Source organism: Eleutherodactylus coqui, chromosome 8 (genome assembly GCF_035609145.1).
Source record: "Eleutherodactylus coqui strain aEleCoq1 chromosome 8, aEleCoq1.hap1, whole genome shotgun sequence".
NCBI classification, from domain to species: Eukaryota; Metazoa; Chordata; class Amphibia; order Anura; family Eleutherodactylidae; genus Eleutherodactylus; species Eleutherodactylus coqui.
Genome location: NC_089844.1, coordinates 164,988,942 through 165,061,030, shown reverse-complemented (window position 1 = coordinate 165,061,030; position 72,089 = coordinate 164,988,942). Strand labels below are relative to the sequence as shown.

The window sequence follows — 72,089 nt, the reverse complement described above, 5'->3', positions numbered from 1 at the left end:
AAGAGAGTCCTCGCTTGCATCGGTGCTTCTAGATAGCAGCAAACGTATAGGGAAGATGCTGAGGACTGGGGGGGGGGGGGTGGTGGGAGGAGTGAGAAAGAGAGGGAGCGACCACAGGAAGGGGAGGGGTTAACCGGGAGTAAGGAAGAAGGAAGTGAAGGATTTCAGTCGGGACCAGGAGATAGAATAGTGAAGACGTGGACCCAGACGAGCTGCAGCATGGAAGACCTGATGGAGCGGATCAAAGATGTGGTGGCCAGCCAGGGCACTAGCTGGCTCGTGAAGATGGCCGAAGAGTTATCGAGACCACCCGCAGTGGAAGCCGGGGAAAGCAGCAGTCAACCTGTGTTGCCCAGCAGAGAGGAGCCCAGGGGAAGACATGTCCGAAGCCAACCCGTTTTGCCCAGCAGCGAGGAGCCCAGGGGAAGACATGTCCAAAGCCAACCCGTTTTGCCCAGCAGCGAGGAGCCCAGGGGAAGACATGACCAAAGCCAACCCGTTTTGCCCAGCAGCGAGGAGCCCAGGGGAAGACCCGTCCGAAGGAGGAACCCACCTGCCTGTTTGAGCCCCAGCCCGGTGGTGAAGAGAGCAGTGCCAATGAGGAGCCCCAGAACAGAAGGAGCGAGGAGGAGCGGCGCCGCGCGGTCGCAGCGCGACATGGCGGAAGCAGAGCCAGTAGGACGGATCCGGATCAGCGACGGTGAGGTAGAAGGGAGAGACGGACTAACCTGTGGAGTGGCGGCGAGGTCAGGATCGGGTAAGTCCGGCGCGGGAGGAGGTGTCCCCGCGGCTGCCAGCAGAGCGAGGATGGTGGTAATGGAGCGCTCCCCACGTGGCGCGGCAGGCGCGCGTAGGGATACGAGCGAGAGATGTAGTTCCGGCCGCGGAGCGGCGGCAGCCGTTAGGGGGGAGATGCTGGTAAGTGCATCTCCCTCATCGCGTTCTAGCAGCAGCGGGGGGGAAAGCAGGGGGAGGGGGGGGGGGGGGGTGAGCGGCGCACAGTGGGAGAGCAGGGGGGGGCCGAAGTCGCAGCGCCACATGTGCGGGGCGCGGGAAGGGGAGGGGGGGGGGGGCCCAGCAGCCATTATGAGACGGCAGATTTCCGCGCCGGAGCGCTAGGAGCCCTAAGCCACCAAGCAGCCCCCTATTATAGATACGATAGGCGCATGCAGGCCGCCGGCAGTAGTCATGAGCCGGCGGCCAGACACAGGCCCATAGCGCATGCCACCAGTCAGCGCGAGCGCTACGCTCCTGGCAGGAGGCAGGAGCAAAGCAGGCAGCAGGAGGCAACAGACTGGAGTCAGTCGGCTAGTGAGATGGAGGAGTTTAGCAGCGCGTCATCACCGGTAGCAGGAGCAAGGAGGAGGAGGAGCAGAGTCACGCAGGCGGTGGCGCAGTTCAGTCGCTCAGAAGCGGTGTCGCAGAGGGTCAGACATGGTGGCCGAGGGGCGGCCGCTCAAATTTCACAATACCCTTGCTTACGCTCACCGGCTTTTTCCGCAGATAGTGGTGAAGGAGCGAGATTGAGCAGATCGGGAGATGGAGTTTCGGCCTACGGGGCTGCAAAAATAAGGAGTCCGAGTGGCCGGGGTGTTACCAGCGGAGATTGCAGGGAACGACACGCGGCCCATCGACCTTACAGCCAATCAGCACTGCCCGCACCCAACTTTCCCTTGGCGATGCCGGAGGACAACGAGGCGGGTGAGTCGGTGCATTTACATAGAGTTTGGGATAATGTGCCCGGCGCAGGCCGGAAGGATGAGTTTATGTCAGCTTTGAGAGCTTTGTGTGATAATTATGAGAAGGAAAAAGGACTACCAGTGTCCTATAAGCAACCGGGGAGGTTGGCCTTGCCCGAGGTTGGTGGTCCTTTACAAGGACGGAGTCTGCCTACGGGGGCAGGAGTGAGTGATGGTTTAAAATTAGCGGATTCGCTTTTTTGTGGTGTAGCCCCGCTGGATGCCGGGCTGGAGGACGAAGTGGTGACTAAAATAATAAATGGTGGTTACGTGGACATTTGGTCACTGTTGTCGGCTGAACATGTGTCAGTCGTCAAGGAACGCTTTTCAGAACGTGGAGGCGAGAAAAAACCCAAGGTTGCTAAAACCTTTGGGAACTGGCTACAGGCCTTTTTGATGCTGGCGCACGTCGTGTGCCGTCAGTATCCTCAGAAAGGGCCCGAGATGCTCGTTTACATCAACACGATCCACAGTGCATATAAGTTGCACGGGGGGTCGGCTTGGTGGAGATACGACGAAGATTTTCGTCGCAGGATCTCGGGCTCTGACAGTATCAGCTGGGCAACGAAGGCGACGGACGTGTGGATCCAGCTGATACTGGCTCAGAAACCGACGAGACCTAGCTTTCATGGAACGGCCACAGGCGCCAGCGGACAGCAGACTCCTGTGGCCCCAAAGCCATCAGGATCATGCTGGGCCTTCAATGAAGGCCACTGCCGTTTCCAGGCATCGTGCAAATTTAGACACGAATGCTCTATTTGCGGCGGGTCGCATGCAGCACTGCGATGTTTCCGACGTCAACGAGCGGCGGGAGTTCCCGACACAGGGGCGAACGCCGGTGAGCGTTCAGTACCTGGAGCCGTGGCTCGACCGGTACCCACGGAGACCGGAAGCAAGCCTGCTTAGGGCGGGCTTTGCTGAAGGTTTCTTCATCCCACATTCTAACGTTTCTGCAGCGTCCTTTTGCCAAAATTTAAAATCCGCTCGCGATAACAAGGAGTTAGTGCTTGAAAAGTTGTTAAAGGAGGTAGAGTTGGGACGAATGGCGGGGCCATTTCTGGAGCCGCCTTTCAGCAACTTGCGGGTTTCTCCTTTGGGTCTAGTACCAAAGAAAGAAACTGGCAAGTTTAGACTCATACACCATTTATCATACCCGTCCGGGGAATCCGTTAACGACGGGATAGCAAAGGAGCAAGCGGCGGTGTCATATGCGTCATTTGACGGGGCAGTTGAGTTGGTTAGAAAGGCTGGCAGAGGCGCATGGTTAGCGAAAGCCGACATAGAGTCGGCTTTCCGCCTCTTGCCGGTGCACCCACAGTGCTTCCATTTGCTGGGGTGCAGAATTGAGGACCAGTTTTTTGTGGATATGTGCCTGCCAATGGGCTGCTCGATCTCTTGTTATTATTTCGAGGTTTTCAGCTCCTTTTTGGAGTGGATGTTAAAGGTAGAGACGGGCAGCACATCGGTCTTGCACTATCTAGACGATTTTCTTTTTGTTGGACAAGCAAATTCGACGGTTTGCGAGTTTTTACTTTCGTCTTTTCGTTCTTTAATGAGTAAGGCAGGTGTGCCATTGTCGGTAGAGAAAACAGTGGGCCCAGTGTCAAGGCTAAGTTTTTTAGGTATTGAAATTGACACGGTGGAGATGATTTTCCGCTTGCCCGATGATAAGGTGGCGCGTTTACGGCAAGCAGTGAATTTGGTGGGCAGTTCGCGGAAAGTTACACTTCACCAGCTACAAGTTCTGTTAGGTTTAATTAATTTTGCGTGCAAGGTCATTCCGATGGGACGGGCTTTTTCTCGGCGGTTGTCATTGGCAACAAGAGGGGCAAGAGAACCCCATCATTTTATCAGAGTGACGAAAGGAATGAAGTTGGACTTGCATGTATGGAAAGTTTTCCTTGGTTCTTTCAACGGCCAGGTTATATGCCCGCAGGATGAAAGGCAGAACGAAGAGATCGGTTTGGTGTCGGATGCAGCTGGATCACATGGTTTTGGAGTTCTATTTGGTAACCGGTGGTGTTGTGCTGCTTGGCCAAGTTCTTGGAAGCAGAAGCAATGGGTAAAGAATGTGGCGCTTTTGGAGATATTCCCGCTAATGGTGGCAATGGAGATATGGGGCCAGAGGTTGGCCAATAAGAATATCTGTTTCTGGTCAGATAACCAGTCGGTGGTATAGGTGGTAAACAGGCAATCGTCGTCATCGACGTTGGTGCTGGCGGCATTACGCCATTTGGTTCTACGGTGTTTACAGCACAACGTAAGATTTAAAGCACGATATGTACCGGGTTATTTAAATGCTACTGCTGATGCTCTTTCTCGCTTTCAGATGTCAACATTCAGGGAGCTGCACCCAACGGCGGAGGTCGAGGGGGTATGTTGCCCTGCTTTCTTGTGGGAAATGATAGAAGAGAGCTATTAGCTCTTGTAAAGATGTCAGTTTCAAGTACCACATGGAGACGTTATAACAACGTATGGAAAGAGTGGATAGCGGCAGCGGGAGGAAAGTTTCCTTCGGACGAAAGAGCGAAGGCGGTAACTTTAGACACATTAGCGGCAATGCGTAAAAAGGGGGCGTCGGCGGACGCGGCCAAAAAACTGTTGACGGCGGTGGCCTTTTTGCTGCGGTTACACGGGTCGAGGGATGTGACTAAAGATTTCGTTTTTGGACAGATTATTAAAGGGTGGAAGAAGGACAAAGTAATGAAGGACGAAAGGAGACCGATCACATTTGAGTTGCTAAATGCTATATTGGAAGTATTGGGAGAGGTTTGCGAGGAAGGCTCCGAGGTGGAGCTGTTCCACGTGGCCTTTGTAATTGCCTTTTTCGCAGCATTGCGGATTGGGGAATTAGTGTCAGCAAGTAAAATTAGACCTGGGGGACTGATGTACGGAGACGTGTTAGTTGACGGAGACTGCATTAAAATTGGCGTTCGAAGATCAAAAACAGATATTTATGGGATCGGAGAATGGATTAGGATAGGCAAATTGGGAACAAAATGGTGCCCGGTAACTTTGATAACGGGGTTTTTGGAGCGACACTGCGGAACGGGACCGTTTTTGAAACATGCGTCGGGCCTCCCGTTAACCAAATATCAGTTCACGGCAGTCATGCGGGGTAGCCTGAGTAAATTGGGCCTCAACTCAAAAGATTTCGGATCACACTCGTTTAGGATCGGGGCTGCGACGTCCGCCTTTTCGTGTAGCATGGGTATCGAGGGCATTAAAAGAGTGGGTCGCTGGAGATCGGATGCGTACAGGTCTTATGTGCGACCGGACCTTAGAGTTTTAATATAGTGATACATTGGTTGTGATGTTTTTCCTTTCGGTGTTTGTTTTTCTTTATTTATTTACAGTTACGGATTGGTCGGTATGGGTGATAGGCCACTCATATATATACTGGGCCGAGAGGAGAGCCAGAAATAGGCCTATCGGAGGCAATTTAGACCTCAATATACCAGTACATTGGCAAGGGATTAGAGGTTTGCAATGGCCCAGGCTGCTCCAGGAGGTATTGAGAATCAGCAGTTGGGAGAATGATAAAGTGATACTAGTCATTCATGCAGGAGGAAATGACCTCGGAAAAATAAAAGTAGCGGAGCTCATTTCCTTGATGAAAGAGGACATTTATCATTTTAAACAGTTCTTTAAGCGTATGATAATTGTTTGGTCAGACATAGTGGCCAGAAGAATCTGGAGAGAAGCGAGAGATAATGAGGCGATTGAACGAGTGCGGAGAACGGTTAATTTCAGGATATCTAAGCACGTGCAAGCCTTGGGCGGAATAGCTATCCGTCACTGGGAGCTGGAGAGAAGAGAGCGTGGGATGATGCTGATCTGGATTATGATTTCTCCAGCAGGCTTTGGGGTATTTTGCCGCTTCCGAATTATGTTGTGTGCACACATCGTCGACCAGAATCAGACACAAATGCTGGTCTAAAACCGGGAGAGTCTTTACAATGTGTAGAGGCTCAAGCCTTTTATTATAACACATGACAACCGCCCTTCAATGGGCGTGCAACAGATTACATCAGTAACATATAAGATTCTCATTTGTCGGATCATATAGAATCCCCCACCTCTCTGCCCACCCCCTTCCATGTGCTGAGGTAGTATGGACTTTTGTCCTAGCTGAAGTCAGCTCCGTGTAGTGTTGAATCATTTGTTTAACTAGCTTGTGTGAAGGAGTGGAAGGGGGCTAGGTAAACACTCAGTGTTAAACACAGGATATACACAACACTATGGCCCTTAACTCTTAGAGGCTGGTTGTGCAACTTGTGTAACTTCTATGTACTTAACTAACATTACATCAGACATCCATTGTCTAGCAAATACCATGATTAGATTGTGTATGTGTCCTTTAAACTCCTCAGAGCTGAAAGTCATTACAACAGCAAAATACATTTGGGTTATATAAATCGATAGACATTTTATACCAAAATAATCATCATGTCTATCACAATCCCCCCTTAAAATGTCTATCCTCTAATTCTCTATCTAATTTTCACAGTTTTCTGCGCATGAGCCTATAACTGGAGCGCGTTGAAGGTTCGTTTTAGGGTCTTCAAGGGGGTGTAGGACTTGTCCACTCCTTCTGGGGATGCATCCAGCAAACTCATGGTGGGAGCGGCTTTTCCAGCATCAGTTTCACAGGTCTCTCTGACACAGGGGATAACACAGCAGACTAGAACAGAAAAGGTAACCATCAGTTCACATACAACAGCGACGCCCGTCTGTGCCAGGATCCTTTACCACCCGCTCATCCATGGCGAGTGCTGGTCCCAAAAGTTAGCTCTTTTTAGTCAGTGCGGTCAGCTTCTTAATGGCAACTGCGTCTTTACCCGCGGGTCACGTGTCGTCTAGGATGTAGGTATGACAAGTCTCCCCTATCATCTTTCAGACACTCCCCTTTTTAGCTAAAGTCATATCTAAGGCCATTCTATTTTTAAAAAAAGTCATAGTCGAGGTAGGTCCTATTGGTCGACTAGTCCCTATAAGGCGTCTCTAGTATAATTTATAAACCACTGCTAATTATAAAAAACATAATTAATCCAATCAACGTTTATTTACCATAATGACCAGGAAAATGGACTCGATTCTAGTTTTAACTTGGTCTCTAATTTTTAAAACTTGTCAGGTACCCCCCTTGGCTATCCTATGATGTCAATGTATACGTGTAGATCAAAACTACCACCAGGGGTCTCTCTTCTCGCTCTAGCATAATGTTACAATACTAGTAGCGTGCACAGGTACGCACGGCGTGGGACTCCCTAATCTTCACCCACACCAATGTCCCTCCTGGAGATAGTCCTAATGGTGAACACGTCCAAGTCGCCTCACCCTTGCGTCAGGGTTTTCCCACTGCCCATAAGTCCCTACTCCTAGGAGGGGGGGGGATCCCTACCTCACCTCAGAGGGAGGCCATGGATTCCCTGGGCTCATTTCCGGGCATCCATACCCTCTATCTGTACAAGTTAACACCCCACAGGGTGTGCCCTCGCCGGAACCTAAGGTCTTCTGCACTATCCCTAGGCAAATGGGAATTCCACTGACAATCCATCTTAGGAGATCGGGGCAGGCACAGTACTAGTACATTTCTCCTTTTCTTTGGTAGCGTATGTGGTTGGCATTATCGGAACTGGCTCTTCATCTTTTTTAAACAAGGGAAATATTGCTGAGTTCCCCAAAAATCTCCCTCCACCCTGCCTAATTGCCTGGCAGGTGTAGTTTCCAGGGTAGTCAGTAATACTCTCTCCGGTGCAAAACACTAGAGTATTCCTTCTTCCATTTCTCACGGACAGTGTAATTAGCGGAAATGTTCGTGAAGAGACTAATAAACCACTCTTCAGCATCTACAGGGAGATTTAGGGGGACCATCCCCGAGTGTAGTCGGGCACTACCGCACACGCAACAGTTAGACTTGTTGCTCCTGTTAGCATTGTACCTCATCAACTCCAACCAGAGATTCTGGTCAGAGTAGCCAGTCGCTACTGTCAAGGTGTCCTCAAAAGGTAGGGTCGGCTATGATCATCATGTTCGTCAAGGTCTTTATCTTACGGCGGAGGGGGTTAATTATGGGCACGGGACTAAGTGAAGGCTTCCATTCGGCTGCATCTACCATACCCCTTATTTTAAACTTCCCTAAGGGATCTGTCCTCCCGTACCGGTATGTCCCCAGACTATAAGTCTCCCCGTCCCCCGGGCTTGGATCTCCCATGGTTAATGTAAAAACCGCATTAAAACCAAGCAACATACTAAGTTCAGCCTTCCAATACCTGCTGTCCTTATTATTCTCAAGGAGGGTTATACGACTAATTAGGGATTTCCCGCTCTTATCTTTCTTATTTAAGGCACTTCGCGGTTTATAGGACTAGTCTGTTCCTGCGTTCCATCCCACTAATCCCCAATAACGGCAGTCTTCTCCCCAGACGTTATCAGTGGCGCGAACATATTGTATTCCCTGGGTATATGAGTCATATAACCAGCTGGACTGAGCTAAATCTGGCCTGCGGTGGGATCTTGCGCCTAGACACGGGACCACAGTACAATAGTCGAAGGAATATGCGGCTACTTGAGCATTGGACGAATTATACTAGAAGGTAACCATACCCCCATATTCTTCCGACTAAGGATTCCAGTTGCCACCCTCCTCTCTCACTAGCCCTAACCAGAGTAATGTCTTTGGCACAACTAAGACTGGTCTCCCGGATCTGAAGCTTTCTTACAGTATGAAGCATGGATCCATGTAAGTCTTTCGGCTAGTTTCACAGCTGTGGCAGTAGTCAGAAGCACCTGGTAGGGGCCATCAAATCGAGGCTCAAGAGGGTGCTTCCTGAGGAACTTCTTGACGCACACCCAATCCCCAGGCTGCAAGATATGTGTCCCAGTGTCTGCCTCTGAGTCTGGAAGAGAACACCTGTGCATAGGCTTTGGTTAGTTCTTTAACAACGGAAATCACATACTCAGTCAACACATCAGATTGTAATTGTAACCACTGAGGATAGTAAAGACCTAGCCTTGGGGCTAGCCCAAACAATCTCGTAGGGAGATAATGTATAATCCCCCCTGGGTTCATATCTAACACTGTATAAGGCTATTGGATGACAGTCTTTCCAAAGTGGCGTCATTTTTAAGTATCTTACTTTTAGCGTGCCACTACGTCTCTCCACCTTGCCACTACTCTAAAGGTGGTACAGTATGTAAAAGGCCTGGGATACACCCAGAGCAGACATGACATGTTACATTCACCTGCGAAGTTTATACCTCTGTCTGACTCTGAATCACTTCTGGTACCCCATATTCACAGTTTACCTCGTTCATGAGCTTCTTTGCGGTTACCTACTTGTTTGCCTTGGTAACAGGGTCAGCCTCCAACCTGCAAAGACATCAACAACAACAAGCACGTATTCATACTTCCCAACAAGTGGGAGCTGAACGTAGTCAATTTGCAATCCCTGAAATGGGTAGAGTGGTCCCGGCAAGTGTGATGTGGCAAATTTACTTCTGCCCTGACTCACCTATGGCATAGATCATGCTAAACCGGACAAATGATGCAGCAGCTACAGAGAACCCAGAAGTCGCCCAACCTCTTTCAAGCGTCGTCGTCAGTGCTGCTTTACTAGGTGGATCTTTGCGTCCATCAGCTGGGCCATCATGGGATACAGGAACTGTGGTGGGCAAGTGCTGTTGACCGTTCACCACACGCTGTCCTGTTTCTGCTGCTCCCATATTAGTCCATTTATTCTTTTCTTCCTTGCTGGCTTGTAACTGTAAAAGTCTTTAGCATATCAAAGTCCAAATTTTTGTCAATGTCCAAAGTTTTTACCACTGACTCATGCTGTCAGTATCTTTTCTTCTTTCTTCCACGGCTTGAGGGCCGCTGCCTTTGCTATGCTGTCAGCGAGGGTGTCGTCTCTCGCCTCTCCAGTGTAGGAATCGGTGCGAACTCTCAACTTTGTCAGGTAGAAGCAGGGCCTCCATGCGACTCTGTACCGCTGCACCATTCTCAATTGGTTGTCCTGCTAAGGTAAAAACTGTCTGGCCTTCCATATTGGGCCGTAATCATGAGCTATGCCAAATGCATACCAGGAGTCATTGTAAAGGGTTGCCGTCTTACCTCTCGCCACTCTACTCGCCTCAGTGAGGGCCTTCAATTCCGCTTCTTGTACTGAGACATGCGGAGGCAGAACTCCTGCTTCTAGGACATCTTGTTGTGTGACCACTGCATATCCGATGTGGAGTCATCAGTCCTCACCCTGGTACCATCTGCAAAAAGCTCAACATATGCATTATCAACAGAGGTTCTGGTAACTGTTTGCATACCTGCAGTTTCTTACTGTATTAGTACTAAATAATCGTGCTGATGTTCTATTTCACATGGCTCGGAATCTTGTTATCTTATTTCATTTATTTATTTTTTTTCAAACCCAATAGCTGATCTACAACACCTAGATCATCTATGACCCAGATCACCTATGTCTCCCCCCTTTTGAACCGGAATACTCAATGGAAAAAGAGTCATTGCGTTCAAACTAGTAAACCAAGAGGCACAAAAACAAGCACTTTGTAGGTCAAGGTGACATTGTATGCAGCGAAGTCTGAGCGAAAATCTCCTTACAAAAAAAATGTTTTTTTTTTTTTTTTTTCCTTTCAGGTCGCAGTTAGTATTTTTTAACACAAGGGGGCGCCACACAATTCAAATTTTACGTCACCCAGTGTAATAGTATTTCAGGGTATGGCCAGCGTTTAGCTTTCACTCTCCTGTCGGAATATAATTATAGCTTCAGTGTAGACTGACACTAGAATATACAAAAGACTTAAAGAAAAACTAAAGAATACGGATGAATTAACATCCTACTCTGGGCAATTCAGTCCCTCTTTCTTCACATAAAAAGTAAAATTACTTCACCAAATTGCATGAAAAAGTTTGCTGGGTGACTATAGTGAAATTATTCCATCTGTAGGAGCCTTCCATAACATCATCTGTCTGAGTATCCATTGGAGAAGCGGGCAGTGGAAAACAGAGCCCCTGGGAACATGAGAGAGCGTCCCCTGTCATGTATTCCTGGTCTCTGCCCCCCATGCATCAACTCCAATCTTCCATGCACTATAAACCAGCTTAGTTGTCTACTATGTCCCAAGCTGCATCTCCACAAAGGTTTGTTTCCCTGAACTTATCACACATCCAAAGTGGCCACATCTTGGAGCGTAACAAAGTCTGGTCAAACAAGACCTTACTTCAGACAATCATGATGTTAGCACTGGATACAGTGGCATTGGGGAATATAGGCCTCCCAAATGCAGCAAAATGGCCGCCAGAGGCAGAAAGGGGCGGGGCTACAGATCTCCCAGGTGAGGCTAAAATGGCCGCTGGAGGAATGGGCGGGCCCAGGAGTAGCAGCACTCCCAGGTGAGGCAAGATGGCCGCTGGAGGAGGAAGGGGCGGGGCCAGGTCCTGTCCCGGATGGGGAGGGACCGGAAGTAACATCACACACCCTGAAAGTGAGCACATGGGGGGAAGTAACTTCAGGGTGGGGGCAGGCCTCACTACATTTACTGCAGAGTCACACTATGTTGGATTGTAAACATTGCAAGCACGGCCGCCATTACAGGGAGGGGCTGTAGTCAACACAAAGACATTACATTGTTCATTAGCAATACACATACCCCCCCTACATGCTTTCCCCTCTTCAATCTCTTAACTACGTTATACCTCCTCCTAGCAATCTAAAAACACCTTTCTTTCTGCTAGGCTTCCTGCTCATCTTCTGAAAACTTTCTACAGCCTATCTTATCTGTCCATACTCATTTCTGCTTATCTGTCCATGACCTAACATTTCTTTCTGCAACTTTTCCTGGTCCTTTCCCATTATTCAGTAAACTCTGCTCCCTTCCCTTCAGCAATAAACACTGCACATTCTTTCTATAGTACCAAACAGACGGGATTACTGGAGAATACCCACAACGGCTCAAGGTATATATCTCATCTACCTTTATAACAGCCCACCGTATACTAGTAATCCCCAAGAGCACTCCTTGTACACGATCTAGACAGGACATTTAGCTATACACAGAGACTGACGATTATTTTCAATGACCAAAACCTCAACAATATTCTGGAGAAATCAGCCGTCACAAAGCACGGCTATACCTTTCCACATATGAGAACATAACACGCTCAATCATAAAGGTAAGTATACGTATCATAAATCTTCCTAACCTCACACTAGTTTTACCTAGGAGCACGTGTCACTGGCGTGTTCCCTCAGACTTAAACAGCCGAGTCCGCCCTCCTGACACATTAACCCTCACAGAATTTGTCTCTTGGTCTTGCATACACAATTTTTAACCGTCTCAGACATAGCAGACACAGCGTACAAAATACCCCTAGACAGGTAACATGGTGATTTTTCCGAGTGGACAGAACTAGAGTTATTACCTGTCTTTCAGTGAAGGTCCAGTCTGGATCAGGAACAGGCAGAAAAGCAGTCAGAACCCAGCTCACATCGGTAGATTTACATAAAGCAATCTTACCGTGTTCTGTAGATTTTCGGGCCCCTGAGTTCTGCGTGCCATCTGCCGATCTCTGTACGTTCCAGGCTGTGACCTCACAGATCCACTCGCTCACCCAGGGACTCCACTGATCTGGATTATGATTTCTCCAGCAGGCTTTGGGGTATTTTGCCGCTTCCGAATTATGTCGTGTGCACACATCGTCGACCAGAATCAGACACAAATGCTGGTCTAAAACCGGGAGAGTCTCTACAATGTGTAGAGGCTCAAGCCTTTTATTATAACACATGACAACCGCCCTTCAATGGGCGTGCAACAGATTACATCAGTAACATATAAGATTCTCATTTGTCGGATCATATAGAATCCCCCACCTCTCTGCCCACCCCCTTCCATGTGCTGAGGTAGTATGGACTTTTGTCCTAGCTGAAGTCAGCTCCGTGTAGTGTTGAATCATTTGTTTAACTAGCTTGTGTGAAGGAGTGGAAGGGGGCTAGGTAAACACTCAGTGTTAAACACAGGATATACACAACACTATGGCCCTTAACTCTTAGAGGCTGGTTGTGCAACTTGTGTAACTTCTATGTACTTAACTAACATTACATCAGACATCCATTGTCTAGCAAATACCATGATTAGATTGTGTATGTGTCCTTTAAACTCCTCAGAGCTGAAAGTCATTACAACAGCAAAATACATTTGGGTTATATAAATCGATAGACATTTTATACCAAAATAATCATCATGTCTATCACAATGCGGGGTGACGGGGTTCATCTTAGTGAGATAGGGTTAGATATTTTCCTGTCTAGATTGCAGGATGGGGTGGAGTCGGCGTTATTGCTGGCATGTGGGGGGCGGAGTGCAGCATAGAGATATGCTGCATCCTTCGTGGCGGTATTTAGGACTTCCATGCCAGCAAGGAAGGGTAGGGCTTTACAGGCCGTTAAGGGCCTTCTTATGCCGTAGTATACAAGAATAAGTTTCAGTTAATAAGTGGACATTTAATTTGGCATGGAAGGTAAAGAGAAAGTTATTAATGTTTTAAATAAAGTTTACATGGTTAAATAAAGGCTGTGGCCTACCCACAATAAGCCAGCAGATGTTGTTCGTATTCTTTGTTTATTGGGGAGCTAAAGTTAGGGTTAAGTCCCCCCAGTCTGGGATGGCTGCCTTGCAGATAGTCCGGTACTGGTTTTGGAGATGTTCTTACATATTCTGGTGCAGGTGGGTGGGGTATTAAGTGTGACATGTTTAGTTGCACCTGTGGGTAATTATCAGGGCTCTTTAGTTTGGCCTGATACTGAGCTGAAGTGCTGATTTTTCAGTCTCTCTCTTGCTGTGCTAGCAGTTAAAGCTTGGTCCTGGATCTTTCATCTGCGAGTGCATCTCAGAGCGAAGTATAGCTCTTGTTTACTTTCCTATTTTTGGTTTCTTGTGTTTTCCCCCTTTCCCACGTAGGGTCAACTAGGGGCCGAGACATGCGGTCAGAGCCGTCCTTATCGGGACGATCACCCTCCTTTCAGGCAGGGTCCTCCTTTGTGTTTAGTTATATAGGGACAGTGTTTCACATATTTTTGTTCTATTCTGTTTTATCACTGCAGCTGCGGGAGATCCACGGGTGACAGATCCAGCATATCCTGGTTGGACATAACGTCACTTGTGAACCAGAAAAAGACTCTTGTCATTGTTGTTATGTGCCGCCGTACATACATGGACTCAGTAATGTTTTGAAAGATAATTGGGACAAAACGTTTGTTAAAAATCATGAAGTAGCATTTGATGATGCAGAAAAACTAAATAATTGTTGAATGTGTACTCATGCCCCCACAGAGTCCTCTATGCCCTTTATGGCTATAACCCTCACTGTGGAGAAGATCAGATCATGATTTAAGAAAATTCTTGGTACCCCTGTGTTGTTAAAAAAAACAAAACACCAGAGCACAACTTCACCAGTAATGGTTGGAGCATGCCTCGGTGACCACTGGCTGGTTCTTAGATTCTCATGGACTGGGGATCATCATGCCATCTCATTTGCTCAGGAAAATGCCATTATAGGCTGTTATCTCTCCTGGACAAAATGTGCATATGTGGAAGTCACAAATAATGTCGCAACTCTGTTTTCAAATTACACCCCCCATGGGGATTGCAATGAGCTGCCTAATAACCCTGTACAATGTGTGGGACAACATCAATGGTAAGACAGTAGAAAGTCAGGCCAGAACGTAGGCTGCCCTGCTCTTTGGATGGCAAGTTGTCTGGAGTCCTAGATCACACAGTAGTGGCCATGCCAGTTTTGTGAACATGCACTCATCAAGAGAGCTGCGGATAATTGGCGGAAGACAAGTGGTAAGCCTCGTGTAATGTCTATGGGCATGGCTAATAAGATTTGCCCACTCATACTACAGATGAGTAGAAATGTCACCAGCAGCACAGTCAATATATACCCTATTCAGGGGAGGCAAAGCCTGCACAGCCACTCCTGGAAAATGAACTCCACTTCTCCAATTATCGCAAATACTTAAATCCAATATGAATGGCAGCAGAACAGCTCCAGTGCATAAAACAGGACTTTTATTTCATCTGTTATAATGGTACAGGCAACGTTTCGACCATTCAATGGTCTTTATCAAGCATGTACAATCACCAAAACAACCCCCTTAAAACATAAAACATACGTGCTCTTAGCCAATCAATAACTCCAGTGTTACTCCTCCCCTTCTTAATTATGTACACAGTTGTGTCAAATACCTTGAAATTAGACATACTGTATCTCTTCCGGTTCCATAGTACCTACAGCTCCATCTATGACATTCACCCATATCCACGGCATTCATAATTCTCTATGCGCATGCGCGCGCTACGTCATCACATCCGCGCGCTGCCTCCTAGCCCGACGTGCAGCAAAGTCACATCGTGCATGTACATTGCCCATACTCTACTGCGCATGCGCACACCGTCACCCACACGTCAGCACGCCGGCGAACAGCGTCATCACGTCCGCACACACCGTCTCCAATATCCAATCTCCGGTGCTAGTGCGCAAGCGCCCGTGTCCCTCGCAACTCCTGTCACTCTGCCAGAGATTCCTGCATCAATCACCAGCTATATGCGTCCAGTAAGGAATACCCTCTATATACTAGGCTATCTCTATGCTCTTTCTTTTAACTAGCTCCTAGCCCCATCCGCAAGGTGATATCACTTGTTTCTTTTTAAGCAAACATTGTAAGTAGAGATGAGCGAACACCAAAATGTTCGGGTGTTCGTTATTCAAAACGAACTTCCCGCGATGTTCGAGGGTTCGTTTCGAATAACAAACCCCATTGAAGTCAATGGGCGATCGGAGCATTTTTGTATTTCGCCGATGCTCGCTAAGGTTTTCATGTGTGAAAATCTGGGCAATTCAAGAAAGTGATGGGAACGACACAGCAACGGATAGGGCAGGCGAGGGGCTACATGTTGGGCTGCATCTCAAGTTCACAGGTCCCACTATTAAGCCACAATACCGGCAAGAGTGCCCCCCCCCTCCCAACAACTTTTACTTCTGAAAAGCCCTCATTAGCATGGCATACCTTTGCTAAGCACCACACTAGCTACAACAAAGCACAATCACTGCCTGCATGACCCTCTGCTGCCACTTCTCCTGGGTTACATGCTGCCGAACCGCCCCCCCCCCCCCACAGCGCACACCAAAGTGTCCCTGCGCAGCCTTCAGCTGCCCTCATGCCACACCACCCTCATGTCTATTTAGAATTGCGTCTGCCATGACGAGGGACCGCAGGCACACACTGCAGAGGTTGGCACGGCTAGGCAGCGACCCTCTTTAAAAGTGGCGGGGCGATAGCCCACAATGCTGTACAGAAGCAATGAGAAATAGAATCCTGTGCCACCGCCATCAGGAGCTGCACACGTGGGCATAGCAATGGGGAACCTATGTGCCACACACTATTCATTCTGTCAAGGTGTCTGCATGCCCCAGTCAGACCGCGGTTTTTAATTCATAGACACAGGCAGGTACAACTCCCTATTGTGAAGTCCCTGTGGACCCACAGCATAGGTGGCTCCCTGGAACCCACCGGCGGTACACAAAAATATCCCATTGCATTGCCCAACACAGCTGAGGTAGTAATGTCGTGCATAATACAGGTGGGCTTCGGCCCACACTGTATGCCCCAGTCAGACTGGGGTTCTTTACAAGTGGAAACAGATGCATTTATAATTCCCTGTGGACCCACAGCATGGGTGGGTGCCAGGAAGCCACCGGCGGTACATAGAAATATCCCATTGCATTGCCCAACACAGCTGAGGTAGTAATGTCGTGCTTAATGCAGGTGGGCTTCGGCCCACACTGCATGCCCCAGTCAGACGGGTTCTTTAGAAGTGTACAGATGTATTAAAAACTCAGTGTGCACCTACAGCATGGGTGGCTCCCTGGAACCCACCGGCGTTACATAGAAATATCCCATTGCATTGCCCAACACAGCTGAGGTAGTAATGTCGTGCTTAATGCAGGTGGGCTTCGGCCCACACTGCATGCCCCAGTCTGACTGGGGTTCTTTTCAAGTGTACAGATGTAGTAAAAACTCCGTGTGCACCTACAGCATGGGTGGGTGCCAGGAAGCCACCGGCGGTACACAAAAATATCCCATTGCATTGCCCAACACAGCTGAGGTAGTAATGTCGTGCATAATACAGGTGGGCTTCGGCCCACACTGCATGCCCCAGTCAGACTGGGGTTCTTTACAAGTGGACACATGTAGGTTAAACTCCCTGTGGACCCACAGCATGGGTGGGTGCCAGGAAGCCACCAGCGGTACATAGAAATATCCCATTGCATTGCCCAACACAGCTGAGGTAGTAATGTCGTGCTTAATGCAGGTGGGCTTCGGCCCACACTGCATGCCCCAGTCTGACTGGGGTTCTTTTCAAGTGTACAGATGTAGTAAAAACTCCGTGTGCACCTACAGCATGGGTGGGTGCCAGGAAGCCACCGGCGGTACATAGAAATATCCCATTGCATTGCCCAACACAGCTGAGGTAACGTCAGCTTTAATGCAGGTGGGCTAAAAATTAATTTGATTACACTGTAGGCGAGGGCCCACAAAAATTGCTGTATCAACAGTACTAATGTACCTCAGAAAAATTGGCCATGGCCAGCCAAGAGGGCAGGTGAAACCCATTAATCGCTTTGGTTAATGTGGCTTAAGTGGTAACTAGGCCTGGAGGCAGCCCAGTGTAACGAAAAATTGGTTCAAGTTAAAGTTCCAATGCTTTTAAGCGCATTGAAACTTTTAAAAATTGTTCAGAAAAATTATTTGAGTGAGCCTTGTGGCCCTAAGAAAAATTGCCCGTTCAGCGTGATTACGTGAGGTTTCAGGAGGAGGAGCAGGAGGAGGAGGAGGAATATTAGACACAGATTGATGAAGCAGAAATGTCCCCGTTTTGGATGGTGAGAGAGAACGTAGCTTCCATCCGCGGGTGCAGCCTACGTATTGCTTACGTATCGCTGCTGTCCACTGGTGGAGAACAGAAGTCTGGGGAAATCCAGGCTTTGTTCATCTTGATGAGTGTAAGCCTGTCGGCACTGTCGTTTGACAGGTGGGTACGCTTATCTGTGGTGATTCCCCCAGCCACACTAAACACCCTCTCTGACAAGACGCTAGCCGCAGGACAAGCAAGCACCTCCAGGGCATACAGCGCGAGTTCAGGCCACGTGTCCAGCTTCGACACCCAGTAGTTGTAGGGGGCAGAGGCGTCACCGAGGACGGTCGTGCGATCCGCTACGTACTCCCTCACCATCCTTTTACAGTGCTCCCGCCGACTCAGCCTTGACTGGGGAGCGGTGACACAGTCTTGGTGGGGAGCCATAAAGCTGGCAAAGGCCTTAGAGAGTGTTGCACTGCCTGGGATGTACATGCTGCTCGATCTACGCACATCCCCTGCTACCTGGCCCTCGGTACTGCGCCTTCTGCCACTAGCGCTGTCGGCTGGGAATTTTACCATCAGCTTGTCCGCAAGGGTCCTGTGGTATAGCAACACTCTCGAACCCCTTTCCTCTTCGGGAATGAGACTGGGAAGGTTCTCCTTATAGCGTGGGTCGAGCAGTGTGTACACCCAGTAATCCGTAGTGGCCAGAATGCGTGCAACGCGAGGGTCACGAGAAAGGCATCCTAACATGATGTCAGCCATGTGTGCCAGGGTACCTGTACGCAACACATGGCTGTCTTCACTAGGAAGATCACTTTCAGGATCCTCCTCCTCCTCCTCCTCCTCCTCCTCCTCCTCCTCCTCAGGCCATACACGCTGAAAGGATGACAGGCAATCAGCCGGTGTACCGTCAGCAGCGGGCCAAGCTGTCTCTTCCCCCTCCTCCTCATCCTCCTCATGCTCCTCCTCCTCCTCCTCCTGTACGCGCTGAGAAATAGACAGGAGGGTGCTCTGACTATCCAGCGACATACTGTCTTCCACCGCCCCCGTTTCCGAGCGCAAAGCAGCTGCCTTTATGCTTTGCAGGGAATTTCTCAAGATGCATAGCAGAGGAATGGTGACGCTAATGATTGCAGCATCGCCGCTCACCACCTGGGTAGACTCCTCAAAATTACCAAGGACATGGCAGATGTCTGCCAACCAGGCCCACTCTTCTGAAAAGAATTGAGGAGGCTGACTCCCACTGCGTCGCCCATGTTGGAGTTGGAATTCGACTATAGCTCTACGCTGTTCATAGAGCCTGGCCAACATGTGGAGCGTAGAGTTCCACCGTGTGGGCACGTCGCACAGCAGTCGGTGCACTGGCAGATTAAAGCGATGTTGCAGGGTGCGCAGGGTGGCAGCGTCCGTGTGGGACTTGCGGAAATGTGCGCAGAGCCGGCGCGCCTTTACGAGCAGGTCTGAGAAGCGTGGGTAGCTTTTCAGAAAGCGCTGAACCACCAAATTAAAGACGTGGGCCAGGCATGGCACGTGCGTGAGGCTGCCGAGCTGCAGAGCCGCCACCAGGTTACGGCCGTTGTCACACACGACCATGCCCGGTTGGAGGCTCAGCGGCGCAAGCCAGCGGTCGGTCTGCTGTGTCAGACCCTGCAGCAGTTCGTGGGCCATGTGCCTCTTATCTCCTAAGCTGAGTAGTTTCAGCACGGCCTGCTGACGCTTGCCCACCGCTGTGCTGCCACACCGCGCGACACCGACTGCTGGCGACAGGCTGCTGCTAACACATCTTGATTGCGAGACAGAGGTTGCGGAGGAGGAGGAGGAGGAGGGTGCTTTAGTGGAGGAAGCATACACCGCCGCAGATACCACCACCGAGCTGGGGCCCGCAATTCTGGGGGTGGGTAGGACGTGAGCGGTCCCAGGTTCTGACTCTGTCCCAGCCTCCACTAAATTCACCCAATGTGCCGTCAGGGAGATGTAGTGGCCCTGCCCGCCTGTGCTTGTCCACGTGTCCGTTGTTAAGTGGACGTGGCAGTAACCGCGTTGGTGAGGGCGCGTACAATGTTGCGGGAGACGTGGTCGTGCAGGGCTGGGACGGCACATCGGGAAAAGTAGTGGCGACTGGGAACTGAGTAGCGCGGGGCCGCCGCCTCCATGATACTTTTGAAGGACTCCGTTTCCACAACCCTATACGGCAGCATCTCAAGGCTGATGAATTTTGCTATGCGGACGGTTAACGTTTGAGCGTGCGGGTGCGTGGCGGCGTACTTGCGCTCCAACAGTTGCGCAAGCGACGGCTGGACGGTGCGCTGAACTACACTGGTGGATGGGGCCGATGACAGCGGAGGTGAGGGTGTGGGTGCAGGCCATGAGGCGGTAGTGCCCGTGTCCTGAGAGGGGGGTTGCATCTCAGTGGCAGGTTGGGGCACAGGGGGAGAGGCAGGGGTGCAAACCGGAGGCGGTGAACGGCCTTCGTCCCACCTTGTGGGGTGCTTGGCCATCATATGTCTGCGCATGCTGGTGGTGGTGAGGCTGTTGGTGTTGGCTCCCCGGCTGAGCTTTGCGCGACAAAGGTTGCACACCACTGTTCGTCGGTCGTCAGGCGTCTCTGTGAAAAACTGCCAGACCTTAGAGCACCTCGGCCTCTGCAGGGTGGCATGGCGCGAGGGTGCGCTTTGGGAAACAGTTGGTGGATTATTCGGTCTGGCCCTGCCTCTACCCCTGGCCACCGCACTGCCTCTTGCAACCTGCCCTGCTGCTGCCCGTGCCTCCCCCTCTGAAGACCTGTCCTGTGTAGGCGTTGCACACCAGGTGGGGTCAGTCACCTCATCGTCCTGCTGCTCTTCCTCCGAATCCTCTGTGCGCTGCTCCCTCGGACTTACTGCCCTTACTACTACCTCACTGCAAGACAACTGTGTCTCATCGTCATCGTCCTCCTCACACACAGAAAGTTCTTGAGACAGTTGGCGGAAGTCCCCAGCCTCTTCCCCCGGACCCCGGGAACTTTCGAATGGTTGGGCATCAGTGACGATAAACTCCTCTGGTGGGAGAGGAACCACTCCTGCCCAATCTAAGCAGGGGCCCGAGAACAGTTCCTGGGAGTGTTCCCGCTCCTGAGCAGGTGTCATTGTAGTGGAGTGAGGAGGCTGGGAGGAAGGAGGAGCAGCAGACAGAGGATTCGGATTTGCAGCATTGGACGGTGCAGAACTGCGGGTGGACGATAGGTTGCTCGAAGCACTTTCTGCCATCCAGGACAGGACCTGCTCACACTGCTCATTTTCTAATAACCGTCTCCCGCGTGGACCCATTAATTGGGCGATGAATGTGGGGACGCCAGAAACGTGCCTCTCTCCTAATCGCGCAGCAGTCGGCTGCGACACACCTGGATCAGGAGCTCGGCCTGTGCCCACACCCTGACTTGGCCCTCCGCGTCCTCGGCCGCGTCCACGTCCTCTAGGCCTACCCCTACCCCTCAGCATGCTGTATTACCAGTGATTTGATTTCACAGGCAGGAAATAAATTGGCGCAAGACTGCAGGCCAAATATAATTTTTTCCCTTTTTTGAAAACGAAAGGCCCCACTGCCTCTAGTGAATGAATAATCTAAGTTTAATAACTGTGCTGTGTCCCTGCTAATGTGTCACAGAACGTGAGGGTAGCAGAGTTATTAACTCTGACAGAGCGGTATTTTTTTCCCAATTAAGGAAAGCAAATGGCGAAGCCAGCAGTAAACCGTAGCTGGGTGCGTCTGATTTTTTAACGTTGTACACGCAGCTCACACGTGTCCACAGCCCTTAGGACGGACAGAGGCAGGACAAATAGATTTTGTTTCCCTTTTTTTTACACTAAAAGGACCCACTGCGTATATTCAATGAACATGAGAAGTTTAATAACTGTGCTGTGTCCCTGCTAATGTGTCACAGAACTTGAGGGTAGCAGAGTTATTAACTCTGGCAGAGCAGGTATTTTTTTCCCAATTAAGGAAAGCAAATGGCGAAGCCAGCAGTAAACCGTAGCTGGGTGCGTCTGATTTTTTAACGTTGTACACGCAGCTCACACGTGTCCACAGCCCTTAGGACGGACAGAGGCAGGACAAATAGATTTCGTTTCCCTTTTTTTTACACCAAAAGGACCCACTGCGTATATTCAATGAATAATAACTGTGTTGTGGCCCTGCCTACACAATTCTTTCCCTGTAGTATCAATGGAGGGTGCAATGCTCTGCAGAGGCGATTTTGAGGAAAAAAAAAATATGCAGCACTGCTAACAGCAGCCAGCACAGTACTGCACACGCTTAAATATGGCCCTAGAAAGGACCGTTGAGGTTCTTGAAGGCTACACTCACTCCTAACACTCTCCCTGCCTATCCAACACTTCTGTCCCTAATGCCGGGTGCAACGCTCTGCAGAGGCGATTTTGAGAAAAAAAAAAAAAAGGCACTGCTAACAGCAGCCAACACACAGGTATTACTGGACCTAATAAGGACCTTTGGGGGGTCTTGAAGCCTACACTAACTGCTATTTCTCTCCCTACAGCAGCTCCGGTACCAGCAGCACTGTCCCTCATCTAACTCACAAGGCATCTGAGGCGAGCCGCGGGAGGGGCCGACTTTTATATTCGGGTGACATCTGATCTTCCCAGCCACTCACAGCAGGGGGGTGGTATAGGGCTTGAACGTCACAGGGGGAAGTTGTAATGCCTTCCCTGTCTTTCTATTGGCCAGAAAAGCGCGCTAACGTCTCAGGGAAGGAAGTGAAAGTAACCGGAACACCGCATGGTGTTCGTTACGAATAACGAACATCCCGAACACCCTAATATTCGCACGAATATCAAGCTCGGACGAACACGTTCGCTCATCTCTAATTGTAAGCCTTCCTTCTTACTTCGTAGATAATAGAAATAGGGAACCATAACGCTTCTCTCCACAAAATCCTTCCAGTCCTACCACAACCCTCAACATAGATTCTGCGGCAGCCACTTTCTGCAATAAGCAGTCAATAAACAGTTATCCATACCAATATATATCAGTACGAAAGAAACAAGATAGAAACAGCATTCTAATTCCTCTCTATTAGGCACTTAAACCATCCATCAAATATGCATACAAATTATGTATTCAACAAAGATCCTCCCATCAGACAAAAACCCAGTAGATACTGTGAATGCCATTCTTCGCAGAGGTACAACAAAAATCGAGAACCGGAGAGACCCCAATCCTAAAACGAAAAAAAATAGACAATAAGTAAATGACATCCTCTATAGAGCACATATGATTAAAACAACCGATACTTTAACAGAGATCTTGGCTTAAATGTGTGGCCAATAACTATACTCAATATTCAGTCCCTTGGGTGCCATGGTATCTAACATGTAAATCCATTTTAGTTCTTTATGCTTAAGCAATAGAGATGAGCGAACATACTCTTTTCGGGTGTTTTTGCACTCGAGCACCACTTTTTCCAAGTAACTGACTACTCTGACGAAAAGATTCGGGGGGCGACGGGGATGCGTGGGGGGTTGCAGAGGGGAGTGGGGCGGGGGGAGAGCTCCCCCCTGTTCCCCACTGCTACCCCCCGCTCCACCACGCTGCCCCCCTGGTGCCCCCCGAATCTTTTCGTCCGAATCGTTTCAGTTACTCGGAAAAAGCGGTGCTCGATTGCAAAAACACCCGAACCGAGTACGTTCGCTCATCTCTATTAAGCAACAATGCTCTGTTTCCCCCTCTACTCAACTCCGGAACATGGTCAATGACCCTGAATCGCAGTTGGTTGACAGCGTGGTTATACTCCCAAAAATGTCGGGGAACAGGTCATTCCTTATTCTTGGTACAAATTGTGCTTTTATGTTGACCAAATCTTTTTTTAACTTCTTGTGTAGTCTCCCCTACATAACCTAGCCCCCATGGGCAGGTTAGAAGGTATACTACATAACTGGAATTACAAGTGAACCTCCCCTTTATGGGGAACTCCTTCCCAGTAAGCGGGTGTCTGAACGTGTCCCTTTTTACTAAATTGCTACAACAGGCACATCCCAGGAAGTTCCCCTTACATTGGGGCTTCAGCAACCCCTGCCTGGGACCTCTCTCCCCCTCCACTATTGTATGAACCAGAGCATCCTTCAAGTTTCTTCCTCTCCTGTACGCTATCATCGGAGTCGATCTAAATTCTTGTACCTCTCTACAGCCTCTTTGGACTATAGTCCCATGTCGTTTAACTATGCCAGCTATTCTCTGACTCATATTGCTATAAGTCATCACACATGCAATTCTCTCAGATTTAGTCCTACTCTTAGGTTTAAATAGTTCACTCCTCTCAACATCTCTGACTTCACCTTTGCTTTTTCCGAAATGCATTCAGGATAGCCCCTCTTCTTGAACCTTGTGCACATTTGTTCAAGGCGTTCACCTACAATCTCCTCATTCGCAATCCTTCTTACTCTTAAAAACTGGCTCCACGGTAATGATGCCATCATTGGTCTAGGATGAAAACTCTCATATCGCAAAGGATTGTTGCGTTCCATGGGCTTTCTAAAGATATCTGTAATTAAGACATCAATGATCTGATCACCTGGACATCCGGAAATTCAGGCTGAACTTCAATTCAGGATACACTAAATTCAGAGCTTCCTGAAAGGCTTGAAGCTCCTCAACTGTACCCTCCCATATCACAAAGATATCGTCTATAAATCGCTACCACGATTTCACAGACGACCAATAACTAGAGGTATAGCCGTAGTCTTCTTCAAAGGCTCTCATATAAATGTTGGCATAGGTGGGGGCCACATGGGACCCCATAGCAGTGCCCTCTCGCTGCCGGTAGTACACCCCCCCAAACACAAAATAGTTATTGGTAAGGATGTACTCCAGCAGCGACAGGGCAAAGGTGTCACAACTTGTAGATATCTCAGAGCTTTCTAGATAACGACCAACCGCTTCCAAACCATTGGCATGCTTGATTCAAGTATAGAGAGCCACTACATCAATCGTCACAAGTATAGTACCCTCTGTGACCTGTATACCCTTTAATTTCTCTAGGAAATGGCTAGTATCCCTGATATAAGAGGCAGCGTTAACAGCAAATTCACAAAAAACTTTATCAAGAACCTGGAAATATTTGAAAAGAGCGACCCGCAACCTGAAACTATCGGGTGACCGGGTGGGTTATTCACATTCTTGTGTATTTTGGGTAGGGTATAGATTATAGGAACCTTAGGGTGTTCAATATCCAAAAAGTTTGCAAGTGCTTGATCAATGATTCCATCAATCAGGGCTTCATTGAAAAGAACCCGCAACTGCTTCTGAAAAGTCGCAGTCGGATTCTTATCAAGCTTCTCATATATCTCTACCTCACCTAGTTGACCCAATAATTCCTGTTCATATTGTACAGTATTCATCACTACTACTGCACCACCCTTATCTGCAGCCCTTATCGTTATGCTGTTATCATTGGATGAAGTTCTCACAGCATCCCTCTCAGCTCTTGACATGTTGCTATCTGATCTCACTTTATCTCTGAATCTGCATGCTCTCAATTTCTTCACATCTTCCTCCACCAAGCCAATGTATGTCTCAACAAAATGATTATCAGCAGGAGGCTGGTAGTGACTCTTGTAGCGCAGATCAGCCCCACCGAGGGTGAAACCCCCACAGGGGTTGGACTGCGCAACAACATCCCATCATCCAATCGTGCTGAAAAATGTGCCCTAAGGCGCAAATTCCTAAAGAATTTCTTTAAGTCCAGATCTAGCTGAAACCAGTCCACCTAATTCACTGGGCAAAAAGAAAGGCCCTTAGCCAGTACCTTTGTCTCAATCATAGTCAGCGCTCTTACAGCTATTCACTGTCTTACTTTAGCTCATATTACTGTTCTGTTATAAGAATGCAAGGCCGTCTTCAAGGCCATTTTTCAGAGAAATAGTTCCAATCGGCCTGAAAGAAGTCCTGCATCTAACTAAGACATCATTGTTCTTGTTGAGTTTTAATAACCAATGTTAATAAATTAATTATAATATAATTCTTACAAGTGAGGCGCGTTCTAGCCTCATTTCAAATGTCTTTGTATATATACTTCTGCTTATAAACCCCTTAGTGACCACCCATATGTGTTTTCACGTCTTGGGTGTCTGGGCTTCAATCTACAGGGCCATAAGAACACGCCGGCCCTGTAGACTAAAGTCGCGGTATGTGACCGCTCCCTGCTATCGGCTATCATTTCCCCTCATGGATGGTATCCGTGAGGGGAGATGAAATTACATATCTAAGGCCCCCGGATCTGTCCCCCAATAGGATCTTTATTCGTAAACTTTTCCCCAACTTCTGCGCATGCACCCATTGGCAAAATGGTGGATGCATGCACAAAAGGTGAGGACTGCCCGGGAAATTTTTAATCTCCCTGCTCCTGGCTACCAAAGCGCCAGAAGATTTCACGGGGGCCCCTTTATGCGGTCCCTGGTCACGTGATCGCCTTATCTAATGAATAACAGCAATCATGTAAAAGTAAAAAAAAGTTAAAGTTTCACCTCTAATCTAATCCGTGAGGGGAGGTGAAATTACTTACCTAGAGCCCCGGATTTGTCTCCCTAAGGGATTTTTATCCGCAGACCTTTCCCCAGTTTATGCACATGTGCTCGTTGGCAAATTGACGGACACAAGCGCAGAAGCTGGGGAGGGCCCAGGAAATTTAAAATCTCCTTGCTCCTGGCCACTAAAGGTAGCTGAGAGCCTGAAGCAGTGACCGGAGGCCTCGTGGAGTGGTACCCGGTCACGTGATTGCCATTAGTAAATGATATAAAAAGGTAACGATCAATCTTGTGCCGCTCTCACATGACTGGAGAGGAATTGCGGATTCCGCATATGTTTGATCCGCGGTAATACGTGGATCAATCACATGCATTGGATTACACAATTAGCGGGTCAGAATTACGTAATCCACTTGCAGAAAACAGAACGCAGCATGTTCCATTTTACCGCGGATATGTGACATAGAGCCCAATGTGCTCTATGGTCACAGATATACCAGCAGCCATATGCAATTACATTGTGTATGGGCTGCGGATACCCACATCATCAGTAAGCGACGGCGCGAGAAATATAAGCAAACCAAAAAAGTGTACTGCGAATGACCGCCTGTGTGAGTATGCAGTTATGGGCAGTACATTACGCGGCCGTACGCAGCACCACGGCCGGCTCACAGCTTAGATCCGCTGCGGGCCTCCGCAACCGGATTCCACATACGGCTGCGTGAGCCCGGCGTTATTCAGATTGCTACTTGTACTCCGTAATTTACAAGAAGCCCCGGGAACCCTTGCCTTCATGCAGTTCCAGGAGCAGCTTGTTGAGCGCCTTCTCTGTGAGACCGCTGCACTGCAGCAAGCTTACGGAGACTCACAGAGCGCCACTTTTTACACCACATTCCTGCCACGAAATACCACCCAAAAAAGTGTTGTGTTTTGTAGCAAGCATGCGAGGAGGAGGGGTCCCTGGCTTTATTGCCCCATGTGCCCATTCCAACCAGCATCCATAATTACCCCTGTTTTCAGATATACCACACAGTTTACATTATTACTGTTATCTAGGGTTTAAGGAACGCCGAAAGGTGGTGGAAGATTATTTTTAGGGAGTCAATTTTTTTTTCTGCACAAGTGAGCATTGGGCCCTGGAATTTATTCAGTTGTGCCCTGAAATCCAACGGAATTCAACGGCAACAATAAAAACTATCATGAAAGTGACATTCATGAAAAAAATTTAATTTTATTTACTTTTCACCTGCTTTATAATCATGTTTGTAAAAACCTGTGGGGTCAGAAAAATTAGTTTACACCTGGATAAATGGACTAAGGGGTCTAGATGTCAAAATGGGGCACTTGTGGGGAATGTTCTATCGTTTTGGCACCTTGATGGCTCTACAAGTGTGTAATGGGACCTAAATCACCTTCAAGCTCAATTTCTGTTCTGAAAGCCACTGGCTGCTCCTTTCGGTTTGGGCTCCATTGCGCATACAGGCATAAGATTAGGACCACAGTGGGTATGTGTCTGAATACAGGACAAACAGGGGGATCCATTTTGGGGTGCAAATTCTCATTTTCATGTGCACTATAGAAAAAAATCCTGTCTTTAAAATGACAAATTTGCAAAAATATGAAATTTTATCTTCTCCCCTCTAAATTGCATTAACTCCTGAAAAAAGCTGTGGGGTCAAAATACTCCTGACCCCCTCAGAGAATACATTAAGGAGTGTAGTTTATAAAATGGGGTCATTTGTGGGAATATCTATCATTCTGACACCTATGAGCCTTTGTAATCTGGGCTTGGTGCAGGAAAACAAAATGTTTAACTAATTTGTACGTCTCCTAAATGGTCAAAAAAACTAAAGTTTTTCAAATGTGCTTCCAGAATAAAGTAAAAAGATGAAAATATATATCGTACCAAAAATGTGTACAGCATGTTTGCACATATTTGACATATTGCAGTTGAAAATGTGAAAAAATTACAATTTTTTTTCAAAATTTTCCCAATTTTGATATTTTTAATAAATATACACAAATTCTATCGGTCTATTTTTACCACCTAAATGAAGTACAATATGTGGCGAAAAAACAATGTCAGAATCACTTGGATATGCAAAACTTTTACGGAGTTATTCTATGTTAAAGTACACATGTCAGATTTCTAAACTGTGGCCTGGTCATTAAGGCACAAACAGGCTTGGTCACTAAGGGGTTAATTGAATAAACAGATGACTTCCAATCACATCCAATGGGTGTGTGTGATTTGTAAGCTTGCTGGAGGATGAACTAACTGAATTTGGATACCTGAAAACTTACCAATTAGCAAAATTTCACTAACATATTGTAAGAGGCAGGAACATTCTAATGAATGTGTCACAAACTCAATGTGTCAACTGCAACAGTTGAAGGGTGGGGAGAAAGAAATGGGGTGGGGCTGATTGGTAGATAAGTTTCTAAAATAACTGGTTGTAGACCCCCTATAATGGCTGATATGTTGACAACACTTGCACTTATTTTCCCACATTGGAAAGAGATGATTAGTAGAGATGAGCGAGCACCCAAATGCTCGGGCCCACGTGATTCTAGTCAAGCTTTTTGTAAAATTCGAGAGCTCTACTCGAGTAACGAACCCCATTGACTACAATGGGAGACTCGAGCATTTTCGTATGTGGGACGCCGGGTCCCGAGCTTTTGTTTTTTTTTCTTGGTTCTCTCTCTCTCTCCAATGATGCCCGCTGTGGCGGGGAGGGGCCAAAACAGGCATATCACTGCGGGGAGGAGCCAAAAACTCGGGCGGGATCGAACGCGATTTGATGCTCGTTCAAGTAACGAGCACCATCGAGTACACTAATACTCGAACGAGCATCAAGCTCGGGAGAGTATGTTCGCTCAACTCTAATGATTATCCTTCAGAGTAATTGATGACTCACAGCCTTGGGGGAGTCTAATCCTTGAAGATTAGTGGGAACAAGGGAAACGTTTAGGGTCTTGGCTCCAATAAAGCTAATTAGTGGTTTCAAAGGAATCCTCCCAGCCGAGTGCGAGTCCTGAAGTAGGATGGCCCAGTATTTCTCCAGGATGGTGCGAATTGTGTTATGATTGGGATTATAGGTGTTAGTGTATTTGTGACTGTATACGTTTCCATTATATGTAGAATTTCTGGTGGAAGTGGTAGTTGGTGGTTTCCTTGCTTTACTGAGAGCTGTTCTAATGAGTTTTGCTAGATGTTTTTTCTGTTTATATCTATCAATTATAATTTTGCTTTGTCTTTCAAAGTCCTCCATCTTCGTAATAACACATCCACTGATATCAATAGGAATGAAGCCGCCCAATACACTTCCGGTCCTGACCATCAATGATGATGTCCAACCCCTCTACACTGACAGCAGACTGGAGGATCAGCTGATCGTCGGGGATCCCGAGCGGCCCATCCCGCCAATCTGCTATTATTAACACCCTGAGGATAGGTCGTCTATAGTGAAAAATGAGAAAACCCCTTAAAATCTTTTTGTTCTTGTTTCTAATCCGATGTATATGGCCAGATCTTCAGTAATCTCTACATATATGATATGTGTTACAGTGAAAGTGTCTCACCTACAAAAACCAGGTCATTCCCTCATTATTCCCGGTCAGGGAGACTCTATTAATTCTCCCGCCAGACCTGCTGGTAAGCCTGAGATTTGGACGCCTGATGTCTGCTAAATTAACTTGAGCAAGGTTACAAGGCCAGGCTCGGGCCGCACGTTAATCGCTTTGACTGAGTCTGGTTATTAATATATTAAACAGTGAATATTCGTCTGCTTATGGTTGCCGTGCCGCCTTAAACCGTTGGCTGTGAGGATCCAGCCGCCCATCTGTCACTGCCGCTACCCCCCCCTCCAACTCTCTCTTGCACTCTGCCAATTTTCTTGTCACTTTTACGTGCCTGAATCCCATCCGTCTGCGGATGATAAGTGTCCTCAAAGCCACACAGACCCACCATCTGCATCCTCACACCCCAACAAGCTCACGTCTGGACTCAGCACCATACAGACACATATTCAGGGCACTCCTTGTGTAGGACACTTATAGGTAGACTGCCATGCCTGATGCCAACCATCCCATGGGGTGAAGAGTGACAGTATCAGGATGGGGAATCACATTGGGCACCACGGTCACTACATTCATGTGGATGGCATTCCAAGAGTAAGTATGACATCTTATTTCTAGTCACCCTTCTCCTCAAAGTACTAAGATGTCCCTCACCTCACCTCCAAAAATTCCGAAACCCAAAGCAGTGGCCACATATGTTGGGTGCCGACCATCTCCATGAGGCTGCCCAGACTTGTCTCCCCAGACTTCCTAACTAGTGAATTAAAAAAAAAAATTGCCCCGTCTTTCTAGGAGTCATATATATTGTAATGGTATCATTTAATAGACCATAAAATATACTGAAAAAGTACAATTATGGTGATACCAAATTTATATAGTTTTTTTTTAAATTCTGCTTTTAAAAAATAAACTTTCTCTAAAGACAAAAATAGTTATTTGTCACCATATTCTGATACACGCCACGGTTTTATTTTTTTTATCAATTGGGCTGTATAAGGGCTCTTTTTTATGGGGCAACTGTAGTTTTTTATTAGTATCATTTTGGGGTACATACATCATTTTGATCACTTTTAATTCCGTTTTTTGGGAGCTGGGATAACAAAAAAATCATCAATATTGATTTTCTGTAATTTTTTATGATGTTCACCATGCAGAATAAATATTGTGATATTTTAATAGTTTGGATTTTTACAAACATGCTGATACAATATATATACGTGTTTTTAAAAATTGTTTAGATTTTTATGAGAAAAATGGAAAAGCGGGGTGTATGTTTAATATTTGGGGGGGTTACTTTTAAAAACTTTTCTTTCATTTTTTCCCAGGGGACTTGAACTTGTGATCATTTGATCCCACTACTATATACTTCAATACTTCTGTGAGATTTTCTCCTTTTTTGTTTGCCTGTGATTGAAAAACAACAAATATGACCCCTGCAGAGAACCAAAACTTCACAATATAGAAATAGAGCAGGAACGTTGTTACTACAACGTAATGCTATGTGATAAGGGTATTTGCCACATTTGATGGGAAGGCGGATGGAGCTGATACACGGGCTGCGTTCTCCTGTTTACCCAGCAGACGGCAGCAGTCACATTACAGATTGTCTTTGTATACAGTACGGGTGTAGTTACAACTTCCTGGAAAGTTCTTTACTTTCAGCCTACTGACCAATAAAACCATTTGACCCATCTCTTTTATATAGCACCCACATATTCTGCAGCGCTGTACAGAGACGGTCATCGGGTCGTCTTTCTATTGGCACTCATAATATAAAATCCAGATGAACCTTTCAGACGGTTTTTGAGGTGTGAATCCATGTAGACGTAGTCTGCGGTCGGCTTCAGGCCTCGCTCACACGGGCTACCAAATCACCGCTACAACACACAGTATGTGAAGCCCATGGCTTCTGATGGGTTCCTTCACATGAGATGTTTTGTAGCCTGGAAGAACCCATTGGAAACTATCAGCTTCACATACATGCGTTTGTAGTAATGATTTTGTAGCCCGTGTGAAAGAGGCCTTAAGCCCTAGACCCTGGACACCAGTGCTAACCACTGAGCCACCGGACTTCATAGATATTCATCAATTCCTCTTGACGGAATTTTTACATGACAGAAACTTTACTCATTAAGTCTAAATACCTTCCACATATGTGACTGATATCAGTCGCTTCTCTTATAACTCTCAAGCACTGATATAACCTCCAGAGATATCATATATGTGAGTGATACCAGCTGCTCCTCTTATAACGCTCCAGTACTAATATAACCTCCAGAGACATTAACATCATATGTGATATCAGCTGTTCCTCTCATAACACTCCAGTACTAATCTAACCTCCAGAGACATTTATACATATGTGACTGATATCAGTCGCTTCTCTTATAACTCTCCAGCACTGATATAGCCTCCAGAGATATCATATATGTGAGTGATACCAGCTGCTCCTCTTATAACGCTCCAGCACTGATATAACCTCCAGAGATATCATATATGTGAGTGATACCAGCTGTTCCTCTTGTAACGCTCCAGCACTGATATAACCTCCAGAGACATTTACATCATATATGTGACTGATATCAGTCGCTCCTCTTATAACTCTCGAGCACTGATATAACCTCCAGAGATATCATATATGTGAGTGATACCAGCTGTTCCTCTTGTAACGCTCCAGCACTGATATAACCTCCAGAGACATTTACATCATATATGTGACTGATATCAGTCGCTCCTCTTATAACTCTCCAGCACTGATATAACCTCCAGAGACATTATATATGTGAGTGATACCAGCTGCTCCTCTTATAACGCTCCAGCACTGATATAACCTCCAGAGACATTTATACCATATGTGATAGATATCAGCTACTCCTGTTATAACTCTCCAGTACTGATATTGTTAAGGTTGTGCATCTGGGACCTGTGGTTTTACAGGCTTCCTTGTGCACACCTTCACAGGTAGGGGTTAATTGAGCTGGTCTCCCTGGTCTACAGCACATAAATACCAGCAAACTCTTGTGAGAGAGTGCTGGCCATTTTATTGCCTTATGTATCACTGTTTATGCATGCTTGTCTGAAGTGTCCCTCTCTCCTCCCCTGAAGACAGTCTGGACACCTGCTGTCCCTCACCTCCTTGTGTTCTGGGGTGTGTGCATTGTGTAGTGTGCGGTACGGTGACCACACAGGTGCAGGCGACCTGCAGGTTTCTCCCTATCCCTGGGCAGGTGCGGCCTCCAGACGACTGATGTCCTATGTATGTGTCAGACGGGTATAACCTCCAGGGTGATGCCTGACAGTGATCCCTATGTCAGCACGGTGGCTGACTCTCTATTCCCCTGGTGTGAGGACACTTGGACTGGCTATGGTTTACCATCTGTATGCATGTGAGCTCTGGGTGGCGTCTGTGTTGTAAGCACTTCTTTTTATATGTTGGTGTGAACAGTGACTTGTGTTGTATGTCTGTGCAAGTGGCCAGACATGTGGTGTGTACAGTCCTGTTCTATGTGGTATGTGTTACATTGTATGTTGGTGTGAACAGTGACGCATGTCAGGTCTGCGCAGGGTGCCAGACGTGCTTTGTGTGCAGTCCTGTTCTGTGTGCAGTGTGTGTGAACAGTGTTGTGTCCTGAGTGTTTAGTGCTTCTCTCCAGCTCCCTGATCAGAGATAGCCAGGTCATTAGAAGAAGACAGTGGGACCACCTTTATCGAGGCGATGACTCTGCTTTTAGGCAGGGGTGCCCCACTTTCCCTGATCAGTTAGGGATAGTTGTCCATTCAGAGATGCAATTGGTCCATGCAAGTACTATATGTGTGTGTTTGGGGTTTTAAATGGACACGTTTGCGTCCGTTCTGAGGAGTGGCACTGTTGTGCACCAAACGGATGTAAGAGATATAACCTCCAGAGATAGCATATATGGGACTGATATCAGTGACACCTCTTATAATGCTTCAGCAGTGATCTAATGTCCAGAGATATCATATATGTGACTGATATCAGCCGCACCTCTTTTAACGCTCCAGCACTGATCTAACCTCCAGAGATATGATATATGGGACTGATATCAGCCGCTCCTCTTGTAAAACTCCAGCACTGATATAACCTTCAGAGACATTTACATCATATGTGACTGATATCAGCCGTGCCTCTTTTAACGCTCCAGCACTAATATAACCCCCAGAGACATCATATATGTGACTGATATCAGCTGCTCCTCTTATAACGTTCCAGCACTGATATAACCTCCAGAGACATCATATATGTGACTGATATCAGCTGCTCCTCTTATAACATTCCAGCACTAATATAACCATCAGAGACATCATATATGTGACTGATATCAGCTGCTCCTCTTATAACGTTCCAGCACTAATATAACCTCTAGAGACATTTACATCATATGTGACTGATATCAGCTGCTCCTCTTATAGCATTCCAGCACTAATATAACCATCAGAGACATCATATATGTGACTGATAGCTGCTTCTCTTATAACATTCCAGCACTAATATAACCTCCAGAGATATCATATATGTGACTGATATCAGCCACTCCTCTTATAATGTTCCCGCACTGATATTACCCCCAGAGACATCATATATGTGACTGATATTAGCCGCTCCTCCTATAACGTTCCAGCACTGATATTACCCCCAGAGACATTACAAGTCTCCAAAGTCACCAGAGAACATCCTGTTTTGTGGAAAAAGCCATTTATTGGATTTACGTCCCTTTGGAAACCCCCTGTATATATACCTCCAATAAAAGATATTGCACGTAATGTGAAAAGAGCCAAACTAATAGATGGAGCCTGTATATTGGATGGAACTCCCCTTTAGGTCTCGTTCATGCGGGCTACAAAATCCCGCTACAAAATCATCGCTGTTTTGTAGCCTGAAAGAACCCATTGGACACCCCGGGCTTCACATACAGGCGTTCTGTAGCGAGGAGATGTAGCCCGTGTGAGCGAGGCCTTAAGATCATAGATCCCTATAAAATATTCAATAATCATTATCTAATAGTTATGAGGAGGATGTGAGCCGTGGAGGGTTTATGATATGGTCGGATACATGTGGATGGCATTGGGGGTCCAGCAGTATTTTCTGTATCCAGCGTTATAGAGCAGATGTCTCAGGGGAGGAGGGGGGAATATTAATAAAGCAGATGTTCTGAGAAGTCAGCGAGGAGACATGTGATATAATCTGTATTATCCTCTCACGGATGATCTCTGATCCCCGCACATTCCACCTCTGCCATCAGTCCTCTGTGAGCCTTCATCATCTCAGCAGCCACCTCCTTCTTTCATTACTTCGCCTTCTTTTCTTCATTTCCTACTTGTGTTCATCTTCATCCTTCACATCCCACTTCTCTTCATTTGTCACCTTTCTACCTTCTACTAATAGATTGTGACCTTCCCTTATTTTCTGATCCCAAGTCCTGTACCTGCCGGGGTTCCTTCAGAATCAGATATTATAGTTTGGGGTTTCCCTCTTGGCCATTTGGTTTGGTTCTCCCTTATAGGCGAGAAGTGTCACGATTCTACAAAAAGGTGGGTAATTAGTGGTGGATGGATGGATGGACAGATATAGATTAGATGGAAAGATATAAGCTATAGATAGATATGAGATACAGATAGATATGAGATACAGATAGATATGAGATAGATAGATAGATAGATAGATATGAGATAGATATGAGATAGATAGATAGATAGATAGATAGATAGATAGATAGATAGATAGATAGATAGATAGATAGATAGATAGATATGAGATAGATAGATAGATAGATAGATAGATATGAGATAGATAGATAGATAGATAGATATGAGATAGATAGATAGATAGATAGATAAGAGATAGATAGATAGATAGATAGATATGAGATAGATAGATAGATAGATATGAGATAGATAGATAGATATGAGATAGATAGGAGATAGATAGATAGGTAGATAGATAGATAGATAGATAGATAGATAGATAGATAGATAGATAGATAGACAGACATGAGCTAGTTGGATGAATAGATAGATATTAGATAGATATGATATAGATAGATATGAGACAGATAGACCGATATGAGATAGATAGATAGATAGCTAGACATTGGAAAGATATGAGATAGATAGTACATGTATGATATGTTTCATGAGGTTTGTGGCCCCTATCTAATGTATAATTTCACTTCTGACCACCAGGCGGCGGGAGCGGTGTCTCGGTTCCGCCGAAAACTTACAGTAACCGATCCAGAGTTGACATTGCCGGTTATAACCTTTGACTCTGGCATGCAGGGACTTGGTCCAGCCTGTATTTTTCTACGTAAGGGCATTGCTGAGAAGCAAGGGGTAAGTACACGGGTCAGCTGTCCCCCTTCATATACCTGATATAGCTGAGCTGAGTTTGTCATTTAGCTTTATATTTACCTCTGCTACATCTGCCATGCATGCACATTACCGGCAGATTTATGACCCTGCCGTTCATTATTACATGTCCCTGCGATCTTTTTGAATCCGTCTATGAGACAAATGAAGCTGTTCACGACTCCCATCATTGTGGGTAGCGTTAGAATACGTCATTGATACCTGAGCCCTATATATTCCGGCGGGTCCGTCCACCTATCATGATGATGTGGGTTTATAACTCTGTTTCTCCATGTTTGATGTATCTGTATGTTTTTGTTACTATCTTCTTGTATTGACGGGGTTTATGTTCTGCCTATAGTACTGATATCTGCTCCTCCGGCTCTATAGAGCAGCGCAGTCCTGTACATTATGGTCCTTTCCATCTGCTGATTGTCTGTGTTTGTAGCAAGCGCCGACTGACTTCCAGTATAGCGCAATATGTCGATCGGCTCTCGATGTTGTTTACATGCAGCAGCGAATTATCACTACAGGGACAAACAATCTTTAACCCTTACACTCTCATTTCTTCTCTTTCTATAGTACCGGGAACTGGGGACCGATGAGATTGAAGGTAAGAGTCCGTTAGCGTCAGACCACAGAGCATTAGTGAAAGTTGTCACTGAGGGCAGCTGACTCTGAACAGCGGGTTAAAGGGGTACTGCCAACTGGAACGTTTATGGCATATCTACAGAGTATGCCATGCAAGCCTGACAGACGGGTCCAGCCCTGAGACCTGCATGTAGCCAAGCGCTGTTTCTATAACTCCTCTAGAAGTCAATGGCAGTTACGGGAACGGTGAATTATGCTGTTTACATGACTTGGGAGCTGCGGTAACAGTGTAGATGGGGTTGTTACACTGGTTTTGTAACTCCTGATAACTTGTATGGAAGTTATGGAAATAGCGTAGTGAAGCCCACTTGGCTGTTTCTGTAAGTCCTCACCGGCCACCTCATCTAGTTGGGCTGGGGGCAATTTGAACCAAACTAGAGATAGATGCGGGTCACAGAGATTGAACCTGGATCTATCAGACTTTCAATGCCCCTTTACGGTTACATTCATGGACCCCGACTGCTCCCATTGACTTATAATGGGGTCCATCCAGGGTCCATTCCTCTAACAGCAAGATTAGCACTGCTTGCAGTTGAGTCGCTGACAAGACTCCAAATTAAAATGGCCATTATCTATATCTATATATATCTGTTGGGCACTAATTGGGACTATAGTGGCAGCCTTATTGGTTATCACCCAACTTTCCCAGAATCAGATATATCTACGGAACATCTGAATAGAATAGAATAGAATAGAACAAGTTGACAACAGAAGACGATTCAAGACCCATCGTATATTCGGGTGTATTTACATGGGTGATTTTCACGCACGGCTTCTGTGCGTTACGAGATGCACAGAAATCACGTGAAAAGAACTCATTATTTTGCATGGATTGAGTTACAAGGCCGCTTTTTCTCGGACTAAGGGCTCCGGCACACCGGTGATATCAGGATGTGATGCCCGGACCGATATCGCCCTCGCAATCCTTCTGAAAACCCCTGGATGCGAGTCTTTTCGCCTCACATCAGTGCGAGGGTTCCCTTTAAAAAGCATTGCACTCACAGGGAAGAGGGCCGGTTCACAAGTGCCGGATCGGTCAGAGTGTCTCCGGCTGATATTACATGCGTCCGTGTAAATACGGGCTTATCGACTTGTATGGGGCTTATTTTCCTTTGGGGGCGTTTATGATGATTAACTCTGCCCTGACTTTGCCGATTGTAGAACTACGCGATGCCTTTGTGGAGTTTGACAAGGACAAGGACGGCTTCATCACTTGCAAGGACCTGGGGAACCTGATGAGGATCATGGGATACATGCCCACTGAGATGGAACTTATAGAATTGTCCCAGCAGATCAACATGAACCGTAAGTAGTGCAGGAAATGCATGCGGATAGGAGACAGGACACTTGGAGACGTCTCCTAGATGCTATCAGGGAAGGAGGATACGAATTAATACATTGCAGGGCTCGAGAACTGAAAAATTGCCTGGAGCCATCAGCTCAGAGACGGCAACATGACATTTATAGTTACTGCATTTAAATACATATTAATATAATGAAAAAGCCTTCCTGTACCATAAATCACATAGACACATCCAGTATGCTGCCCCAATATATTCTACACAGATCAGCCAAGGCTGTCCTCCCAGCAATCATCTACACATCCAGAGGGAGGCGCCAGTATAATATACGCAGTGCCACACCCTAGTAATACATGTCCAGGGTTCCCGCCCCAGCATAACCCCATCCAGCACCCCTCTTACAGCAGAATAGCCACATTCAGCACTCCCCCCCCCCCCCCCGTTGTATAATCACATTCAGAGCTTTCCTCTCACCTCTATTCACAGGAGCCACCCCTGTAATCACAGGAGCCACTTGCACCCCAAATTCCTCAGTAATCAGAGGTGCCATTTGCATGCCAAATTTGCATCACACCTTCCCCAGTAATCATAGCACAGCTCATATTTAGCGGATGTGCACTTGCTCCTGGCGAGTAGCATACATGTCAGGAAATAAGTCTTCTAGCAGTCATGTACAGCATATGGAATGTCTGCTAGATGCAGAGTACATTTTTTCTTACTGCAGCCACATTGGACCTGGTCGCAAATGGCAACAAGACTGAAAAATCTTGTTGCCATTTGCAAAATCATATTGCATTAGCGACAAAATTGGATTCCATCTGGAACCTTACAATGTGATTTAAAAGGAGGCTCCATTCATCAGATGTTACACTAGTATTCCCCATGATGATTGACAGATTCCCTGATTTAGAAGCTAGGGGTGAGGACAGAGTCTTATTTTAACCATTTAGTTAGTAAAAATGATGAGAGGAGTAGTGAGGCTGGATGGGGATCCTCCTCTGTTACCATGCCGTGCCGTCACCATCTTTCATTATCACCTTTTGTCATCTGCAGTTGGAGGTCGTGTTGACTTTCAGGACTTTGTTGACCTGATGACTCCTAAGCTGCTGGAGGAGACAGCTGGGATGATCGGGGTGAAGGAACTAAGGGATGCCTTCAAAGAGGTGAGAGGCTCACAGACTATTGGGAAGCTGGGTGACAAACAATTCAGTTTACTTGTCTGGACCCACCAGTAATGGCAAAGTCGGACAACTCTATAATGTGTATGGGAGAGCCGGAGGAAAGGGATGACTGGTGAACAATGGTTGCTAAAAGTGTGTGGGCAGCTTTAGGCCACCATTACTGCTCCCAATGAGGTTGTTGCCCAACTTTCCTAGACTTCTGAATGGTAAATGTGCCAAGGTACACAACACTATGGTAGCAGGGGATGTAGCTTTGCATAACCAGATCTTGCCATTCTGGAGCCTGGGGAAGATGAGTGACAACAGCCATGGGGGCTTTCTATACGGCATGTGATAAAAGAAGCCTATAGGTACACCGGCTCGACAGTTGCCCAAAATCATTCGGTTGAGCGATTATTTGGGCGGCTGTCGGCCCGAGTAAAGGTACCTATAGGCCTCCGACATACTAGGGTTTTTTTGTCATTGCGTCGGACGTGAAAAAAATGGAGGACAGCATGCGGAATCATTATTCAATGAGGCAGATATGGAGTGCGTGAAAAAAGTCATGGCGTATCATACTCTTGCCGAGAACAAGGACATACATCTGTATATCGGTGTAGTGTCTGAGGCGAGCTGCGCCCCAGCCAGGCGCACCGCGGACACATGGCAAGTGTATCAGAGGCATAAGCCTCAGGCTCTGGGATCACATATATGAACACTGGTGCAGGCAAAAACTGGAAGCAACCAATCATGTTCCAGTTCTCGTTGGTTTCTTTGGCGCAGCAAGTTATAACCGCGTGTTTTAATATATTCCCAGTTTGACGCGAATGGCGACGGCGAGATCACGTTAGATGAACTTCAGCAGGCCATGCAGCGACTTCTCGGAGAGAAACTGACCAATAGCGAGATCGCTGATGTAGTCCGGGAGGCGGATTTGAACGGAGATGGGACAGTGGATTTTGAAGGTAGGGAGAGGCTTCCCATATCCTGTACTCCCCGCCTCACCCCCCGCCGTCCGCCCGATTACATTCACCCTCCTCCTCTCTCTTGCAGAGTTTGTTCGTATGATGTCGCGCTGACACTAGAAGTCTATGGACATGAAGGACACCCGCTCTCGTCTCACCCTGAAGATGCCATATATCGCACCGGCCTCCGCCTGATGTGTAGCTGTGTATAGGCGCCCCCTGGTTTTATATCTATGATCTGCACCTCCACCATTATGTGAATAAATAAACTCTACTCTCTTTTTGTAACTTGTGCCTGCGCCGTGTTTAATAGGGGGTTAGGGTCAGTGGTACGTCTTGGATGTCTGGGGGGCTTGGTGGGAGTATACACAGCAGTGCTTGCCATAAGGGGACTTCTATATAAACCCTCTCATGCCACATCTCATGCCCACTGCCCATGGATTTCATGATCCTCTCCCTACTGCCTGGTGGTCATAGTACTAAATACATTTCCAGAAATACTCTGTGCTGCAGTGAGCATGATGACGATCTGACGGTCCAGGACAATGATTGGCTCGGATGCTCGGACTGCAGCCCCATACATTACAAATAGGCACATTTGGTGTCCTTGGTGAATATTGTTAGGCGGTGATTCAATCATTGGCATCCATGTTCTTTCTGTTGTCCTCATGGCAGAGCTGCGCCAAAGATTGACCTCCCAGGGACCAGTTGCATACGTACATATAACTGCATTTCAGTGCTAACTGTTGGGTCCAGGGAGGGAGGGGGGCTTGGTTAAAGGGATATTCCGGTGACTCAAAGGGAAAGTTATGCTTCATAAGGTGATAAGTGGTAATTTTGCAGTATAATGTTATAACGTGTTTTACAAAGCTGCAGGGACTTGGCTTTACCTGCCGGCCCCTGGTTAGTTCTCCATTGGTATCCAATGTTGACCCAGTAAATAATGTCAATTCCATGTTTACCTTGTGGATAATGTCCAGTCCCTGCTGATGTAGTGAGTCCTGTAGATTCCCTGGTGATCTAGTGGATAATATCCAGTTTCTGGTTATCTAGATGATAGTGTTCATTCCCTGCTGATGTATAATACCCAGTCCTGCTGAGCTAGTGGGTAAAGGGCGGATCCTTGTAATTCAGTGGATAGTGTCCAGTCCCTGCTTATGTACTGAGTCCTGTAGATTCCCTGGTGATCTAGTGGATAATATCCAGTTTCTGGTTATCTAGATGATAGTGTCCATTCCCTGCTGATGTATAATACCCAGTCCTGCTGAGCTAGTGGGTAAAGTGCGGATCCTTGTGATTCAGTGCATAGTGTCCAGTCCCTGATGATCTGCTTGACAATGTCAATTCCCTGGTAATCTATTGGATAACATCTGCCACCTCATTATCTAGGGGATAATGTCCAGTTCTTGGTGATCCAGTGGATAGCATCTGGTGATGTAGTCAATAATATCTTGTTCTTGACGATATAGTGGATGATATCAATTTCCTGGTGATCAAGATGGAAATGTTCTGTTCCTGATTATCTAGTGGATAGTGTCGATTCCCTGGTGATCTAGTGGATTACATCTGTTGCCTGTTGATCTAGTGGATAGTGTCCAGTATCTGATGCTCGATAATGTCCAGTCCTTCGTGATGTAGTGGATAGCATCTGCTGCTTGGTGATCTAGTTGATAAAGTCCATATCCTTGTGATTCAGTGGATAGTGTCCAGTCCCTGATGATCTTGTTGACCATGACAATTCCCTGGTAATCTGTTGGATAACATCTGATACCTGATTAACTAGGGGATAATGTCCAGGTCTTGGTGATCTAGTGGATAACATCTGTTGCTTGGCGATCCAGTCAGTAATATCTAGTCCTTGGTGATATAGTGGATGATGTCAAGTTCCTGGTGATCTAGATAAAAATGTCCATTCCCTGGTGATCTAGTGGATAACATCTGTTGTCTGGTGATTTGGTGGATAGTGTCTGGTCCCTGGTGATTTAGTGGATCACATCTGTTGCCTGGTGATGTAGTCTATAATATCTAGTCCTTGGTGATATAGTGGATAGTGTCCAGTCCCTGGTGACCTGGTAGATTATGTGTAGTGCCTGGAGTCCAGTAGATCCTTCCCAGGGCCCATGCTCCTTGAAGTCATGGAGTCATTGAACCCTGTGGGCTCATTGCTGCACAGAACTGAGCTGGTGGAAGGACCTGATGTGTGAGGGGAGATATGATTGCAAGCTCTTGTGACCACAGGCGGTTGTGAAGGAATAGAGCCAAACTGCATAATGGAAAATACAGGGAAGTGACTGAGAACGGGACTCCCCTAATCGGGTCACATGACCACTGACTGCGTGCGGCTTAACGGAGAAGATGGGATATGAACGCCACAATTCTGGAAACTGCGGATGAAGAATCGTCACAAGTCGGAGAAGTAACGATGTGAAATAAACAGAGGAACAAACAACATCTGCCAGATCCTCGAGCCCCCCAGACCCCCAGACAGCGCCCCCCGGCTACTTATCTGCTGTTACCCTGTCAGTCAGATCCCACAGTTCTGTTCGCTCGGGTGTTACTCACTATTAGCCGTGTAAGTGCGGCCAGCTTCACACGAGCGCTGCGTATTAGCGGAATGAACAATGCTTCTTTGTGTGCGCATTAGCGTATTTTACTGCACTCTATCCGGGCACAAGGCATGAAAAAAGCTGCCCTCGCTTACAAGGCTAATTAGTCTAATGAGTTCCAGATGTGTTCTGCTTCCTGCGCAATAATCCTGCATCTCCTAGCGTATTGCGGGCGCATTTCTGCATCCCCATTGACTTCTATGGGGAGTCGGTGTGCACATGCGCAGGAAAATACACAGATGTGAGCGAACCCGCTGAAATCACGGGGCTCTATACTCTGGGTATTGTGCGCACCAATGAGCTCGCAGATACGCCCGCGTGAATCAGGCCATAGGGCGTATTTACACCGGTGCGTGCCTTATCAGTCTGAGACGCTCCTAACAATATCGCACTTGTAAACCTGCGGGGTTTTTTACGCAGGTGTGATGTTTTGTAAGAAGATTGCGCTTCATCGCTACACTTGTGATTGTCACGAAAAACACGCAAAAAATGGTATGCTGCTCCAATAGCAGGACAGAGCATTGCAGCGCATGAGTCCCACATTTACTGGCGAGCGCATTACGGTTTTTTTCTCCAACAGGAAAGACCGGGCGACCCTGTTCATCCTGAGTGTCCTCAATAGACGCACAACACGGGATACTGCGCCCTGCAGGTCACGCCGCGTTCTCTCCATCTGGGGGGATCGCAGCGAGAGAAGAATCACCCATGTAAATACATCCAGTGGGCTCTTGTAGATGCGCCCAACCATGTTACCAGCACGCTGCGGGGGTGTAGACTAAACATTGGCCGCGGTACAAGATGGCGGTACGGGCGCTGAGTGGAAGCGCATGGAGTTTGTTATAGTCTGATGAACAATATTTCCTGTTTATGATGTCTGTCCGCTCGCCTCCCGCACTGTCCGCTCACCCCCCACACTGTCCGCTCGCCCCCCACTCTGTCCGCTCGCACCCCGCACTGTCCGCTCGCCCCCCGCACTGTCCGCTCGCCCCCCGCACTGTCCGCTCGCTCCCCACTCTGTCCGCTCGCCCCCCACTCTGTCCGCTCGCCCCCTGCACTGTCCGCTCGCTCTCCGCACTGTCTGCTCGCCCCCCGCACTGTCCACTCGCCCCCCGCACTGTCCGCTCGCCCCCTGCACTTTCCGCTTGCCCCCCGCACTGTCTGCTCGCTCCCCGCTCTGTCCGCTCGCCCCCCACACTTTCCACTTGCCCCCTGCACTGTCCGCTCGCCCCCCGCACCTCCCACGGCTGAGGCTGGATTTTCTCCTGGAGAATTAACCTATTTTCCCATTTGGAGAATGGCCCCCGCCGCTCCCCTCCTCATCCTCACCTGGCCGGCGCTATCTAGGTCACCTCCAGGCGTGACAGATGAGCAGCAGATTTGTCTGCACCGTCCTTGTCTGGACGGGATTCACCCAAATGTCCTCAAATGTTGTCTCTCTTGTAAAGGTCTGCGGGGGACATCACCCAGCTTTCCATGGACCCTGAACAGCACATAGACCTGTATAGTCATACAGAGTGACATCCCTGCGCTGTCCCGTCCCACACAGGCGACAGAGTGACAGCCAGTGATATCACCACTCAGCTTTCCACGGACCCTGAACAGCACCTAGACCTGTACGATAGTCATACAGAGTGACATCCCTGCGCTGTCCCGTCCCACACAGGCGACAGAGTGACAGCCAGTGATATCACCACTCAGCTTTCCACGGACCCTGAACAGCACATAGACCTCTATGGTTATACAGAGTGACATCACTGCACTGCACCCTCCCACACAAGTGACAGAGTGACAGCCAGTGATGTCGCCACCTAGCTTTCTACAGACCCTGAACGGCACATAGACCTGTATAGTCATACAGAGTGACATCCCTGCGCTGTCCCCTCCCACACAGGTGACAGAGTGACAGCCAGTGATATCACCACTCAGCTTTCCACGGACCCTGAACAGCACATAGACCTCTATGGTTATACAGAGTGACATCACTGCACTGCACCCTCCCACACAAGTGACAGAGTGACAGCCAGTGATGTCACCACCCAGCTTTCCACGGACCCTGAACGGCACATAGACCTCTATGGTTATACAGAGTGACATCACTGCGCTGCTCCTGAATTCTGACCTCCCATCAGCACGGTACAATACTGTCCGCTGCTCAGTGATACACGTTTTGTACTCTTTTGCCCCCTGGGGTCTCGTCTTTCTGTTTCTCTCAGACACAATGGCGCTGGACCTGGCCGCCTGCTGTTATAACCATCTGCAGTACGGAAGGCGAGTTGTGGGTTCGGACACGTTGGAGCTCCAGAGTTGTATTCAGCTGACTGTGCGGCCTCTTCTGATTCCTGACATCCTCCTCCGACCCCTTTCGGTGATGAGTTGTTTCTATCTACAAGATTATGGTGCTTCTTAATATCCATTAGCACGATGCTGACAGATCCACCCCGCGTATACGAGCTCCCATGATGCACTGCCAGCTACTGCATGACTCCTGGTAACTTTATAGAAACTGGATTTCTATATTGTACGGCGCTTCATGGAAAACAATGGTCCATCTGCCATACTGGAACTAATACTCTATTCACATCTGCCTCGTGGCCCCTGTTCACGGCCTTCAGCGCCGATCCGGCATGAGGTGGCAGACAACTGTCGTGCGTGCAGGAAGCGACACAGACCATACAAAGTGCTAAGACCAACTTTAGTCGCAGTTAGAGATGAGCGAGCGTACTCACTAAGGCAAACTACTCGAGGGAGTAGTGCCTTATACGAGAACCTGCCCGCTCGTCTCTAAAGATTCGGGTGCCGGCGGGGGGCGGGGAGCAGCGGGGGAGAGCGGGAAGAAACAGGGTAGAGGGGGAGATCTGTCTCTCTCACTCTATCTCCCCCGCGCTTCCCCCGCTCACTCCTGCAACTCACTCCCCGCCGGCACCCAAATCTTTAGAGATGAGCGGGCAGGTACCCGCATAAGGCACTACTCGCTCGAGTAGTTTGCCTCAGCGAGTACGCCCGCTCATCTCTAGTCGCAGTGTTACAGCGGGTGAGTGCCTGAAAGAATACTTCTAATAATACACTTAGTCACAGAGGTCTGTGGTCCTAACCGTACTGAGCTGACTCTATTGTAGCGAGTCTAATGGTCAAAAATAAGTTCTGTGGTTCGACGCGTTTCAGCCGCTTAATCAGCTCATCGGGGGCCTATTATGAACCAGTTTATTGCTGCAATACCCGTACCCGTTGCAGGGACAGTTAAAAGATAGCTATGCTACCTGATCCTATAAGAGATCGATATCCCTAATTCAAATCTCAGTACAAGAATTATACTATTAGGTATCTATCTGGGTCATATCCGAGATTCCAATTAGGGCTCGGATATTTATACCCTGGCACTTTCTTCTTGCGTATTGCTAAACTGGTTCATAATAGGTTCCTGAGGAGCTGATTAAACGGCTGAAACGCGTTGAACCACGAACCACAGATTTTATTTTTGACTATTAGACTCACTACAATAGAGTCAGCTCAGTGCGGTAAGGACCACAGACCTCTGTGACTAAGTGTATTATTAGAAGTATTCTTTCAGGCACTCACCCGCTGTAACACTGCGACTAGAGATGAGTGGGCGTACTCGCTGAGGCAAACTACTAGAGCGAGTAGTGCCTTATGCGGGTACCTGCCCGCTCATCTCTAAAGATTTAGGTGCCGGCAGGGGAGAGCGGTGAGTTGCGGGAGTGAGCGGGGGAAGCTGGGGGGGAGAGAGTGAGAGAGAGATCTCCCCCCACCACCCTGTTTCTTCCCGTTTTGATGGATCGGGATGCATATAGGGATATGTGCCTTCGGATATTACTGGATAAATCTAATTATCAGATCCTGAAGGAAGATCCCACTGACACCTTTCTTACGGAGCTTCGAAATATTTTGACGAAAGCCAAAATGGATGACTTAATTGATGATAATGAATTCCGGTATCTATTCTCACTCACACCTCAAATAGCTACATTTTACGGCTTACCAAAAATTCATAAAGGCCTAAACCCCGTTAAGGGACGACCTATTGTTGCTGGGAATGACAGCCTGACTCAAGGCATCAGTACTTACCTAGACATTGCACTAAGACCATTTGTTGAGTCTCTGCCGGCTTATATTAAGGATACAACGGATGTCCTCAAAAAACTAGAGGACATAATCCTACCCCCGAATGCGAAACTGGCAAGCCTCGATGTTGAGGCGTTGTACAGTTCAATACCGCATAGTGGGGGCCTTAAAGCCGTAGAATACTATCTGAACCAGAGGGGCACACATTTGAAACAGCATAACAACTTGCTAATGACCTTATTGTCCTTTGTTCTCACAAAAAATTACTTTCTCTTCGAGGGGAGGTACTTCCACCAGCTCAGGGGTACGGCTATGGGGAGCCCTTGTGCCCCCAGCTATGCCAACCTATACCTGGGCTGGTGGGAGGAGACCACCGTATTTAGTGAGAACAATGAGACTTGGACCCCATTTATTGACCTTTGGGTCAGGTTTATCGATGATGTGCTTATCCTCTGGACCGGTGAAATAGATGACTTTCATACTTTTGTCAGCCATCTAAATAACAATGATCTGGGATTGTACTTTACCGCCGAAATTGATCCGCTCAAAATCACGTTTCTGGATTTGGTCATAAATAAGATGCCGAACGGATCGTTACAAACATCCATATTTCGTAAAGCGACAGCTACCAACACTCTCTTGCACTGGCAGAGTCACCATCCCACCTCCCTGAAACGCGGCATACCCAAAGGGCAGTTAATTCGCACGCGGCAGAACTGTTCTTCTGATGATGATTTTATGATCAAATCTCAGGAGATGAGCCGTAGATTTATCAACCGAGGTTATCCAGTGGAGGTGGTTGAAAAAGCTGAAACGCATGCAAGGAGTGTAAAAAGAGATGACTGTCTGAAAGCAAGAAATAGAATGGATGGTGATGCCAAGATCCGAATTATTGGCACATATGATGACCAATCCAATGAAGTCCGACAGATTTTGAACAAATATTGGCACATACTATGCAAGGATACAGATTTAGTGGGACATCTCCCAAATAAACCGTTGATCACATACAAACGGGGACGCAACTTAAGGGATCGACTAGTCCATAGCCATTTTTCGGTACAGACATCCACGAAAACTTGGCTTGGGTCCGATCTCCCGAAAGGGTCTTTTAGGTGTACCGGCTGTAAGGCATGCAAGTACATGAAACGGGGTGGGAATTTCTCTAGCTCTTCCACTGGTCTGACTTATCAGATAAAGGATTTTATTAATTGCAGATCCACTGGTGTGATATATAAAGCGACCTGCCCGTGCCCACTTGACTACGTAGGCAAGACCATCCGCCAATTGCGTAGACGCGTACTCGAACACATCGGAAATGTTAATCGAGGTGATAAGACGAGCTTGGCAGTGCATGTACGTGATGTACACAATAATGACCCAGATTGCATCCAGTTTCAAGGCATTGAGATAATTAGACCAAATGGAAGACGGGGCAATTTGGACAGAATGCTACTACAAAAAGAAACACGGTGGATTCACCGATTGGATTGCTGTAGTCCCAAGGGCTTAAATGATCAGCTATCCTTTGCAGCTTTTATATAATTTTGTCCTGGCAAGATAGTGATACCATCCGGCAATATCATCAAGCACTAATGGAACGTATTGATACTATGGCGTGCAACGTCCATGTGCTATTTTGATGATGTTGATAGATATATATATAAAAAAACATACGATCGAGCTTTTTATTTTGTATGCTGGACGTTAGCTGTAAAAAATATATGTGTATGAGTTCTAGATATACCATCATCACTGAACTTCTTTGAACTATCATCTGCATATTGGGACAGCTATATTGTATTACTATCTTTGATATGAGGGCAACTGCCTTGTTTCTATCTATGCAGCAATCTTATTGCCCCAATACTTACTCTTTTTCCATCTCTGTAGTAAGTAATTACCTTTACACTTACCTGTTTCCTTGCATGAGTGTGTGTCTAATAACTTGCATAGAGAAATATATGTTTATTTCTAATTCACTTTATTCATTTCCCCTAGTTATAATCTTCATCACACCAGAATGATTATCGCCCTGTTTTGGGCCTTATTGAGCCCCGCTTCACCTGCACATTACGTGCGCAGGGTCTGCAGAGTGCCCCGATGCCGCCGCGTCCTCCATTTCCTGGTTGGCGCTGGTTGGCATCCACGGACGCTGTGTGAGTCTGCGCATGCGCGGGATCTCCATCATCGCGAGATCTCGGTACCGGCAGTGCTGAGTGAAGGAGTGAAGCAGATTGGCCGAACGGGGACGAGCCCCTCACTCAGGGAGGCGTGGTTTGTTCTTTTTAAAGCCCTGTCAGCGGGCTACTTACCATTGCTGCTCAGTTATACACAGCCGGTCAGGCTGTTCACATCTCTATCCGTTCGAGATTAGCTATCATTACTGCACAGTCTTTCATCCATGACTGTTGCAGTATTAGGCTGACTTATAGATGCAATCATTCCATCTAGATTGCAACTAAGATTACCATCCCTATTATTAGCTAAGTGTGCTGCACGGTCTTATATCTATGACTGCACAGCACTTAGCAATTTTTGATGCAATCTCCTTATTCTGGCTTGCATCAATCTATACCATCCTGATGATACAGCTCTATGATTGAGCTGTTGAAACGCGTAGATGGTTCTATGTTGACTCTATTGGAGATGGTCTCATTTGATTGAGTAATCAGGAGTGAGTCTTTCTAGAGACCCCTTACTGTTTGTTCATCACTGTGCTATCAAGTGAATTAATAGACTAAGCATCAGGCATGCATGCGCATCAAATCAGTCTTGCCCTAGATGCTAGTTCTATTTGAGCTATCCAAACGGATTTTAGTAAAAGATCGGCTGTTAGGCGATTGTTGGACTATTAATTAGTCCGGCCTTTCATACCAGATCATTTAGTACTTTATAACTTATGAACAGCTACACGGCTTTATTTTTCGCTGTCACTGTTAGAAGTACTTAATGCTTATTCAATATAATTGAAATAGGAATAAGCACGCTCTGGCAGCTTGGTGTATTGCTGTTAGTAGTACATCTTATCTAACAGGTATACACCATAGTTACTGATACTTAGGACAGTGGTTACATATCCTCCTACCATGCAACGAGTTTGATGCATACCATTCAATGGTGGAACTTTTGCATGTCATAACCATTATATGAGCATGCATAGTTTCGTCACTGTTCTATCATCAGGGGTGTAGCTCCTGTCTCTATTTTACTACCACCTAGGGTCGTGGGTTGACAGTGACAAGAGTTCAAATATCCCCTAAGTAACAACTCTGTGGTAGCTTACCCCTATAGTTTGTGGATTATTTGAGCATTCAGCATCAAATTATCTTGTGATCATAGTATCAATATCACAGATATACTAGATCAACCTCAAACTATTGGATGAGATATAACAAACTACTGGATATATAGTGGATGTTGTTACACGGTTGACACACGTTTAGACGACATCTACTGTGTGGGGTATCTTCGCTGTGCTAAACACTACATCACATGGTAACCACAGTATCACATAAGTCCTGGGTATCAAACGTACGGTACGGTGCCATTTGGTCGTGACAGGCACGATATATATCTTAGATTTATCACGCCTTTTGCATAAAATATTTTAATTTTCGTAAATAAAGGTTATATTTTATATTATATTATTTAGTGGTTCCCTCGGTGATCTACTTTTGGTTCCTTAGGGAACTTTTCTGTCTCGGTGACAATGTCTGTCTTGTAGCCTTTCATTATTTAGCTTCAGCTAATAAATGCTATATTTCAGGATCGTATCTGCGGAGGTTTTGTATTTCGTTTCCGATTCTCCTGCCGTGGTGAATCACATAATGGCTATAAAACAATCGATAGGTTTCATTTGCTTGCGTTCTTAACTAAACAAATGGCGCAATCTACATAACAGAGCAAGAGAAATCCCTAACGAACCCTGGAAGAAATTGAACTAGCAGTGACTTGTGAGATCCTGCAACCTCAAGATGGCAGCAGAATTGTGAATGCAGCTCTGGATGTGACTGGAGTAGACCTGAGGTAACATAAGGTGACACAAGTAAAGGGCAGCAGCTCCCATTTATGGGTTGGGGGAAGGTAATCCTCCAGGATGATGTTTGTCCTTCTACTTATCACATGCCGCAGCTCAATGTTTAACACAGAGCGTGATCCGCGGTTAATATCTGAATTATAATTCGCTTCGCCCCCGTCTTTCCGGGAATCTTCCACTAGAGGCAAGTGAAGCGGAGCTGACAGTTACTTCATTAACACAACACAAATGGCGGCATGCACAATACATTTTACAGAATCGGTCGCAACTTCACCATGATGAGGAGATGACTTGTACTCTAGTCACATCCGAAGCTGCATTCACAGTTTGTCTGCCAGTAACCATCACAGCTTATCTAGGTCCCACGATGCACTGCAGATCTCCTCCCTTGCCTGTTTAGTCCTCTGTAATGCTTCATTTCACCAGACAGTCGCTGGGGGTCCTTTTCAAAAGATGGATTCCGAAAACTAACTACAGCGCAGCCCTCCCTCCGCCAACCAGAAGTAAGGTGATGGAGAGGAGTGGTAACTGACATCTAACACGTTCGTATGTTACCCGCGTATTACGCGTGCTAAAAGCCCATTGACTTCTATTGCGCCACTCACACCCGTGTGCTCCTTGATGCGCAAACACGTGCAAGACAAGGCAGGTCCTATTTTTTTGTGCCAGCGAAATGAATGGGCGCAAAAAAAAAAAAAAACGTGCGAATCAGCCCAATGAAATCAATGGCTTCTATTCTTCGTGTTTTGCGGGCAGGATTTTCCCGCATGCAAAATCACGGTAAAACGCGCTCGTCTGTTTAAGCCCCAATACGCGCGACACACGCCTCCGTGTAAGTGAGCCCCAAAGGCCACAAACGAGATATCTAGTGCAGGGGGGTCCTATATGTGTAACTGGGACACATGCTACTCATACTAATGTAGCAGAGTTGAGTTTGTCATGTAGCACATAGAACACAGGGCAATAGGAATATGCCTGTTATGGCCGTGTAGATACAGTGCAGCGTGCGGGATATGGCGGTGATATGTGAAAAGTGGCATTGGTGAACACACAGGAAGTTACGGGCGGACGGGGGTGCAGGGGTTGGGGGGGGGGGGCCTGCCTCCTGTGTTAAAGTGCACCGAAGAGAGGATGAATGATCTATGAAGTGGGTAGCAGTGCACAGCTGCAGAGGGGTGAGCATACACGCCGGGGGTTATCCTGCAGCCTGATGGTTTATGGTCGGATCACTGAGCAGCTGCTATAGGACCTGCTGTATGAGGCCTCCTTCACACGCACGATTTTCTGCAACAAAGTTACAAATAATCGCGTTTAATAGGACCAATGGTTTGGTATGAAAAACTTCAGATCAACGATTTGTAGCTGCGTCAAGAAATCACACCAAAAAAGACAGGACATCGGCGGTAGGACCCAGCTACTGAAGTTCTATGCTGTGTGAAAAAATGGGTCTTAACCTATCTTGTTGCAGAAAATCACAGAAGCCTACATGGACTCCTATGGGAGATTATGCGAGCCGGACGGGAAAGGGGGATTAATTCTCTACCAGGGTGGATGCCAGGGTTCCCCTGCAGGGGTGAAGAAGAAATTCCCCAGCAGCGGGGAGATAGGGAGGAACCGCTACAGGAGAATTTCTTCTCCTCCCCTGCAGAGGAACCTCTCTTTCCCCGCTACGGGGAAATTCCTTCTTCTCTCCTGCAGGGGAACCTGTCTCTCCACGCTACATGGGAATTCCTTCTTCTCCCCTGCAGGGGAACCACTCTATCCCCGCTGCAGAGTATTTCCTTTTTCTTCCCTGCAGGGGAACCACTCTTTCCCCACTACAGGAGAATTCCTTCTTCTCCCCTGCAGGGGAACCCCTCTCTCCCTGCTACAGGGGAATTCCTTCTTCTTCCCTGCAGGGGAACTCCTTCTTCTTCCCAATTGTGTGAATGGGTAATTTCACCACGCTCGGGACTTCACCCAATTTTCTGCAGCGCTAGCTTAGATTGTTTTGCTCAGCTAGCTTCTGTGTCATTTTGTAGCCTGTGTGAATGAGCCCTTAAATGCGTATAGTGTGTGTTGTGTACTTCCTTCTGTCATCTCTCAGCTGTGAAGCATGAGTCTGCATTGTGCTTTAATGCTGTCACCTCTCAGGTACGATGGATGAGTGTGCATTGTGCTTTAATGCTGTCACCTCTCAGGTACGATGGATGAGTCTGCATTGTGCTGTACTGCTGTCACCTCTCAGGTACGATGTATGAGTCTGCATTGTGCTGTACTGCTGTCACCTCTCAGGTACGATGGATGAGTCTGCATTGTGCTGTACTGCTGTCACCTCTCAGGTACGATGGATGAGTCTGCATTGTGCTGTACTGCTGTCACCTCTCAGGTACGATGGATGAGTCTGCATTGTGCTGTACTGCTGTCACCTCTCAGGTACGATGGATGAGTGTGCATTGTGCTGTACTGCTGTCACCTCTCAGGTACGATGGATGAGTCTGCATTGTGCTGTACTGCTGTCACCTCTCAGGTATGATGGATGAGTGTGTATTGTGTTGAACATACAATAGTGATGCAGATTTAAATTCCATTCAGGGTCTCTGGAAAGCTGGGTGACAACTCCAATGGGGACAGAGATAACTCATGGGAGTCATTCCCGGTTCTTGTAGTTGTGTTCTGATTTAAAGTGACAGTACACCATAACCTGGACTCAGTAGGGAGCGTTGCCACCTGTGGGTGGTTAATAGATAGCAGTGAATGATTCCGGGAATGAAAAAGAGAAAGTTGAGTCCTGGAAGTTTTAGTTTCTCTTCTAGAAGCCGCTGGGAGTGTTTTGATTGCGGTTCTTTAAACGTGACGACATCTCTGCTGCTTCTATAAACTTCCTCTGTTTCTCGGTCACGCTCGTGCTGCTCGTCTCTGGGACCTTTAAATTTCTCCATCTGTAACTAAAGCAGGACCCCTTCAGGTAAGTGCCGCTTATCATCTACATCTATGTGACCTCCAGGATTGTCTATTACTCCCTTTTATCAGCCACCTTCTTGGAAGGTTGATTGTAAGCAGCATGGATGCAATCTATGCGACCTTTCATACTGCGCAAAATTACAGGACGCAACCAAATACGCGGCTGCAGGTTTAACTGCCGATGTTGATGCGGAATTGCGGGCAGTTTTAAACCATTTTCAATTCCGCATCAAAATCCGCAGGTAGCCTGCTGCCTTTGGCACGGAATTTACCGTGGCTTGCGGTGCGCCATGCGGGCATTTCATCCTGTGTGAAAGGTCCCTATTGCTCCCTGCTGTCAGCCATTTCAGACTAGAGCAATGCTGACTGTACAACTGGCAAAAACAATCTATTGTTCCCTGTCAACAGCCATTACATTCTATCGGATGATGTGCAGAATCCTCTTCGCCCCCTGAGTTATAGGCGATTTATAGGGCGCCGTACCCCTGCTATACCCGGGGTGAGGACTGGAATATGCTGCAAAATAATTGCATCCTGTTGTTGCAAGCTTGCAGTTTCCTGTTTTAATACCAAACCTGGTAGACTGAGGCGGAGCTGTAGCCTGCCAGCGCGATGTTCACGGTAACGTTTTTGGTTTTGTCGCAGATCAGTTATGGACGCCATTGTTTCCATCATTTTGTGGCCCGTTCAACATGCAGGAAAATGCGTCAGCGCTCTGGGTGAGTGTAATGATTCTGTACTGCACTGTGGGGGACTCAAAGGGACTTTACTATGATTTTGTGGTGTTGACAGTATGGGAACAATAACTGTGCCCTGAGACAGGCAATGGAGGTAGTGGCAGGATGTGCAGTATGTGTAGAGACAAGTTTCAGAGAAGCCAACGATGTCTGAGCCACAAACTCTGCAGAGGCAAGAATTAGCTGGAGAAGATATGATGATTCGCAGAAAATGCAGAAGAGAAGGAGGGATTCAGAGGACGCCCCCTATAAGTGTCATTGTGCATTCTGTATCTGACTGGATCAGTATTGCACTCACATGTAAGGTCTGAAGAATTCTGGTTTGTAAAACTACAACTCTCAGCATGTCCTCACTATTGCTCAGGCCATACTGTAGTTTTCGTATGCAGCATAGTAATTAACGCAGCTGCAGGGGACTGGGGGCGGAGCTTTAGGTTAATAGCGAGCTAGAAAGGGGGAGGAGCTTAGAGCGGAAGGGGGGGGGGGGAGAAGACAAGAAGAGAAGCAGAAGTTAAGAGGCGAGGAACTGAGAGGACGGAGCACTCAACGGTTTGCCAGTATAGTATGCCAAGGCATTAACTGGCAACCCAAGAACACAACGCAACTTGACCACACTGTCTTTAATTGTCTCTCATTTTTCCCTCTGCCTCTCTGCTGTAGGTTAGCCATGCCCCTCTGGGTTGGGCACGCCCTCATAAGGCTACTCCCAGAGTAACAGCTCTGTAATACAGTGCAGTATTGGAGTTGCACTACATAATCAGACTAAGTGTCGGGGAGAGGGGGGAGCTCCACAGGCAAGCTGTTTGCTATGATGCCCATGAGGCAGGGGACCTGAGGCCAAATGCCCTCCTCATCCCTTTGCTCCAGTAACTCCCATCCAACAGCAGCTGTAAAACTGTCTTCCTTACCCACACATTAGGGCCGGATGCTGTGTTCTGTACAGGCACACTGTCCAGTAATGAAGATGGTTTTACTACTGCTGTTAAACAGAATTACTGGAGCAGTGGCCCAGTGGTGGGAATGGGGGAGGAGGGGGGCACTATTAGTAAGTGATGCCACAGAGGGTGTGCTAGTTATAAGTGGGGGTGCTATAACTAAGTGGGACTACAGAAGGGGCAAAGTTATTAGTAACTGCGGCCACAGAAGGGGCACTACTAGAAAAGAGGGCCATAGAAAAGACAGTATTTGCAAGTAGGGATACACAGAGGGCACTATTAGTAATTGGGTCCACAGAGGAGGAAGTATTATTAGTAAGCGAGTCACAGAGGGGGCACTATTAGTAATTGGGTCCACAGAGGAGGAAGTATTATTAGTAAGCGAGTCACAGAGGGGGCACTATTAGTAATTGGGTCCACAGAGGAGGAACTATTATTAGTAAGCGAGTCACAGAGGGGGCACTATTAGTAATTGGGTCCACAGAGGAGGAACTATTATTAGTGAGCGAGTAACAGAGAGGGCACTATTAGTAATTGGGACGACAGAGGAGCGACTATTATTAGTAAGCGAGTCACAGAGGGAGCACTAATAGTAATTGGGACCACAAAGGGGGAACTATTATTAGTAAGTGAGTCACAGAGGGGGCACTATTAGTAATTGGGTCCACAGAGGAGGAACTATTATTAGTGAGCCACAGAGGGGGCACTATTAGTAATTGGGACCACAGAGGAGGGACTATTATTAGTGAGCGAGTAACAGAGGGGGCACTATTAGTAATTGGGACGACAGAGGAGGAACTATTATTAGTAAGCGAGTCGCAGAGGGGGCACTAATAGTAATTGGGACCACAAAGGGGGAACTATTATTAGTAAGCGAGTCACAGAGGGGGCACTAATAGTAATTGGGACCACAAAGGGTGAACTATTATTACTAAGCGAGTCACAGAGGGGGTATTAGTAGTAATTGGGACCACAAAGGGGGAACTATTATTAGTAAGTGAGGCACAGAGGGGGTACTAATAGTAATTGGGTCCACAGAGGAGGAACTATTATTAGTAGGTGAGTCACAGAGGGGGCACTATTAGTAATTGGGGGCACAGACAGACCATTATTACTCTAGGGCAATACTGAGCAGTTTATTAAGGGGAGCTACAGGATAGTGAGAGAGTGAAGAGATGAGTTGTGATTGTAGGAAGTTTTCATGTCTGAACCCACAGAGGAGCAAAACTAAAACAAACAACTGCAAGCAAATTCCTGTGCAGTAACTAGAGTAAACACTATATCTGTCACAAAGCACCACAGCAAGTTCTGTACAGAATTTGAACCACCAGAGGACCACTGTGAGATATACTGAGATCCAACGGGAAATCAGCAGAACTTTGAATACAGCTCTGGTGGGTGACTGTGTATAGAGCCACACTAAGTATTACCTATTGTATCAGGCGTGGAAGGCGCCACTCATATTTGCTTTCTGTCTCTTAGCACATACGTTGTGTCCGACAAGAGCTGAGGAGGAAGATGCACAAGACGACATGGGAGACGACTGCTGCATTAGCTGTCTGAAAACATGTGGGGCAGGAGTCCCCCTGGGCAGCGTCCCCATCTACCGGGCCCCTCTGCCGGATGACGTGGCCTGAGCTTCCTTCGCTTCATGTATTTATGTCTACTGGCGGCAGAGAAGCTGGGGATGTAATTATTATTACACAGATCTAGTTGTGAGAAAGTCATAAGCTGAAGGAACTGCAAGTTGGATCTTGGGCAAGTTTGCACTTATTAGGCTTCCCCCCCTCCCCAATTACATGCACTTTCCTTCGTGTACACTCGGCATTAGTCAGACAGCTGCTATTTCATACTCAGGTCTTCTTTATGGGCCTGGTGGGTTTTTAACGGATTGTATTATGTTATTTATCTTGTAGTGATTCTATGTTACAACTTTCATTATACTCCAGAGCTGCACTCACTATTCTGCTGATTGCTATTGAAATTAGTTTGTATATTGCTGTAATGGAAATATATATATATACAGGCTTTAATACATAATCTTGGCCCCGCATTGTAGTGATCTGACCGCAGACCTGTTCTACAAGTTTTATTGTGTACGTCAGAGAATGGTTTTGATCTTTGTTGGAACCACAAATGATACAAATCTGTCTTTGTAAGTCTTGTGTATTGTAAAGTGTGCTTATGTCTTATCACCTGTTGTATGTAAACATTTACACAATATCCTCCATTGTTGTTAATTATTACTAAATGTCTATATATATATATATATATATATCAACCCACTTGTCCTTCTTTAAAGCTGTATCCAAACCTGTTAATCTTGAGTTGACAAAACAATGGCTCATTCCACGCACCCCTGACAGCTAATTAGAGCTCTGAAGTCTTGACGATCTGTGAACAGATTGCGCCTCAAAATCTACAACAGAAATCCGCCGCGAGGTTTCGGATTGCATTTGAGGTTACCGCTGAGGTGCGTGCAGATCCAGCACTTTTCAATGGGCCAAAACGGGGTGCTGATTTCCTGCACATAATTCGCATCAAGTAGTGACGTCAGTTCTTTATTTCTCAGCACGTATCGGCTGTGGTGCGGAGTTCTATTGCAGTCAATGGATGTCGATTCGCCACCGATCCCGTGGTGAAATCCGGGCAAACAATCGTGCAAAGGTGAGGCCTGTCACCTGACAAACGCTCATCTGTTAGTTGATCACTAGGGATGAGCGAGCACGCTCGGATAAGGCAGTTACTCGAGCGAGCATCGCTCTACTCGAGTAACTGCATTCTCGTCCAAGCAGGCTGGGGAGGGGGGGGGGGGGGGGCGGGGGGAAGAGAAAGAGAGATCTCTCTAACTCCACGCCCCCCCACTCACCACCGCCAACCCCTCCGAGCCTGCTCGGACGAGAATGCAGTTACTCAAGAAGAGCGATGCTCGCTCGAGTAACTGCCTTATCCGAGCGTGCTCGCTGATCTCTAGTGATCACATCTTTTATGGGTCACCAAAAATGATCCATTGTTGGCAGCACATCGCTTTGTGTAACATGTGATGTGCTGCGGACAATGATGGAACTGCATGTACCCCAACAATCGCTCTAAGATCATTCTTGCACACACAGTTCAGCTCCATGTGCTGATTGAGCGCCAATCAACTTACAAAGCCATTATCCGGCCCTGGTTCCTGGCAGACAGTATGCAAGTGTAATTTCTTTAGTTCTACCCTTCTTTACCATCAGTTCACTGTAGAAGACACTGAACCAGCAGGGGCTGTCCTGAGATGATTGTATTGTGATGTTGTTTCTCTTGCTGTTGTTGTTATTACGCTTCTACACATAATAACTGTAATCACCTGATGTGTAATAAGCTCATATTAAATATTGCAAATCAGTAATAGCTGCCTAGTGTGCGACACAGGTTTCAGGATATGATGGAGTCAACAGAGTTACCAAGAATTTAGTCAAGTAACAAGAGAACAGCGGTGTTCGGAAAACGGTATTAACATTACTTTGCAAAGTTCTTTACTTTATTCCATAACACAAAAATGTATAGTGACCAGGTTACAATATACAGTCCTTCTGAGAAAAGGTTAGCTCCTACCTGCTAACAGTGTAATAAACCATACTCAATGTCCTTATTCCTAGAGCTCGCATTGATGTACAGCGTTTGGCCTCTGTCCGTGACCTGGAGCAATGTTCCTTTAAATAATCATTGTTGAAGCATCAATATATATATGTATAATTATATATAACAGGCCTGTTCCACTTTCTCAGTCCCTATGAGTGTGCACATCCATTATTTTTATAGAGGTCAACCTCACTTACGGTTCATGGATTACAAGAAGAAACAGTGCTGTCCAGATGTTCTTCAGTTGGTCTCCGTTTGCTCAGACCAATGGGGTGAGGCTTGCCTGCACCAACATTTGTAGTTTTTGTTTTGTTGGCAAACTGTAGCTCCTGCGCCACTTTATATCAGCGAGCTCCAAACAGAAGTCCCTCCCTAAAGCTGTCAGTCCACTAGCATAATGTCCTGAGCACTCTGCCTCACCTTGGTACACAGGCCCTGCAGAAAATGGCGTTCTTTCTTAGGCCTCTCCATCAGCACCTCTCACCGCCGCCCACACTTACAGGACTGACTCTGTGGTGCAGTTACCAAGTCCATTATAATTCTGACATCATCCTACTCCCTGGGCATGCTCAGCAGTATAGTGCGTCAGTTTGGCGCCCTTTTTTATGCATGCAGTGAATTTGTTGCATATTTGTCGTATGTCCATTGCCACAGCAACCAGTTAACCCTTATAGGCTAGCCGCCTTCCCCGCTTCTCTGAAAATAAGACCTACCCTGAAAATAAGCCCTAGCATAAATTTTCTGGGTTTTTGAGGATACAGCTATACATGTGAAAAAGTAAAAGCTTTTGGAGCAAAATCTAATATAAGACCCTGTCTTATTTTGGGGGCAAACAATATATTACTGCTGTGTCTGGATATCACAAGGGGTGGAGCCTGTGCCGCTTTAAATAAAAAGTTACTTTTTGCTGCATCAGTTGACTGTACAGTGCTTGGCGTAAAAAGATGACACTTCCCAGAATGCAAATCACCGGAGAAAGCTCTGTGCAGACACTGAATAAGCAGGGACTGCTGGATGATTTTAGCTCTGAAGCTGCAGAATTTTACACAAATGTAAAATGGCGCTGGGTTCACTTATTCTTTAACAAACATTTTATTGAATTTTGTCCAAAAGGGGAGAACAGCTGCAGTACAAAGTACACTGTTTATAGTCCACAATATAAATGTAGGTAGTAAAATGAGATGACATGGGTTCATGTTTCACCATACATTGAGGACTGGGTCCAGAAGATGATAAGGCCCTACCTACAAAGCGTGCCGATCGCCTCTATAAAGGCGGCCCCAAGCTGGAACCTCGGCCCTGCTCTCCCTGAAAGGGTGACACTGGCAACCAGGCGGAACCTCGCACACTAAAGCAGATGGTAAAGCAGAATATAAATACGAGGGATTAGTTTTTACATTGGCCAATGAACTTAAGCTGCAAGGCCACGATCAAGGCTCCTCATGTCTTGCAGTCCCTACTCTAGCAAGACACAAAACAGGCAGCACAGGACACTACTCACACAGAAAGCTGCAAGCTGACCAAACATCACTCACACAGCTAGCTGCAAGCTGAAGTAACATGACTGCTCACCCTGGACACCAAATAGACTATGTGAGCAAAAGACCCGGGGGATTGGCTAGCAAGAGATCAACACACCCAGACAGCACAATCATTCCACACCTGTGGAGCTGTGCTGCTAGAAGCCATAGACCTACAGGTCCCAGCAGTATAACTTAACAGTACCTCCCCTTTAAAAAAGGGGCCTGTGGACCCTTTAAGCATCAAAAAAATTATGCCGCTCCTCCAAAAGACACCACGCAGTACAGGACTTACCCAATGGCCTAGTACCGCTGCACGTGTCACCACCAGGATAGGAGTTGCGCAGGACTTATCCTATGGGCCTGAGGCAAACACCCACCATATCCTGACCAGGAGGAAGAAAAAATAATGTGCAATGACTAAGTAGGACCACTGCGCCTTATACAAAAGGCCACCGAACAGTAGCCTGCACAGAAAGTGCACCAGTCCAGAGGGGAAAGATGGCAACCCTCCCTACTGACACAGTGTGCACAGGACTTATCACTACGGGCCTGATGCGGATGCCAGCCAGTCAGCAAGAGAAGGGAGTACACACAGGTACATCACACAGATCTCTGGTGGAAACGGTAGTAGGCTGATCAGTATGCTACGTCCACTGGGCGCACCTCGACGCAGCACGGACGCGGATCCGGTATTGCGTTCCTACAGAACGCCCTTGATGGAACACCACTCAGACGATATGCATGCCACCAAAACTGTATGGAGCCACCACAACGCCCACCGTACAAGGGGGAAGGAACGCTAGAACACCAATCTGGCCTATAAGGAAAATCGTGTCTGGCATCACCAGCCCGCACCATGCACAAGAAATCAGATGTTTGGAGGCCGCACCTGCCAAAAGAAAGGAGGAACCTGTGAGTGGCTGCACCTGTGCGGTCACCGTACCACACACTACTGAGTGCACCACCCCAGAATGCCAGGAGGGGAGGAACAGCAGGTGTCCAAACCATCTGCGGGAAATACGGGGGAACTCGCTCCAACAACTGCATGCAAATACACCACAATCTGAGCACCAACATAATACAACACAACAACATACTCCGAACAGGACTATCCACACCTGATATCTGGCACACCTGCACAGACACTGGACCTGACACTGTTCATACACAACATCCTCAGAACAGGACTATCCACACCTGATGTCTGGCCACCGGCACAGGCACTGGACCTGTCACTGTTCACATACAACATCCTCAGAACAGGACTATCCACCCCTGATGTCTGGCCACCTGCACAGACACTGGACCTGACACTGTTCATACACAGCATCCTCAGAACAGGACTATCCACCCCTGATGTCTGGCCACCTGCACAGACACTGGACCTGCCACTGTTCATACACAGCATCCTCAGAACAGGACTATCCACCCCTGATGTCTGGCCACCGGCACAGACACTGGACCTGTCACTGTTCACATACAACATCCTCAGAACAGGACTATCCACCCCTGATGTCTGGCCACCGGCACAGACACTGGACCTGTCACTGTTCACATACAACATCCTCAGAACAGGACTATCCACCCATGATGTCTGGCCACCGGCACAGACACTGGACCTGTCACTGTTCACACACCATCCTCAGAACAGGACTATCCACCCCTGATGTCTGGCACACCTGCACACCTGGATCTGTCACTGTTGACACAGAACAACATACCAACATAATCCATAGCAACCTACTCCATAACATAATAATGCACGCCAACATATTATGTGTGGACATAGGATGGGTTGGCTCGATGAGAAGAAACAGAGAGAAGAAAAGGGAGGGGAAAAGCAAAGAAGGTAAGAACTGAAGATACATTTTCACATCAGGGATAAATACCAACAAGATAGCTGTTAGCCGTTAGTCGTATACGACCCTCGGCGACCCTAAAGGCTCCCTTTATGTTTTCGGTTTTGCACTGCTTCTTTCTTTTGTGTGATATCCATGCCAGTATCCGCTCTGACAATATCAGCCATCGTGTTCTTTGGCGACCAGGTCTTCTTTTGCCACTGATCTGTCCAAGCATTATAGATTTTTTTAGTGCCTCTGCTCGCATTACATGGCCAAAATACGTGAGCCTGAGCCGCTCATCTTGTCCTCCGTGAGCCTGAGCTGGTCATCTTGTCCTCCGTGAGCCTGAGCTGGTCATCTTGTCCTCCGTGAGCCTGAGCTGGTAATCTTACCCTCTAGTGATATATCGGGTCTTATATGATTCAGGACTTCTCTGTGTGTTCCTCTTGCCCCCCAGAGTATACACAGCAGCTTTCGCAGCACCACAGCTCCAACGCATCAATCCTCCTTCTATCAGCTTTTTTGCAGTCCAGCTTTCACATCCATACATGGTTATTGGGGATACCGATGGTCTGCACTATCCTGTGTTAAGTTGCTATACTGATATCCCTACTTTTCCAGATTTCGTCCATGTTTGGCATCCCACTTCACCCCAATGCTATCCTATGTCTTATCTCTGATACAGATTCTCCAGCCTTGTCAATTTCTGAGCCAAGGAAGATGAGGTCTCGCACACATTCTATGACTTCATTGTCGATTTTGATTGGAATTTGGCCATTTTTTGCAGTTGTCATAATTTTAGTCTTCTTTAAATTCAGGTAGAGGCCCATTTTTTCACTTTCAATTTTAATCTTCCATATCAGCGGCTTCCAATTTATCTAAGTCCATTTTCCACATGATAACTTTAACCTAACCGCATATAGGTTAAACAAGAAGGGTGAGAGGATGCAGCCCTGTCGGACGCCTTTGCTTATCCCAAACCAATCTGTGTCCCCATACTGTGTTCCTGATAGGTATAAAGTGATTTAATCAACTTGATTAGATGTACCAGCTCTTGTAGGGCGTACCATAGGTTGTCATGATCGGCGCAGTCAAAGGCCTTGATGTAGTCGGTGAAGGACATGTAGATATTCTTTGGATATTCCCAAGCTTTTTCCATGGTCCATCGCAGGTTTGCAAGATCGTCGCTGGTGCCACGTCCTCACTGTAATCCTGCCTGCATGTGGAATGAGGGTGATTGCTGGGTAGTTGGAACAATTCTGGGAGTTGCCTTTCTTTGGTAAAGGGATGAAGACAGATCTTTTCCAGTCCTGTGGGCCATTGTGTGGATGCCCATACTGCCTGGCACAGCACTGTGATGGTTTTCACTGGTACTGGCAGCAGTAGCTCTGCCGGTATGTTGTCTATGCCTGGTGCTTTATTTTTGGCTAGTTGTTTCATTGCCACAACCACTTCTGACTCCATAATGGAGGCTCCAAGTCCTCAGGCTCCACCTCATGCAATGGTCCAGGTGTGTGGTTGGAGGCATATAGTACCTCTGTGTATTTCCTCCACCTATCCTTGATACTCTGTATTCAGTTCCTTCCCATGTTTGCCTTTGATTGTGCTGTTACGTGCCATGAAAGGTTTTCGGACCATCTTGACCTGTGAGAATAGGCCTCACATATGGCCTATCATGGCTTCTGCCTTGAGTTGTTTGCAACATTCATTCCAGTCCATTTCCTTATCTTTCCTTGCCGCTCACTGAAATTTGGCATTTAGTTGCTGAACTTCATCTTTGTTGCCGGCCGCCATTGCTGCTCTCTGTTATCGGCTATTCAGAGGGTTTGCTCGGACAATCAATAGCGTAGTTTTTCCTGCTTCTTATCGGTGAGATGCTTACTGGCTGTCTCCATAACTGTGGACCGTATATCGTGCCATCGTGCCGTATATCGTGCCATAGCTCTGGATGCGTCTCTGATGTGTCAAGCGGTTCCAATCTGTATGCTACCTCAATAGTGTATCATTAGGGGATTTTAGAGGTGTTGAATCTTCTCAATGGAGCACCTTCCTTAATGCTACAGAGTTTGATCTTGACCTTAGCTGCAAGGAGTTCATGGTCGGTGCCGCAGTCTGCACCAGAAAAGTTTTTTTTTAATGACTGAACTTCGCCAACGATGATTATACAGGATGTAATCAATCTGATTTTGATGGAGGCCATTGGGAGATTCCAAGTGTGCAGTCGGCGTTTGGGGGAGGTCCATGGGTGCAGTTAGCATTTGGGGAAGGTCTATGTGTACTGTCGGCGTTTGGGGGAGGTCCGCGGGTGCAGTTAGCATTTCGGGGATGTCCATGTGTACAGTCAGCCTTGGGTTTCATAAACCATGTGTTTGCTATCCTGAGCCGATTTTCTTGCTGGAACTGTACCAGGTGATCACCGGCTTCATTTCTTTCAACAAGCTCAAATCTTCCTGTGATGGTTGCTTCTGGCTGCCAACTTTGGAATTGAGGTCGCCCATAATGTAGATGATGTCCTTCTTTGGCACTTTGTTTTGAGTTTTCTGGACATCGGCATAAAAATCTCTAATGGTTTCCTCATCTGCATCTGTCATTGGGGCATAGACCTGTAAGATGGAGATATTCACTGGCTTACCACGTATCTGGATGGCAATGATGCGGCCGATGATTGTTCTAAAACTTCCTACTGCCTTTGAGGTCTGCTTGTTTGTAATAAAGGCTACTCCATTCCTCTTGATTTCCTCATGTCCGGTATAGTGGAATGTGAAGTCATCGGACTGAAAATATCCATTACCTGTCCAGTGCAATTCGCTAATTCCAAGAATATCAATGTTAAGTCTTGTCATTTCGCATTTCACAATGTCCAATTTCCCTGGACTCATGGCACGCACATTCCATGTTGCTAGTATGTGAGCTTTGGTACAGTGCAGTCCTTTCCTTTCATCATGAGGTGCCTCAGCAGCAGGGCGTCCTGAGGGCTTACCCCCAGTTGCATCATGAGGAAAACCTCAACTACTTGTATAAGACCTTCCGCTTCCCCAGTAGAGAATCCGCTGACCCCGGGGGGCCTGCCATCGGATACCATATCTGAATCATTGGAGAGCTCTTTCATAGGGTATCAAAGGCAAAGTTTTTACAGGGTAGGTCACCAGGTCTTTCCTAACCCTCCTTATTTATCCGGGATTGGGACCGGTGTATATGGATGACTCCTACACGGCTGGGTTACTAATAGGTGTACTTGCTCCCATAGTGGTTAAAGAAGATCACATAGCCACCATATATGTATCAGTGAACTAATTTGCTTATGGCACCTCCAGCAGATACTGGAGTTCTGTGGTGAGATTTGGGCTAAACAATAGGGAGTCAGATATCATCTGGAGTCTCTTATTAGTTTGTGCAATGAAAGGTTTTTAGATTGAGTTGGAATGTTGGTGACCATTGGTCGGCGTTAGATGACTCTTGGAGATCTTTTTCCCAATTGGTTTGAAAATTGAGCGTGGATGGAGAGGCATGTTATACTAGCGCTCTATAGGCTTTGGTGATACCTCTAACCTGTTCCCGAGAGTTATATTAAAAGGATTCGTATTTAATGAGCAAAGTTGTAGTCGAGAGAGCAAGAGACAAAGGAAATGTCCTCATTGAAGTTATTTATAAAATTCTTTGTGTGGAAATTGAAATGATTGGCGTAAAAAGTAATTAAAATAATTAAAAAAGGCAATTGAAATAATTGTGTGAAAGATTTCATGGTTGTTCCTTTGACAGATCTTCCACCTTTGGAGATACCTCCGGCACGCCAGATGTCTAGGTTTATATCTGGGATAATTGGATCGCCTCTAAGGGTATTTTGAGTATTCGAAGAGGAAAGAAGTCGGGAACAGAGGACATTTTTTTCCAAATGTATAGAATGGTGGATACTGTTGGGGAGGCGAATTTGGGACATTTTTAAGCCAATCTAGAAACCCATAAAAGGTTTGCAAGTTTAAAGTAGCCAGTCATATTGGATTCAATCTGGATCTAATGTTTGGAGGGACTATCTAGCCATCAGCTTAAGTAATGATGCGTAATAGTATTTTTTTAATACAGGGACAACCCAGGCCTCCCTGGGAGTGGTGGAGGTATAATACTTTGGAAGAGACCCATGCTTTCTGGTTGTACCAAATGTAATGCATTGTGTTCTATTCAGAATGGTATTAGGTATAGCCACAGGAAGGTTGCGGAATAAATATAAGATTTTGGGGAGCAATAGCCTTTTGGCAATAGCAATACGGCCTATCCAAGAAACCCATTGGTCAGTGTAGTTTTTAATATATTTTTGTAAAAGCATTAACAAAGATTTAAAATTGGTAGATCCCACTTGACTAATAGGAAATATCAGAGCAATACCTACATAGGTAATTAGTCCGTTTTACAGTGGTAAAGAGACTGTGGTTCTGCTTGCAGAGTTTCCGGGGTCCCCATATTAAAGGGGTTGTCCCGCGGCAGCAAGTGGGTCTATACACTTCTGTATGGCCATATTAATGCACTTTGTAATGTACATTGTGCATTAATTATGAGCCATACAGAAGTTATAAGAAGTTTTTCACTTACCTGCTCTGTTGCTGGCGTCCTCGTTTCCATGGAGCCCGTCTAATTTTCGGCGTCTAATGGCCAAATTAGACGCGCTTGCGCAGTCCGGTCTTCTTCTTTTCTCAATGGGGCCGCTCGTGCAGGATGCCGGCTCCTTGTAGCTCCGCCCCGTCACGTGCCGATTCCAGCCAATCAGGAGGCTGGAATCGGCAATGGACCGCACAGAAGCCCTGCGGTCCACCGAGGGAGAAGATCCCGGCGGCCATCTTCAACCGGTAAGTAAGAAGTCACCGGAGCGCAGGGATTCAGGTAAGCGCTGTGTGGTTTTTTTTTTAAGTCCCTGCATCGGGGTTGTCTCGCGCCGAACGGGGGGGGGGGGGGGGGGGGGTTGAAAAAAAAAAAAACCGTTTCGGCGCGGGACAACCCCTTTAAGGACTAGAGATTTAGAAGCAAAATTATTCAATAATTCCTGATATTGTTCCAAGGGAGGATTCTGGGGATGTCAAGCTAAGGATTGCGTCATCCACAAAAAGACCAACGCGGTGTTCAGTACTACCTATGGTGATGGCGTATATATCTGGAGATGAGCAAATCATATGTGCAGAGGGTTCCATCACCAACGTAAATATCACTGGCGATAATGGGCACCCTGACGGCTCCCATTTGAAATATTAAATGAGTTAAGGCCCATTTGGACACAACGATTATCGCTCAAAATATGTCTTTTGAGAGACTTTTGAGCGATAATCATTGTGTCATTTACATCTCAAGATGATCGCTTAATTATTGAGCGATCACCTTGCGCTACGGAGGATGCAGAGAACAAGCGGAGGGCCGCTTGTTCTCTGCATCCAGCTGTTCCCCACTGGGAGCGCCCAGCTGTCATACAGCCGATCGCTCCCAGCGGAGGATGCAAAGGACAAGCGGGGGGGCACTTGTTCTCTGCATCCAGCTCTTCCCTGCTGAGAGCGCCCAGTGTCCCTGCTTGTCTTCTGCATCCAGCTGTTCCCCCGCTCCAAGTGCCCAGCTGTTATACAGCTGAGCGCTCTAAGTGAAGGATGCAGAAGACAAGCGGGGTGTCCCCGCTTGTCTTCTGCATCCAGCTGTTTTCTGCACGGATTGCCCAGCTGTTATACAGCCGAGCACTCCGAGCGGGGTATGAAGAACACAGCTGTCATCAGGGAGCGGGATAGAGCTGAAACTATAGTATCATCTGTATTCTGCTGTGAATCTCTGATAAGACTCATTGTCGTCTTTCAAACATGCTGAAAGATAACGATGAGCGATGGTTTAACAAAAACTGCACGATGTCAGTACAGTTACACACAACGACTATCGCTCAAAAGACGGCTTTGAGCAATTTTTGAGCGATAATCGTTGTGTCTATATGGGCCATTAGAAATAGAGCCAGATGCGCATACCTGAGCTGATGGGGAGGAGTACAAGGCCATTATAGAGGAGAGCAATGGGCTACCAAAACCAAATTTCAGAAGTTCCTCCCTGAGATAACCCCAGTGTACACGGCCAAACGCCCTCACTGCGTCCAAAGTAAGGAGCAGGGAAGATGTTTTCTGGGCCGATACTGCAGAGATGACGTCAATGTATCGACACGTACGGTCAGTTGTTGAACAACCTTTAATAAAGCCAACCTGGTCTATGACAATTAAATGTGCCGTGAGCTTTAACAGTCTGTTTGCCGGTAGTTTAGCGTATAGTTTTATGTCCATATTTCAAAAGGAAACAGGTCTAAAGTTAGGGGGGTAATCTGGAGTCTTTACCGGTTTAGGTAAAGTAATAATGAGTGCTTTCAGCATCTCTGGTGGTGTGTCCATTGGTGGCTATTTCATTAAATATTAATTAAATAAGGGGCTAGAATGAATCTACGGGCTTGGTAATACTTATTTGTGAGGGCAGGGGACTTGTAAGATTAAAGAGTCTGGATAGCCTTCAGAGCTTTGGCAGAATTAACTGGCTGAGATACGGCTCCGATTCGGTGGAAGATAGTGTGGGTAGATTCAGGTTGTTCAAGAAGGAAGTCATAATATTATATGTGGATTGGGCAATAGAATTATCATTAATTAAGTTGTTAAAGGATTTGTAATAACTCATTAAGACATAACAATGCCCTGGGGGTCAAATATCTTGGCATCTCGTGTATCATGAATAAATGCATGGTTTGGCTGGGTTTTTTACTTGTTTCGTCAATGAAGCTCCCAATTTATTACCATGCCAATAATGTATCATTTCTCATTTTCTCAGAGCAAGGTCATAAATGTGGAGTTCTTGAAGTTGTTGGCATAGGGCAGATATTTCTTTGGCTCTGTCTATGCAGTGCACATAGCTGTGTTTGCAGTGAGACTAGTAAAGCGATCCTACGTTTTTTATTGTGGGATGCTGGTTTTATATAGTGGCCTCTCATAAGCACCCTATGCACCAACCAGAATCAGAGTAGTAGAATCAGAGATTTCACCATTATCATTAATCTCAAAATAGTATAAAAGTGATTGTAATGAATAGGTGTCACATCTGACCTTCTGTACCGAAACTGGTCCTGCAAACTGTTCCCAGCTATGTTTACACAATGGAACAAAGACCATAAACCACCACAGGTAACGTATGAACTAACAAATGTAGAGAGGAACTTTCAAGAGACTGTACCTGCCTATAGCGGATGTCCTGGCCTGATAAGAACGCACCTGACCCACAATCCTCAGTGACTCACTGTCCCAACCTGGGACAGAAGTAAACAACTAAGCAAGAATACAATTACCACCAGTAATCACAGCACTTAGCTTGAGATGAGCATGGAAAACAGGAGACCAAGATGCAGCTATGAAATCAACAACCATCAGATGAAGACTGAGAATAATCAGCACAGCTCCACAGCTAAGACAGAAATAATAGTCCTCCCTATTTGTTAGGCAGGTGCAACAGGTAGCAGAACACTCCCATAGACACTCACAACATTGGTAGAGAAAGCTGAGAAAAAAATTCAGCACTAGCATAAACCAGACCTCCATGAACGAAAACCAAAACCAGCTGCAACAGTACCTCCCCTTCTAGAAGGGGCCTCAGGACCCTTAGGGCCATGTCTATTTGGGTTATGTCTATGAAAATTCTTAACTAGATGATCCACATTGACACCTGAGGCCGGAACCCATGTAATTTCTTTTGGTTCATAACCACACCAATGCACTAAGTACTATAACAAATTCCTCACTCGATAAGAGTCCACAATGTGGCTGGAATTGAAGATCCCCATCAACCATCACCAAAACATAATATCGCAAGTACTGTTCCAAACTTTGATTACATCTCTCAGTCTGGCCATGCGTTTATATTTGTATATATATATATGCCCCATCCAGATTTGTTTCATAATGCCTGAGGAAGGATCCTGAGAGATCCAAAAGCTCGCTGTAACATTGTGTATTTTTGTTAGCCATTAAAAGGTATATTATCTACAAGATGACTTGGTTTCTCTTACTGAGAACAATTACATGTGTATTCTGTAACATCATTCTGGGACATGAACACTCTGCAGAGTCTTACCAGCATGTAACTGCAGAACTGCGAACAGGACCCAAAACTCACAGACATGACTGAGAAACAGACATAAACTTTACACCACTGGAAAAACCAGATCGAGCAGCAGAACTGCAAAACAGACTTCATACTCACCGTCAGACATAAACCAACACCTGATAAATGCTCAAAACACACACCAAGCATACCCGCATGTATAAACAGATGGGATAGATACAATGCGAGGTATTAATTTGTATTTTGGCCAAGATACTTAAGCCCGCAAGCCCACTTCATGGGTCCTCGTTGTCTCGTGGGTCCCTACATTAATGAGACAACTTACCCCAGGAAACCTGCCTGCAATGTGGAACAATCATCCCAATAGCGATGATACCCTGCTGGAATCTAGGGACCTACCTCATTCTGGATGATAAAGGACCCACAGCAAGACACAGCTCACACGACACGTACCGAAAGCTGCACAGACATGCAGGAGTATGACACTGTTCACACTGAACATCCTGAACGCTGCACAGACACCTCATGTCCAGCCACTTGCACAGACATGCAGGAGCACCACACTTCCCACACTGAACACACTGAGCAAACAGAGAAAAGGCCAGCAGTCTTTAGTAGAGGAGCTGGAAAATATAAGCAGCAGACCTGGGGGATTGGCTGGCTTGAGCAATCCACACCCAGCCAGATCAATTAACCACCAGCTGTGAAGCTATGCTGCTGAAAACCCATGTAGTTAAGCAGATCCAAGCAGAAACCCTAACAGTACCTCCCCCTTAAAGAGGGTCCTCCGGAGATATAGTCACCTCACACACAAGGGTCTAAGACCCGGGGGACTGGCTGGCTGGAGAAATCCAACCCTAGTCAGCTCAATCAACCCCCACCTGTGGGGATGATCAGTTGGAAAAACATGTAGTACCACAGATCCCAGCAGAAACCCTAATAACATCCCTACATAAAGCTGGCCACCAAAAAGTTCTTGTAAGTAGTTTACGCCAGGACTGAATGATGCACCTCTGAAAGAACTTGTAGTTTTAAATGTACGGGAATGAAAAGCTTTCCCTCAGGTAGACCTGGCAGAGCTAAATCTTGTGCCTGAGAAAGTACTACACCAACACCAACCTCAGAGGCATCCACCTCCACCACAAAAGGCCTGGATGAATCTGGCTGCACCAGAACCGGAGCTGTTGCAAAACATTTCTTCAAAGCCTGAAAAGAACGCAGTGCTTTCAAAGTCCATTTAGAAGGAAAACAACCCTTCTTGGTCCGTAAGAGGTTTAACCACCTCTGAAAATCCCTGAATAATTTTTCATTACTAATTGCGAACCACAGAAACCTCTGGAGGGCTTTCAGATTTTCTGGTCGTACCCAGTCCTGTACAGCACAGACCGTTACTGTTCTAAGTGACAATATGACCCAAAAATGTAATCTCTGGCATGGCAAAACACGTTTTT

The 72,089-nt window shown here is 46.8% G+C and overlaps 1 protein-coding gene and 1 long non-coding RNA gene across 3 annotated transcripts; both read left to right on the top strand.

The window, feature by feature from the left end:
• The first annotated feature begins 30,239 nt into the window (after positions 1 to 30,239).
• LOC136577649 (calcium-binding protein 5-like) lies at positions 30,240 to 40,454 on the top strand. Of its 2 annotated transcripts, none has more exons than XM_066577558.1 (7): positions 30,240 to 30,364; positions 35,972 to 36,118; positions 36,716 to 36,746; positions 37,946 to 38,089; positions 39,139 to 39,248; positions 40,063 to 40,210; positions 40,299 to 40,454. In XM_066577558.1, the coding sequence occupies exons 1-7, from the start codon at positions 30,308 to 30,310 to the stop codon at positions 40,322 to 40,324; spliced, it is 663 nt and encodes a 220-aa protein (XP_066433655.1). In that variant the 5' UTR covers positions 30,240 to 30,307; the 3' UTR covers positions 40,325 to 40,454. The 2 variants fall into 2 exon arrangements, with proteins under 2 accessions (XP_066433655.1, XP_066433656.1); XM_066577559.1 differs by lacking the exon at positions 30,240 to 30,364 and adding an exon at positions 35,178 to 35,320.
• Positions 40,455 to 53,809: 13,355 nt separating this feature from the next.
• LOC136577648 (uncharacterized) lies at positions 53,810 to 57,859 on the top strand. The gene is made up of 3 exons (XR_010786538.1): positions 53,810 to 53,882; positions 54,524 to 54,597; positions 57,033 to 57,859. It is a non-coding gene; the product is annotated as an uncharacterized lncRNA (long non-coding RNA).
• Positions 57,860 to 72,089: the final 14,230 nt, after the last annotated feature.

Coding starts and splice junctions, on each gene's coding strand:
- LOC136577649 (XM_066577558.1), top strand. CDS start 30,308: ATGGGGAATCACATTGGGCACCACGGTCACTACATTCATGTGGATGGC. Junction 36,747..37,945: donor GGGGACCGATGAGATTGAAG/GTAAGAGTCCGT, acceptor TGCCGATTGTAG/AACTACGCGATGCCTTTGTG. Junction 40,211..40,298: donor TGGGACAGTGGATTTTGAAG/GTAGGGAGAGGC, acceptor TCTCTCTTGCAG/AGTTTGTTCGTATGATGTCG.